General features: G+C 47.3%; 1 protein-coding gene across 1 annotated transcript; it reads left to right on the forward strand.

Annotated features, from left to right (window-relative positions):
* The first annotated feature begins 18,243 nt into the window (after positions 1–18,243).
* LOC144180648 (uncharacterized) lies at positions 18,244–47,216 on the forward strand. Its single transcript, XM_077708955.1, has 3 exons — positions 18,244–18,546; positions 22,631–22,815; positions 46,967–47,216. Exons 1-3 carry the CDS (start codon positions 18,390–18,392, stop codon positions 47,069–47,071), a joined length of 447 nt encoding a protein of 148 aa, XP_077565081.1. The 5' UTR covers positions 18,244–18,389; the 3' UTR covers positions 47,072–47,216.
* Positions 47,217–72,089: the final 24,873 nt, after the last annotated feature.

Raw genomic sequence — 72,089 nt, forward strand, 5'->3', positions numbered from 1 at the left:
GCGACGTGATATGTACGAGACTGTGTGTTTAAGGAAACACCTTGTAACGGAGACGGAAACGCGTCGCTCACTTGTGATCCCACCACGCGTACTGAGCGCATTGCCTGGTAAATTGACTACGTGAAAACGCTGATCGGACTGCTTCTCCACACATGCTTAAAAGTGCTGCTATGATGCGCGGCTTGGCTTAAGCAGTGCCTATTTCCCCTGTAATTTTTTTCATAGTTATGCCGGGATTTGATTAACGATCATTGCCGTAGCCTGTACTCTGCATGGCTGATATGTTGGCTTTTCACCACTTGTCCGCAATGTATGAATGGTATGAGGGCAAGTTTTCAACGCCTTCGAGCGGGTTTTGAAAATGGCTATATCTAGTTTTCATTAAGACGTCGGCGTAGGAATTTATAATTGCAACGTGGGCTTTTGTCTGTTTACCTTGAACCTGCCTCTCTCTAGCATCAATTTCGAAACTCACTATTGCTCACAGAACACGAGGCTGTGTACGAGGCGAAACACGCCGTTAATGATTTCGGGTAATGGGGATCGAGTTTTAGAACAGGAGAACCGAGCGTTGGGGGCCCCCAAGAAGTTAGGGTAACCGAAACGCAACACGCGCACGCGGGTCGAGTGGCTCTTCTCCAACAGCTCGCCGCCGGCTTCGGGCGCACGTAATCGAATGTTGGGAACTTTAGGCTTAGCGTCGCGGCGGATAATTTATCGCCGCTATCGTTACAGTTGCGAATGACAGTCCCTAATACAACTTTTCCCCTCACTGTCACCCCCTTTCTTGTATATGTAACCTTGTATCCGTGGTGATTGCCGCTTGAGGGATCGATGATCAAGATACCTGCCACGGCCGCGGCCGATGCTTGCGCGCAGGTATCGCCATCCTTCGGCCAATCGCCACACGGCGCGTGAACGGGCCGGCGGCGCAGGGACCGACCGCCGTGGCCCATAGGCGTAGATCGCGGCAGATATTTCAGCATCGCTTTGAAAACCGCAGCTGATGACACTACCTAGCACACTTTTTCACCACACTAACATCCACTTTCACCGATGTAGAATTACTTTTCCACGATTAGTGTGATTAAAAAGCGGCAACAAGTTGTTGCTGCCGCGACCTGCGTCGGTTCGAGGTGCTACGTCGGTCGTGCGGGCAGGTACGGCGGGTTTGTGCGGAGCGTTTTTTTGAGCAGTAAACGTTTCATGGTTTGCTGCTTTATACCTTGTTAAGCAAGGGAAATCTAGAAACCTAGCTCGGCGATCGTCGTAGCCTACATTGTTGATCGCGGAAATGAGCCGCAGCTAACGCTTACACCGGGTTCGGTCGCATACATCCGCATACACCACCACGCTCATTTTGTTTAGGGATAATGTATCACAGTTAATACGGTTGTAAAGTCCCGATGAGGTCAAACTGCGCTTGACGCACTGAGAATTAACTTCAATCAGCGGAAACTAGCATTCGGCACTCGGCACTAGCATTCGGCACTGACTGGCACTCGGCAGCGGCAGCAGCTTCATCCCGCTGATTCCAAGCGCTTTTTGTTCGACTTTGCAGACTATTGCCGTACGAATTTCCATTCGTGCCCCTCCAGTGGTGGCTGGTCAAGAACCGAGATCATCGCTTCCCCGTTAACCATCTGTGATAACCATGGATGCGTCTGCGTCTGCGTCAACTGAGCCGGGCTGCCTATAAAAGGACTGCACCTACGGACGCTCCTGGCACTGGCACTCGGCAGCGGCAGCAGCTTCATCCCGCTGATTCCAAGCGCTTTTTTTTCGACTTTGCAGACTATTGCCGTACGAATTTCCATTCGTGCCCCTCCAGTGGTGGCTGGTCAAGAACCGAGATCATCGCTTCCCCGTTAACCATCTGTGATAACCATGGATGCGTCTGCGTCTGCGTCAACTGAGCCGGGCTGCCTATAAAAGGACTGCACCTACGGACGCTCCTGGCACTGGCACTCGGCAGCGGCAGCAGCTTCATCCCGCTGATTCCAAGCGCTTTTTGTTCGACTTTGCAGGTTGGTTGTTTTATCCTGCCGTGATACTTAATATTTCATGCACACTGTATTTCGCTGCTGCTGCTAGTGCCGTTGGTGCCAATATGTCAACTGACCCTGAATTGCAGTGTTTGGTATGCCAGGACGTTGTGCCTCCGGATGGAAAGTATTTGACGTGCACAAAATGTGACTATGCCTACCACCTAGGTAAATGCTCCGGCGTATCTGCTCCTAGCTTTCGCAATAGAAGTGAGTCTTTTAAGGCAACCTGGATTTGCGCGACATGTGAAACAGCAGAGAGAAAGAGTGGCGTTGTCGCTACCCAATCTGAAAGCTCCAGCTTTGCTGCTCAACTAAAGACATTGAATGACAATGTCGCAAGTTTACTGCCTATCATCGGTAAGGTCAACGCACTGTCCGAGCTTCTCGTAACAGTTGGAAATATTGAGACTTCTATGAAGTTTCTTTCCGAGAAGTACGACAGCGTACTCACTAAGGTTGAAAAACAGGACTCTGATATTGCTGCCCTGAAGAAGCGTGTTGACCGCATTGAATCTGGTACCTCTCCCGCGATCAGGCAAATCAGGTTAGATTTGAACGAGATGGAACAGTATAGCCGCAGGCAGAACTTGGAAATTCTTGGGTTGGCCAAAGAAGAACACGAGAACTTGTTCGAAAAAGTGAATACTGTGGCTCGTAAACTTGAACTTCCCGAGTTAACAAGATCTGACATTGATGGAATGCACCGTTTGCCACAACGTCCTGGAAAAGAACCCGCTGTCATTGTGCGGTTTACATCAGTTTCCTTGAAGCAAAAGTGGGTGGAGGCCCGTTCTCGCCTACGGGCCAAAGAACCAGACATGTGCTTCTTTGATAACCTGACGCCTTGGAATAAGCGGCTGTTGTGGCTCGCGCGTGCGAGAGCAGAGGAAGTTGGCTATCGTTTTGCATGGCAGAATAACGGACACGTTTTGGTTCGAAAGGATGAAGGTGATGAGGTGATTCGAATCCAAGATGAGTGTGATCTGGAAAAAATGGTCTAATGTAGCTGTACTAGCTGTAATCTGTTAGTACCGCAAATGGCCTTCGCATCCTCTGGCTGTGCTTACCATCATGTTGATTCTTTCACAAATCATGTATCTGGAAACAAAACATGCTCAAACTGTTTTTCGCTGTTTCACCTTAACATACGCAGTTTTAGAAACAAATAAGATGAAATGAACATTTTTTTATCCTCTTTGGGCCACAATTTTGATGTGTTGGCGTTTAGTGAAACTTGGTGCTCGGATGCTGCTAGCGTAGTGAATTTAAATGGATATAAACTAGAAACTAATAGTCGAAGAACCAAAACAGGCGGTGGTGTTGCCTTGTACATGAAGGAGAGCCTTTTGTATGAAGTTGTTCCTGAATATACTGTGATGAATTCGGGTATTGAATCGCTCTTCATTGCCACAAATGCGCATGTTCTAGGCGTTATTTATCGCCCTCCTTCCGGACCCCTCGAATTGTTTTACGACGCTTTCAATGCAATCTTAGAAGATCTCTCAACTACAAAAAAGCAAGTGGTAGTCATGGGCGACATTAATATCAATTTACTCCAAGTATCTCCTTTGAACACCCAATTCCTAAACACAGTACATGTCAATGGCTTTACAAACTTAATTGATATACCGACTAGGATTACATCTCACAGTGAAACGCTTCTAGACCTGTGTTTAACAAATTGTGAGAAAGAGGATACCATGGCTGGAGTGTTTACTAGTGACATAAGTGACCATTTACCTTTATTTTGCTTTATTCCAAGAGTGATCGAGCACAAAACTCGTGCTTTATGTGCACCTAGAATCTACAGGGAGATGAATAAGGGTAATGTGAAATATTTCCGCCAGCTTGTGTCGTCCATAGATTGGAGCAGCCTTTCCACAACATCAAATCCCAATGCTTTTTACGACTTGTTTATTAATAAGATCATTGAGGCCTATAATAGTGCATTTCCTTTTATTACTCTGACTAAAGCCAGAAAAGCTAGAAAACCGTGGATTACACTTGAACTCTTAAAAAGAATAAAAGAACGCAATAAGTTGTTTGATAAATTTGTAAAATCCCGGGATTTATTGGTCCTGATGGATTACAAGAAAGTTAGAAATAAATTAACAACGGACATAAAGAGAGCGCGCCTTCAGTACTACTCAAACAAATTTGTGAGCATTCAGTTTGATCCCTCAAAAACTTGGACGGTTATAAAAAATTTGCTTCGGAAATCGAAGGCTTCAGTGCCATCTGAACTAAAAATAGGAGAAGATACCTTCAGTGGTAAAGCCCTAGCTAATCTGTTTAACCAACGCTTCCTGTCTTTTGGGGTGTCCAATTCACGTAGCTCGGATCCAAGGTCTTATCTAACTCAAAACGTGTGCAGCTCAATGTTCCTCTATCCTGCTACTATAACCGAAATTACCAATGTGGTAAATAGTCTAAAAAATAATTGTTCTTCTGGCTTTGATGGAATTAAGGCCGCACCAATCAAAGCTGTGATAGACCTGATCGGTGAAGTCTTGTGTCACCTAGCAAATTTAATTCTGTCTACAGGAATCTTCCCCGATAACATGAAAATAGCAAAAGTTATTCTTTTACATAAAAGTGGTGCGATTGATGAAATTAATAATTACAGGCCAATTTCAGTGCTACCCATTTTCTCCAAGGTCATGGAGAAAGTTGTAAATTCTAGACAATCAAGTTACCTCCAAAAGCTGAAATTAATTTCTGGCAATCAGTATGGATTTCAAAAAGGGAAATCTACTGAACTTGCTTTAATTAACATCAAGGATAGCCTTATTCGCAAGATAGAAAACCGTCTTTATTCTGTAGGAATTTTCTTAGACTTTAATAAGGCTTTTGATTCAGTTAAACATGATATTCTTTTTCTTAAACTGTCACATTATGGTATAAGGGGAACTTCACTTCAGCTTTTTCGCAGCTACTTATCAGACCGTGAGCAATTCGTTTCAGTTCATGATGTTCAATCCGACAGGCAAAAAATATCTTATGGTGTACCACAGGGGTCTGTATTGGGGCCAATTCTATTTCTTTTATACATTAATGATATTGATTTGATTCCGTTCACCCAGGATATTGTTCTTTATGCTGACAATACGAATGTTTTTTTTTTCGTCCACTGATTTGGCATCCGTCATCACTACTGCAAACTCCTGGTTACAACAGCTTTCCCTCTAGCTGGATGCGAATGAATTACAGCTTAACGTTAAGAAAACAAAATATATCATTTTCACGTCTAAGAATAGGCCTACGAGAATTCCTTGCCCTCTAACATTTCAATCCCTTCCAATCGAAAGAGTTCAAGTACACAAATTTTTAGGTGTTTTCTTTCACGAAAATCTTCTTTGGAATCACCATGTTGATTTTGTTAAACACAAGACCGCACAATCTATTGGAGTGTTAAATAAACTGCGTCCTTTGTTACCAACACCTGTAAAGCGTCAACTGTATTTCTCGCTTGTTCATTCTCGTTTGCGATACTGTCTGTTGGTTTGGGGTGTTACTTCTAAGTCCAACCTTAACTTTCTCGTTTCGATTCAGAAAAGGGGTATTCGTTTTATCAATAACTTGCCTATGGCTGTTGATACCTTACCTTATTTCGCACGAAATTGAATTATTAGTATTCAATATATGTACGAACTTAAGTTAGCTGAGACCATATACCATACCTATAAAAGTGACCGCGAATCCTTTCTCTTACAGTACACAGACACTCATCCACACTACAGCTTTCGGCATACTGTTTTCAAGAAAAACAGGCTCAGGACGAATTATGGTACCCAGCTGTTAGATTGGCAGATACCGAATCTTTTAAACTATCATCCCGACATAATAGGCCTTATTGATTGTTGTAGGTGTTTATATTCATTTAAAAAGCAAATAAACTTTACTTTATGAATTTATTATGACTTACATTGACCTGATTTGCTACCTTCATGCTCTTTGCATCTGTTTATGTAGTGTTTATTTGGATTGTAAACTATGCAACCACATTTGTTTGCTGGCTTTTGTTTGCTGGTTACAATGTATGTATTAGTGTAATCATGCTAATTCTCGTGGGAAATGTTGGTTATTGTATAACTCTATGTTGCTATCTGATTGTCCCCCTTCTTTTTCCTTTTTTTTTCTTTCTTTTTCTTTCTTTTTTTTATGTGAAACGTTTCCAAGCTTGAAACGCTGTCTGTGCTGCCAGTGTCACTGGGAGCCAGAGGTCAAGTCAGGCGACATTCACGTTGCCTTTAGCCTCGGCACCATGTACGCCATTCTGCCAAATAAACTTCAAATTTGAATCAAATCAATCAAATCAAATTTTTTTTGAACTTGCGTCCTAAACGAAGTACGTGCTGCAAGCCAACTACGGCGTAAGAACGGTGATCCTACAAGTGACGTCAAAACAATCGCAGCGCCGGCCTCTCCAGTGGTGGGCCCCGCGGCCAATAGAGTGAAATCGGACTCCGCGTTGGGACAACACAGCAAGGCATTCATGTGCACGGTGCTGTCCCTGAGAGATTATATTATTAGGACCATTTTTCGATTGCCCCGTGGCTCCTAGCAGTCCGCTATCAGCTGTGCTCACCAGGCGTCGACGGAAATACGTCACCGCTGCCACCCGGAAGCTACGACTGAGGCAGCAAGGTTCGAGGGCTCCGCTGAACGTGTCATGTCGAGCTACGACAGCAGAAGTTTGGAAGGGATGACAATGATACAACGTTCGATACGAAAGAAAGGACACGCGTTTTTACCAGGTGCCGCGCCTGCGCGTTGAAGTTCGTTCTATGCCCAGTCGATGGTAGCATGCTCGGCAAACACAGTCTCCAGCAGTTCCCGCAACTCACTTCATCACACGGAAGCGTGGTTCCACTGGAATATTAAAAAAATATAAATTTCCGGCAATTCATACCCGGACGGTACACCGTAGTGGATGTCTACGGAAGAACTTCGACCATTTTAGGATTTTTAACGGGCGTCAGAATCTCGGCACACTGGCATTTTTGTTTTCTGATTCCATCAGGAAAACGGCCCCCACGGCCGGGAGCTGAACCCGCGTCCTTGGGTTCACCACCGCAACGCCTTAACCACAAAGACACCACGGCGTGTTTCCGACCGGGACTTATGGCGGCACCAAGAATGGGTGACCTAACTAAAACAGGGTGCAACGGATTAACGCCGCTCTCTCAGAAATCAAGGAAGGCATAGATTATAAGCACAGAAGGACTAAACTAAAACCCACTATATAGAGTCTAATCAAAAGTTTTCAAAATAATTCTTCATATTCTAGCGGTTGTCTCCTAATGCAAGCTCGGTTTTGGTAAACGACAGATGGCGCAACCTGGCCACGTTAAATATCGCCCTAAAGATAGGTACGGATGCCTTCCCAGAGAACAGTCACGTAAGAATGCTCGGCTTGGCTAGAGACAAGAGGCAGTCCCAAACTCACAATCGCCAAAACAAAATCTTTAACCGGTCAAAATCTTTAGCCCACAAACAAAGCGCCTATCCTAAAAGAGAAAAAGGAATGGTAAGACTTATGCAACCACCGATCATGACCCGAATATTGCTGAGCCAACCGCACCCCAAATTTTCCCGCACCAAAAGAAAGTGAAGGAAACGCCATCATCAGGACAGCGTACAAGACTGACCTCAACCTCGCAATTTCGACCGTGAGACAAACGGACAACGGGTGGACCACCAGGATAACAGAATAGACTTGTATGACACGCCAGGGCTGTCAAGCCTGCAGCATTGAATAAATGCATAAGTGAATATGCAGAGATGAAATAACAATATTCGGAGCAAATAATGGACTCTGGAAGCACAGGACCAGAGCTGCAGGTGAAGACAATAGGAGAGACGATGCGCTGCGATGAAGTTTTGAGGGGGTTGGAGGGGAGGGGGAAAGAGGGAGGGAAAAGGGCGCGAAACTGTCTGGCGTGAGGTGCCGACACCCTATCAGGCTCGAGGGGTAGGCGAGGGGATATAAAGGGAGGGGATAGCGGAAAGAGGCTTAAATAGGATGTCGGCTGTAATGACGATGAATATATCATTATAATTCCGTTAAGCGCAGCAAAGAAAACACAGGATGAGCGAGACAGGGACCAGCGCTGAATATGTCCTCACCTTGCGTCTTCCTAACACAGTGGAAGAAATTGAAGACAACACTCTCCTAGCGCCAAGAAAGCGGATTCGAAAACAAAATCGGGAGGGGCCATTGTATTAAAGACAGGTACCCCCCCCCCCTTTGAAAAGAAGCTACCGCCAGCCATGATAGACACGGCACCGATGCAGCGAACCCGCATAGGAACAATCCTCGACCCCAAATATTGATTCAATCCTACACAAGAAGGGGCTATATGGCAGGATCAAGTTCATTCGGGCAAAGTTCCAATATCATGCGACCACAGTATACACCGACTACAGGATGTGCGAAAGCACGATGCCCCAAAAGCACTGCACGGGCCAGGGCCGGCCCAAAAGCCCGGGCGCGACCCGGCCCGAAGTCGATTATCGGCGGGCCCGGGACGGGTCCGGGCTCAGTGCCGCGGGGCCGGGCCGGGCTCGGGCTTCATAGGCGCGGCCCTTAATAGCTCCGACGTGAAGTGTTTAAAAAAGCATGAAAATGAATTTTCTAAGTTTACTTTTACGCGCTTCTTGATGTTTGTTGTACACATTGTTTTAAAAACGTGTTTTGCTAGGTCTGATAGTCACTATACTGTAATTTTAATGGCATTTCATCTCCTGTATCAAGATTTTATATTTTGGTGTATAACATACCAAAGGTACGGTTACAAGGAATTCCCTATCGGGGAAGGAATTAAGACAACCTGGAGCTGTGCACCTATGTGTGTGTACACATCGGTGCACAGCTCCAGGTGCACAGTTCCAGGTGCACAGGTGCACGTGTGTTTCAGATGTCGAACCAATGTAAATGTGGCTGTCGTAGCTGGAAATCAAACTCGCGTGCTCGAGAAACACCGCCGCTTAACAACCACTGCAGGGAAAATATTTCAACGCACTCACATACTCGTGGTTCAAATGGGGAGCAAAAAATTTTAGCAATACCAACTTGTGACCGAGAAAACCACGTAAAGTTGCCAAGAGTCTGGTCATCAAAGGTAATGGTGTCTCTCGTGTAAGAATTGGAGCTATCCTTACGCCAGTGTGGCGGAAATTGCAGACAGGGTAAGCTGAACTACGTGCACTTTTAAACCCTTATTTTTTTGCGTTTCAATTCATGACGTGCTTGTGCAGACTTGATGCTCCGTCTGATTTCACGCTACGAAGACACTGGACCAAATATAATAAACAAATTTTCTTCAGCGTCTAATACCTGGCCTGGTCACACACACACGGGCCCTCCCTAGGCTCAAAAATAAGCCTGGGCCCGGGCTTGAGATGACAGGCCCGGGCCGAGCCCGGGACAGGCTCACTTATAAATGCCCGGGCCCTGGCCGGGCCCGGGCAAGGTGTTACGGTCCGGGGTCGGGCTCGGGCTACTCAAAGCGGGCTCGGGCCGGGCTCGGGCCTTAAAATCAGGCCCGTGCAGTACTCTAGACCCAATTATCGTTGTTGACTACCCCCGCAATCTTTGTGAATGCATGACCCTTTAACATACAGGAACAGAGAGGCGGAAGTTGGAGGAAGTTGGCAATCCGAAGTGGTGGTGAGATATTTGAGTGGCGCCCCCTGACTCTGATGTCGGCTTAGGGACTCGCGCCACTGTCGTCTGCTACACTCCGCTTGTGAAGGGCAGCAGTGCCTTTGCTAGAAAGCGCCCGCTTTGATGCTTCAGTGGATTAAAAAGCGCATTTCTAGTAATTCAATTATTTTTTGCCAGCTTCTGACACATCAGAATAATTTTAAGATGTATCCCCCACAAATTTGCAACACACAAGCAGAGAGAGAACAACTCTCTTCAGAGCATCGGTCAGAAAAGCGTGTGTAGCTCGTCTTTTCTAGATTATTCGCGATGTTTAGCGCTAAGAGCTCCTCGCTATTTTTTGGAGGCTCACAGAGATCTTCTTCAGGCTGTATGGCATACATTCCCTTCTTCCCAAATTGGCTTTCGTTATGGCCACTTGCGACAAGGTGCATATCCGCAGGGTACATTGTTTCTTCACATGCAAATACAATGAGGTTTGTGTTACGCCACCGCGATCGCGCCCCAGACAACGTTGTCTAGAGTACGAACGAACGCAATAAATTGTTTACGTGAATATATTACAACAATCCAAACCGATGAATATTTCCAAGCAGCTCTTTAGTGTTTATCAGCCCTTCCAGGCGTAAAGAACAAATCCTCGTCTACTCGGGATGGCGTTCTATGAACGGAAGAAAATTAATCTACTCTCTTGGTATGGACTGAGGGCCCAGCCCACTAATCAGCTCGAAATTACTGTTAAATAAGGTTTTCTGCTCCTCCTCTTGAGTGCAGTTTTCCTATAACGCATATCTTAATATTGGGAGGATATGGCTGTGAGAAATGAACCGAAATATCCCTCCAGGTCTGAACAGTGTTACTGCATCTTTAACGTAAATGTGACACGTTTTGCTCAACAAACTGGTTAGAAACCTGTTAAAAATTCAGCACTCAACCTACAGTTTTTGCACTCCATAGCGCATGTAGAGCTCCTTTCTAGGCTGTCGCTGAATCGATGGGCCGTGACAATATATATATATATATATATATATATATATATATTAAGAGGGTAAGAGGGTTCAACGCTGGTTGACCACTCTCGACATGTAGTAGGCAGTCGAGTCACGGCCCGGCGGTAAAAAGAAGGTCCCCTTCACCCCGAGTAGTCCTAGTGGCACTGGCTACCACCCCCAAGAACAGGAAACAAAAATACCTTAACATAAATACCCCAGAAAGTGGAGGGGAAAATCGCCCCGCCGGTAGCGTAGTGGTTATCGCACCAGACCGGTATTCTGGAGGTCGTGGGTTCGGATCCCACCTGGCGGGCATTTTTTCTCCACGTTCTTTCTTTCCAAATTCTTTATCTGTTTCTATGAGCCACGGCATCCTCCCCTTTGCTTTCCGAGGTTTTCTTGACTGCCAACTCTTATTTCTGTGTTATATATATATATATATATATATATATATATATATATATATATATATATATATATATATATATATATATATATATATATATATATATCTATATATATATATATATATATATATATATATATATATATATATATATATATATATTGCCGCGAACCATACATTGGGTTTGTTTATTTGTGTTTTGCTTTTGCCGCCCGGCTGCGCCGGTCTTGTTATCTCTGCGCCAAGGGAAGCGCGTGTTCCATTCTTTCTTTCTGTGCCGCATGTGTTATCTGTCGTGATAGGGAGAGCATTCCGATCTAACGTGAACAGCCCAGAATAATCTTCTTGGATCTACTATGTTCTCGATGTGAATCGACGTTTCGAGAACCACGCGCGCCGAAAGATAAAAAGCCTGCAGTGCGGACGCCGGGGCATTCGATTCTGCGACGCTCGCTGACGCAAGTCACTTTGTTGACCGCTGCTTCGCCGCCTCTGTATTCTTTTGAGTTGTTAGGGGAGCACAAGTTCGCTCCAATAAACTTGTTTCTCCTGCAAGACAACTGCGTCGTCCTTGTCTCCGTGACATCTGGTGGAGGTGCGGGGTACGCACCCTTCATGCCCACTGCAGCCTCGGGAAGCCGCCAAGCCAGTCCAACAAGAGCCAGCCCCCGCCTGCAACATTTACCACCCGAGTTCGGTTTGATTGCAGAAGGGCCAAAGAGAAGGAACGCTGCAACCAACACCATGGTACAAGAAACAACGTCGCCAATCATGCTGCAGCAGCCCCGGGAACCGCCATCGTTCCGGGGAGCCCCCGCTGAAGATCCAGAGGAATGGTTGGAGAAGCTGGAGCGCGTGCGGATCTTCAACAGGTGGGACGATGAAGAAACCTTCCGGCATGTTTTCTTTTACTTGGAGGATGCAGCCCGAACTTGGTTTGAAAACCACGAGAGTGCCTTGACCGACTGGACGCAATTCAAAAGCGAGTTCCTTAAGACCTTCACGACCGTGGTGAGAAAAGAACGAGCTGCGATTTTACTGGAAACTCGAACGCAACACCCGAACGAAGGAGTCGTAATCTTCGTCGAGGAAATGAAGCGAATTTTCCGCCGTGCGGACCCTGGAATGACGGAAGAAAAGAAACTACGGTTTCTGATGCGAGGTGTGAAGCAAGAGCTCTTCGCGTGCCTTGTTCGCAACCCCCCCAAGCCGATGACCCATACCAGTCGCCGAACCGCCGTAGCAATGCTGAGTTCTCACGTGGAAGGTCCCCCAGCCCACGCGGGGGAAACTAAAAGCAGCAACTTCTGGAGGTAAAGTTGCACGATCGCGGAAAAATGAAAACCCTCCAACGACGCAACGACTCGCGGAAGACAGTGACTCACAACATGCCCTCATCCCGACGACCCGACACAGACCTGACGAGACTCCCGTACACGACGACAGCTATACGCCGCGACGCGCACCCGACTGGACCCAGACGTCCGTTGAGAAGACGACGACAACGACGATGCACAGTGCCCGACCGTCAACACGTACAAGCAGAGATACGACGCCCCGACGAACCCGGAACTCGAGGAAGACTGCATCTGACGTCAAGGTGTCCATCGACGGCTTTGACGTAGTCGCCCTCGTAGACACGGGAGCTGACTATTCGGTAATGAGCGGACCATTTGCGTCTAAACTGAAGAAAGTTATGACCAGATGGGACGGTCCGCACATACGCACAGCAGGAGGCCACCTCGTGACGCCAAGTGGAACGTGCACATCGCGCGTCACCATAGACGGCACAACGTACCCTGCGGCGTTCGTCATTCTGCCTAACTGCTCCCGCGACGTAATTCTTGGAATGGACTTTTTGATGGACAACGGTGCAATAATCGATCTGCAGACCAAGTCAATAACTTTTTCCCCCAATCACTCCATGACGCCGGAACCGAACCCCGAACGACGTGCTGCTGTAAGGATTGCCGATGATCATGTCACCCTGCCACCCCGCGCAAGCTTGATGGTCGCAGTCTACTGTGAAGATGCTGCTCCTGACGTCGACGCTATCGTAGACACCGATCAAAGGGTGCTTCTCAACCGTGGTGTGTCGGTCGCAAGAGGCATTGCGCGCTTCAAGGAACACCAATCCCACATTTTGGTTACGAATTTCACCGAGGAGTACCAGCATTTAAACAAGGGCGCGGCAATTGCATTCCTCGAAGAAGCGCAAGAAGCAAGTGACGTGATCGCGGTCGCCGACTTTGAACGCACACCCGTAGAAACCTTCAAGCTCCCGCAGCCTTTCGACGTGAATCCGGCGCTACCGCAAGAACAACGGAACAAGTTATTGGCTTTGCTGCGTCGCTATAGCGAATGTTTTTCGTCGAGCGCAAAACTACGTCAGACCCCTCTAGCGAAGCACCGAATAATAACCGAAGATGGAGCCCGACCCACCCGACAGTCACCGTACCGCGTCTCTTCACACGAGCGGGAAGCCATCCGGACTCAGGTCGACGACATGCTCAGCGACGACATTATACAGCCCTCGAAAAGCCCCTGGGCTGCGCCCGTCGTACTCGTAAAGAAAAAAGACGGCACATTAAGGTTTTGTGTTGACTACCGGCGACTGAACAAAATCACGAAAAAGGACGTGTACCCCCTCCCCCGAATCGACGACGCCCTCGACCACCTCTGCCACGCGAAGTACTTCTCATCGATGGACCTGAAGACCGGCTACTGGCAAATTGAAGTGGACGAGAGAGACCGAGAGAAGACTGCATTTATAACCCCAGACGGCCTATACGAGTTCAAGGTGATGCCGTTTGGGCTGTGCACAGCACCAGCGACGTTTCAAAGAGTCATGGACACTGTGCTAGCTGGCCTTAAGTGGCACACCTGCCTCGTATACCTCGACGACGTAGTGGTATTCGCCCGGACTTTCGACGAACACCTTGCAAGATTGGAGTCTGTACTCGAGGCCATTCGTACGTCGGGGTTGACGCTGAAGCCTGAAAAGTGCCGTTTCGCATACGAGGAACTCAAGTTCTTGGGCCACGTCGTCAACGCCGCGGGAGTCCTACCTGACCCGGCAAAAACTTCAGCTATCGCGAACTTCCCTAGGCCGAAAGACAAGAAGGGCGTGCGAAGATTTCTGGGGCTGTGCGCATACTACCGGCGCTTCGTCGCAAACTTCGCACGCATTGCAGAGCCACTCACGCGCTTGACGAAAGATAGCACCCCTTTCAGCTGGGAAAACGACCAAGAAAAAGCATTCTCCGAGCTGCAAAAACGCCTGCAAAGCCCGCCCGTGCTCGCTCATTTCGACGAAAATGCCGAAACGGAAATGCACACGGACGCCAGTGATATATGCGTGGGTGCCGTCCTTGTCCAAAAGCAAAGCGGCTGCGAAAGGGTAATCGCCTATGCCAGCCGTGGTCTGTCGAAGGAAGAGAAAAACTATTCTGCTTCTGAGAAAGAGTGCCTGGCTATTATATGGGCGATTTCAAAATTTCGCCCATACGTGTATGGAAGGCCATTCAAGGTTATAACAGACCACCATGCGCTGTGTTGGCTCGCCAATTTGAAGGACCCCTCTGGCCGTCTTGGGCGCTGGAGCTTGCGCCTGCAGGAGTTCGACGTTACAGTCGTTTATAAATCCGGCAGGAAACACTCCGACGCCGACTGCCTGTCCCGCGCCCCCGTCGACCCACCACCAGAAGACTCTGATGAAGACAGCGCGTTCTTCGGGATCGTGACGGAGAGCGACCTAGCCGCCCAGCAGCGTGCCGACCCCGACTTACGCGTCATAATCAAGTACCTCGAGGGATGCAACGTTGCCGTTCCTAGGACCTTCAAACGCAGCTTACCAGCATTCAGCCTGAGAAACTCCGTCCTCGTGAAGAAGAATTTCAGCCCCGGAACAAGAGCGAATTACCTTCTCGTCATCCCCGCGGACCTTCGTGACGAAATTTTGGAAGCGTGCCACGACGACCCGTCTTCCGGACATCTCGGCACAGCCCGCACTATTGGAAAAATCAAGGCGAGGTACTACGGGCCCGGCCTTACCTCTGACGTCACCCACTACGTCCGGAGCTGCCGTGACTGCCAGCGACGAAAAACACCGCCGACAAGACCCACCGGACTTCTGCAACCGATCGCCGTCCCATCGAGACCATTTCAACAGATTGGAATGGACCTTTTAGGCCCGTTCCCTACGTCACGATCACAGAACAAGTGGATTGTCGTAGCGACAGACTACATGACGCGCTACGCAGAGACCGCCGCTCTTCCGAGGGGGACTGCACAAGAAGTGGCAAAGTTCTTTATAAGCCAAGTTGTGCTGCGACATGGAGCCCCGGAAGTCCTAATCACCGACCGCGGAACGGCATTTACTGCGGAGCTGATGCAAGGAGTATTACGCTACAGCAACACGGATCACCGAAGAACGACGGCGTACCACCCCCAAACGAACGGACTAACAGAACGTCTGAACAAGACAATCGCAGATATGCTGTCAATGTACGTTGACGTTGAACATAAGACTTGGGACGAAGTGCTCCCGTATGTCACGTTTGCGTACAACACGGCTATCCAGGAGACGACGCAGCTGACGCCGTTCGAGCTTGTCTACGGTAGAAGGCCAACTACGATGCTCGACGCCATGCTTCCGCACGTAGAAGACGACGACCTCAACGCCGACGTCCACGGATATCTTCAACGTGCGGAGGAGGCCCGCCAGCTCGCTCGAGTTCGTATAACGGACCAGCAGCTGGTGGATGCGGGCCGCTACAACCTCCGACGCCGAGACGCTGAGTACCAACCAGGGGATCGTGTGTGGGTTTGGACTCCCATCCGACGACGCGGACTCAGTGAGAAGCTCCTGCGACGCTATTTCGGACCCTACCAGATTCTACGACGTGTTGGCCAACTTACCTACGAAGTGGTCCCTGATGGTGACTCCGGCACATCACGACGACGCAGGCGGCCTGAGGTCGTCCACGTGGTTCGCCTAAAACCTTTCTACGGACGATGATGAACTTTTATTTTCATTTTTTCGGACTGTCGCTTATGTTAGCATCGGGTCGATGCACTCTTAGAGGGGGGGTAATGCCGCGAACCATACATTGGGTTTGTTTATTTGTGTTTTGCTTTTGCCGCCCGGCTGCGCCGGTCTTGTTATCTCTGCGCCAAGGGAAGCGCGTGTTCCATTCTTTCTTTCTGTGCCGCATGTGTTATCTGTCGTGATAGGGAGAGCATTCCGATCTAACGTGAACAGCCCAGAATAATCTTCTTGGATCTACTATGTTCTCGATGTGAATCGACGTTTCGAGAACCACGCGCGCCGAAAGATAAAAAGCCTGCAGTGCGGACGCCGGGGCATTCGATTCTGCGACGCTCGCTGACGCAAGTCACTTTGTTGACCGCTGCTTCGCCGCCTCTGTATTCTTTTGAGTTGTTAGGGGAGCACAAGTTCGCTCCAATAAACTTGTTTCTCCTGCAAGACAACTGCGTCGTCCTTGTCTCCGTGACAATATATATATATATATATATATATATATATATATATATATATATATATATATATAGAGAGATATATATATATATATATATGTGTGTGTGTGTGCGTGTGTGCGTGTGTGTGTGTGTCTGTGTGTGTACATACTGAGCTTCGAATATAAGGCGGGCTATGTCTTTGAGACTACGGATCGTGAAAAAAAAACCTCGCGTTAAATTCGAATAAATACGGTATCTGCTGCAGGCGCACACAAGATGTATGGCTGGTCACGCCCCTCAGCTCTTTTTTAGAGGTTTTAGAGGTCTTTTGGTTAAAATGCAGCCGATATGACAACGACATCTTTCTTCTTAGGATATAAACGATTGGCATTTTAAGGGCGAAAATTTAAGTTTCTTTCAGTTTAATATACACCAAGAAGGTCTCACAAAGGAAGGTCTCTAGTGCTCCAAAACTGATTTCGAAATATTTCCTTTTTTTCTTCTTTGTGTACCGCAACAGAATTCCCTGTGGATACCCCACGTCAACGTTACCTGCCAGAATTAATCGGAATGCAATCATAACAGCGTTGGGCACTTCACCCTATTTGCCACCTCTTGTAACGTCGTTAGCAGCCGCACCTTATAGTCCGTTCCGTACCTTTTGCAAGCAGTGGGCTGGCCGCAGCGAACAAAAGCAGTTAATGCATGGGAAACAAAGAAAACGCGGGGTAAAGCTGGGGCCGCCAGAAGGAGGGAGAAAAGTCGCACACAGCAGCAGGGGCTCGGTGAAGTGCGGGGGGAAAAGAGCCAAAACAAATCAGGGCCCAGGAGAGCGTCACTGGACACCCGGTGGCTCGCCGTGTCAATACTAATTTGATAACCTCCCCACGGCCGCGGCTATTCGCAGCCTTTTCCACAAGCAGGAACGAAGGAAGGAAGCGAGAAGGAAATGCATAGCCGGGAAAGGGGCAAAAGGGACAAGGGGCAGCGAGGAGTTCTGATCAATGATCTCATCCCAAACCACGGGCGGCACGCTGGCGTGGAAAGGGCGCCATTATGGGCGCCCCTTTTCACGATTGGCCAACCTGCATCGAGGGGCGACGCATGCGCATTGGAGCACGTTGAACGTCGCCGCGGTCATTTCACAGGCCAATGCTGTTGCGAAGCCTGAGCTTCCCATCACGCTGTTTGACAACACTATAATTGATTTCTGCTAAGAATATCAGATGCGGCGAGGTTACGACCAAATAACCTGTCGTCGCTACTAGATTCCTAAAGTGAGGAAGAGCAGCGTGATCCAGTTGCTTTGTTGGCACCCATTTCTTTACGGGGTGTCACACCTATGACTACAGTTTCTGCTCAAAATAAACATTCCCCTCAAGAGTTCCGCCTGGGTTGCCGAAACCATCATAACCCTCCTCGTTTCTCACAAAATTACCCGCGTCGCGCAGTTAAGACCCTTATTCGCAAGCGCTCTTGTGTCACCATGTACTTCTGATACACCACGGAATCACGGCATTCGGAGCCACTACGTGCGACCTTTGTAATCCAAGTAGCAACCGGCCGCGGGATCATTAAATGTGGCGCCACCTATCGAAGAGCACAAGCGCCGCTTGAGTCCGCGCCCTCTCCCCGACGCCGCCACTCGACCGCGAGGCGGGTCGGGCAGAGAGAGCATGGCGGGGCTCAAAACGCCCGTGGAGCCGCTGGTGCGCGCACCACGCTGACGAGAGCTGCTGGACGTTTGGGCGCGAGCCACGACTACGGCTGCGAACTTCGAGGACGGCGGCGGTATGGTGCGATCGATCGCGTTGGGTCCCTCGGCAGGCGAGGAGAAGGCGTGTTGCAACAGTTGCGGTGCTCATACAGAGGCTGGTGGCCCTTCTCTGGACGGTGATCAGTCGCGCCTCGTAGCAAGGGATACTTTGAGTCTGGAACATTTGCACCGAGGTAAGGAATGACGCCTGTTCTCGTTATGCTGCGTAATAGATTGGTGAAGGCCCACATCAAAAGGAGTGCACTTTCATATGTTGAATTTCTAAGCTCTGTGGAATCTGAAATGTTAAGCACTTTTGAAAACGTTGAATTAGCTCGGTTAGATTTGAAAGAAGTATTTTGAACTTCTTATCCCTTACCCTATTATGTCAAGTTTACAAATATGCAATTAACCGCTGCTTTTGCTTGTCACTTTCAATCAATTTACAATTATGTAACACTGCGTTGTGGCGATTATTCTGGTCTGCCACACTTTATGCAAATAAACTGTTGTCTTTTACTACATTATTTCCCATTGTTTCTGATTTTTCTCAGATTTCGGTGCATATTTTTTTTTAGGTACGTATTTTCAGTTCAGGAAATATTTGGTTCGCACAAAATAGGGTTAAATGCATTTTTAAAGTTCTCCGTTCGCAATATATCCCAATGGCACATGAAAGGAAAGGACACAGCTACTGCCGTATTCTTGCGCACGTTACCTGCGGAACCTTTGAAACTAATCACTAAATGAGGCTCACCACAACATGCCTTACTCGCCGTCGCGAATGTGGCGCAGGATTTGCGGAAGGTTATTGGCCGTTGCTGAAAAACTTCTTACATTGCTAGCGGAAGCCACAAGCAACATTGCATTTAATGCAGGGGACACGTAACCCATAAAGCAGCTGGGCGACTATAGCTGATTCACAAATCCCCTTGTGAGTTATAATTTTTTAGAAGTGCGCACACACATACATCCAACGCTGGTCGAAGACCTGTTGACTTTTTTCGGTCCACTTTCTTCTTGGGTGGCCGTAATACACTTTTTGGCGTATATTTTCACCCAAAATAATTCTTTACAAAACAGGAGGACTCGTCATGGCAAAGTTAAGGAACCGTTTTCCTTTACCATTATAGAAACGCGAATGTTGCTCCCAAACATTCCAAACGGTGACTGAATATTGCGGTAAGAACGCTAACTTTAGCATTCTTAAAAACATTCAGCAAGAGTGTATTTTGCTTGACTAACGGCATATGCAGATCTGTTCCAAATATGTTTTTCTATGGGAAAATAAATGCAGGAAATAAATAGGGCAGTGTTAGTGCTTCATCCACCGGCCATTTATGCCGTTCGCCTTAGACCGACATCAAATCAAAATGTATATAGCTAGGATGACTGGAAATGTAGTATTAGATGTATGTAACTAGGACTACTGTAATTGCAGTATTTTCAAATAATATTGTACGGCCCATGCACCATTAACGTTTATGACATACTGTTAGCAAGTACGAGATGCAAACTGACACTAGTTCGAAGAAAGCAAAATTTGTTAGTAGTCGGGGGGATCTCTGAAAAAAAAAAGCTTATTGAGGTAATTTATAAACGCTTGGCTAAAATGACGGCGCACTTTTGTTTGGTAGAATACGCACACCTTTGCATTAAATACAAAAGTTGTATCCAAATTTGGTCTTTTCTCGCAGCTTCGATGTTAACCTTCTGTGCATTCGTATGTCCCTTTATAATAGTGCGATTCAACTTTTCATCCATCATTTCGATTACCCAGGATCTTGTGGGTCTGCGCTAAGCCGTCTAAGCCGTTTTTAAATTGGGGGTTTTACACACCTAAGCTACGTACCTGCGCTACAAGACGCGCCGTAGTGGAGTGTACTGTGCAGATTAATTTGGACCACCTGGGGCGCTTTTTCATTAGCCGAAATCTCGACTCACGGACGTCTTCGGCTTTCGCCCCCACGAAAAAAATCAGGGCCGCCTCAGCCGGGATGGCAGCCATGTCGTTGCACCCAGCATCCCAATGCCTGGCCACTGATCCACCCCGACTGTTGTTGCTTTACTTCAACGGCCACAACGAAATTACTTGTGTGACTGCCAGCGGGCAAGCAACAGCAGCAAAAAGGAACAAACTTCAATAAAATGATGATAACGTATTGCCAGACCCGTGAGCTCAAGAGGATGATGTTGCGAACAGCTAATTTGATATTGGGAACCCCCGCCCGGTTTACATATGATATCATCACACTGCGTGAGTGTTGCCATTAGGCGTACCAAAAAAGAGGAAAGTATTTCTCCTGTCTCAGCTACGGGACAGAATTTGATACCTTCGAAGTTCATTCACTTTAGACAAAACGTAGAATTAATCCTCGCTAAATAAATGTACTTTAATAAAATTCTCTTCATCTCTTATCCTGCGAGACCGATAACATATCGCAAATCAATGCGGCACCTTGTGACGGTGCATTCATGCATTAGTTTCAAGAAAATTTGCTTTGAAGTTGCAACGACATTTCAACCCCATCCTGCTATTCCTATCCATTTTGTGAGTTTTCCCATGCCGGAAATAAAATTGCCCTAAAAGGACAGGACCAACAGAAGAAGACAGCACACAGTGTGCCGTTGTGCTTTGCCAGTGCCTCTAAAGCAGTACGTAAATGACGTTCGGTATTTTAAAGACGATAGTCTTCCTTGGGCTACTTAAACCCAGAAATTTTGGTCTGTCTGTATGTCTGTCTGCCCGTCTGTCTGTTTGTGACTCGATTCAGCCACCCGGCCAAAGCAAAAGAACGCCTGCGCAATAGTCTTATATAGTCACAGCTAAATGTGCCCGTCTAAGTCCGGGGTAGTGTTCATAGTTGTCAATATTGTTGAAGAACAACAAGGCATTACGCATATATATGACAAGAAATTAATACAGAAGTGATATTTGCAGCGTTCTTTTATAAGAAATCGCACATGTTTGATTTTGGCGATATTAAATACTTTATCAACTGAACAAAAAAATATCACTCCGCTGTCGCCTGCTGTCGCCCGCGCCATATAGCTTCTGGCGGCATTTGAAGAAATCAAGTGGCAAGAGTTGCGAAAGGTTCCACTAGATAGGTTCCACGTTCTGCTTGCAACGCACGAGGACTAGAGAAACGCGGTTCTATAAACGTTGAAGTAGGGCGCCTCGATTCACACGCGTCTTCGCCGTACGGCAGCGTTGGCATCGAGACACCCGGTTTGGAGCAGTGGAACGCGGGAAATTTAAAATGATTTAGGCAAACCTTTGGCGTCTTTGCCTTGGGAAGAGCGCGACGCAACAGGAACAACATGAGAGGTGAGCGGGAAAGCGAAGGGAGGCATTTACTTGGCAAAAGTCGATAAAGACTATCGTCTTTTGACGACATTTGCAACGAAAGGGGCAGATACGCGGCCAGTTTTTACCACGATATCAGTTTACTTAAAGGACAGCGATCTATTTGGAGAGAAAATTTCAATATGGTGCCCGGAAGAAAAAAAGTGGATCATCCTGAAATTATAGCTTGCTCCCACATACTAAGGCTTGACGTTGGGCTAGTTGGGTACACATTATTCACACTAAAAACAGCGCAAGGACGAGGACGAAAGAAGTGAGAAACTACAGCGCTCTGGTTTGTCACTTCTTCCGTCCTCGTCCCTGCGCTGTTTTAGTGTGAATAATTTCTCCCACATGTTCTTTCGAAAAATAATTTTTTCTTAAAAATATCGGTTACCTTTAGTTCGCATAGAGATTATTTCCTGACCTTTAAAAATTCTCCACAGAGAAAAATGGAACTAACTCCCGTGCCTACAACATAGTCGTCGAATGCTGGCTTAATTCTTATGCGTTTTGGGAGGATCAACCTTTCTTTCCGGGGCATCAGCGATTCTACGCTGCCCTAATTTGGTGCAACGCGGGACGTGCGTACTGATCGGCCGGTTGATTTTGAGAAATATAGACTTCCATCTAAGAAAGGCCTGGAGCAGAGCCATTCAACAGTTAATTTCGCATATTGCACTGAATTTTGTTCCTGTCGATGTTCATGTACTGAATCACACCAAATTAGAAGCCGCGTGTTTCCAGCCGCTGAAGCTAATAAATGAATACATCGTAGGGTAGCACCGTTCGTTGGTATTCTGTTGTTGTTCACATGGGGGAGCCTTTAATTCTTTTTTCCATGTTTTCATGTAGAATAGGTACCCACAGCAATCGATACGGTGATGGAGCAGATGCGAATGCCGCATTTCACCAATGTTGTTGTGCAGGAGTATCGGCAGAACCGACGCTGTCGCCGCTGCCCGACCTGGTCACGTCGTGCGTGGCTGAAGAGTCGGTCGTCCGGCCCTCCGACTCTTCTGCGGCCTGCCCCTGGGGGACGTGCCGACACCGGGCCAAGGTGGTCGGACGCAGACTCCGCTTTCTTGCCGACAGCCTCGACAAGAGACGGCTGGTAGGTGCACACTGCGACCTTGCCAGTCCTTGCTCCGTGCTTGTGAGAACACTCGAAATCGTCCGTGGATACGCCTTATTCGAGGCGAAGTCTGGTGCTTTCCAGCGCTCGCTGTTTTGATAATCGCGGTGGCAGTACCGCTTGCTGTGATAGTGAGATATCATAGTCCTCGCACCATGCAGCATGGATTGACATTCGTATTGGGTCCATTCTTGTTGTTGGGAGAGGGGGGTAGAATTAGGAATAGGAGGAGACAGTAAAGCGGGCAAGATAAGATACGAGGGACAGGCAAATGCATATCAACGCACTTAGTCGGCCATGACAGCGTCGTCACTCACGCTACCTTATCATCAGCTATTGCGAAGTAAACGCTGTATTCGGAAAAATTCATTACTAAAGTAAACTATATCAAACGAAAAGTCGAGCAGTGTAGCCACAATTTATGAAAACCATGATTTTTAGCGCGTTATGGACACTCGCACGTACGCTATGAAGTTAAAAAGCCAGTTTTCGGATTCGTTTTCCCGCAGCGCGACAATATATTCGAAATGCTTTCTCTGTCCCTGCCTGAAAACATTTTTAGCGGCCAAATAAAACATTCTAGGATTGCAATACCTAGCGGTTAAATTCGCACAATGAGGAGTTTATAGAGAAAAGAGATTGTTAAATGTGCCTAAATTTATTACCCGGAATAAAATTACGCTTAGAAATACACAATGGACAATATGTATGAGAATACCCGACGGCCACGTTTGGCTTCAAAAACGAAGACGGAGCAAGAAAGACAAGACGAAGCATTATTAGCAACTGAATTTTATTTTGAAAAACGAACATATATAATCAAGGAGCGAGAATCTGCTTGATCACCAAAAACATGGATCGCATCGATACCTTTTCAAACATCCCTACATTCGCACGAATGAAGGATTGGTAGCATATAGAAGCAAATATTCACAAAGGCACGTGTAGGGAAAATGAAGCAAAAACAAAACACCACAATCAGCCCCTTTCCAAAAACGCTTGATTTATCGGTATTCGATAGCTGAACAGGTGGCTGGCTGACACAACTAGCTCATCCCTTTTTAATGCGAAAGCTTTCCATGATCTTTCTTGTGGATCGTTTTGCATGCCTATCAATGAGGGCCGTGTCACCTAGTTTGGGTTGAAAGCCAGACGATGCTGGGTTGGTTAGCTTGAGAAATGTAGAATCGACTGCCGCCTTCACAGGAAGGGGCTGCTGGTACGTATTGCTTCTGGTTTCTGTCTATAGCTATGATTCATAATATCAAGCGTGGAGAATTTAAAAGGGCAAGAATAAAATGTAGAAATTGAGGTTTCACGCACTGGAAATACACCTAAGCTATGCGGCGCGCCATTGTGGAGGTGTACGAGTTAATTTAGAAACCGTGGAGTGGTTTCGGTGGCGGCATGAACCATAAATTTCGGAATATTCCTGCAATTATAGAAAAGGTCCAATTGTTTGGCAACAACTTTAAAATATTTTTTTTTATTTTAAACACAGAGAGGGTTTTTGCTTTTCGCCTGTATTTTCCTCCTGCGGCTTGAAATGAACTACGGCACTTCGTCGCCCGTGGGGCAACACCTCGGCCAATGAACCATCGCGGCGGGTGAAGGTTGAATTCGCCACTAATTCCCGCCATCCTGGTATTTCCAAGTACAGAATATAGCACGCCATCATCAAGATCTAGATTTCGAGAGAAAATTCGCCAGCGGATCTGTTGCAAGCAACCTCAGGGCAATAAAGTGAGTAAACTGCTCGACATTCCCCTGAAAAAAGCTTCCGCAGTCTTCAAAGTCATTCAAAGATTTTCATAGGAAATGTCGGCTAAAAAACGAATGAATAAGCAAACGAAAAAATTTATTTGTTGCAGAAAATATTGCATGTTTATTTTATGCCTAAAGAGGTCTCGAAGTCCGGGACTGTCGAAACAGAGACTCTGAACCAATGGTCACTGTTTTATTCCGTTGACAGCAGATGAATTGCCACAAAGAACAAATTTATAAGCAAATTGTGGACATATTTGTGCAGAAGTTTTCTTTGGCTTGGAAACTCTGCAAGGGAGATAGGCAAGCTTGGATGGTTCGAAAACGCAAAAGAAAAATGAAGTTTTCTGTCCTCTTGATATTGCTGCGAACATTAAAGAAAATACACATAAAATGAACAGAAACAACGCGGCTTTTGTAAATGCAAATGGCAAAGGAACAAAAAAAAGTGCAATAATTCATCGGTTTTTTTTTTGTCTTTTTTTGCCTTGGTTGGAAAAGCGGGCTCACGTGAGCGACCAAGTTTGATTAGACGCTCGCGGTTAGAAACTGCGAGCCTATTACCGAATATCCTCTCTCTTGTAGAGAAAGCACGCTACCTCTGTCTCCTGAACTTTATACCTTTTTTTCGTCCCCGCCAATCGAAACTCCAGTACCGCACGGGTACAGGTAGCCTTACGTAGATGGGTTTTCTTCTTTTTTTCCACTGCAGCCGGAAGAAGCTGAATGATCGGGACTTGCGTGCCGCCCAGGGCTTGTCGTGAAAGCAGAGCTTGACGCGTCGGGTGCTTGGTTCCGAGTACCGTGCAAAGGCGGAAATCCCATTAGCGCCGCTCATAAAACCGCGCCGGAGCGACCGATATCACGCCTCGCGATCCGAACACAGGACGCGCCGAGGTGCGAGCGTCAATGTACGCGCGTGAAGCGCAGGCCGGCCTCGCTCACAATGGGCCTTCCGTGCATCGCAGTCGAACCTGGGCGCGTGCATTTTGCTTCTTTATCGCGACTCTGCTGCGCGAGCGGCGGCTCTTCGCTCTGGTGACTAATGGCGTCGTAACAGGTGAGGCGCCTTGAGTTTTTCGGGACACGGTCACGCAACCGAAGGCTGATGACCACGCGCCGCTGCCGTGCGCTGCAAACAACGCTACGCTGTTTGCTTGCGGGTTTTTAGCTGCTGCGCTTTCATTGCGCCGTCTTCATCGCCCTCTCTATGCATGATGAATTTCTTGTTTATAGAAGACCTTATTTTATTTTACAATGCATTGTTTTCGCTGCTGCCAGCATGGTACTTGCGAATACTAGACCCTGAGCTACATGCCTGAATAAGTTGCTTAAATGAAAAACATTTGTTTCATTTTCAAAGTTGTTCATTTCAGTTGATTGTTAAGGGCTGTTACTTTGAGCCAGGGGCTGTAAATAACAGAGCGAGCGACACTTTTGTGGCGGCCGATAAAGAGCACCGGGCATGAGGCGCCTGATGAAAGGTCTCGGCGACGAGACTAGAGCTCGTGTCACACTGTGCATAGATTCACTTTTCTAAGTCGCTCTCTCACAATGGTTCTGCTACCAACCGCAAATCTATCCGCTGTTCCGCCAGAGGCTACTGTTATTAGTCTATTGGGACCATTTCCGCTCATAGCTACGAGGACTGTATTTTATACCGGTCCTGAAGCACAAAATAAGCTAAATTAACTTGAAGAGGTTTATGACGTAAGTAGGATATCTCGCCGCTCTTTTTATTTTGATTCCCAGTTGTTGCAGTTGGATCGTCCAAGTTCCCCGCTCGTGACCCGCATGCAATTCCGTTTACCCTTTCACCATGCGCATACGAGGAGTAGAACTGCGGGTCGAGCCGGCATCAAATGTAGGCACTTGTCTTCGAAATAAGAAACAGCATTTGCCAGCGTTTGGTACGCCTTGCAAATTGTGAATTGAAGCAAAACATTTTAAACGAAGTTTGTTTGTTGAATACGTGCACGAGATCAATGAGATGTGGTTGCTAAGGGAGCATCACGAATGCCGCGGAAACTACGTTTTTTAACCTTTCTCAAGGCACCAATTGTGCGGAATTAACACAAATCAGATTAAAGTACGCCTTCAGATGAAAAATCGCTGCCTTTGTGCCCGTATTTGCTACTGTTTTCTTGATTCCTGGGTTTCCACCTCCATTCAGGTTTCTTCTGGACTTTTTTTTTGTAAAAGAATCGACATTTGGGCGAGCTGGTACAGGTGATGCATCTTGAACGGCAGCGTAATAAACAAAGACGGGAGGGAAATGAAGACGACAGGACAACGCTGTAATCACAACTAATTTTATTGAGAACGCAACACAAACGTAAGTACTACGACGAACCCACGTGCTCTTACGTCGGGGCGTACAACTAAATCTAGTGGTACGCCCCCACGAACTGATATTAACACACGGACCGATCCAAAGACCAAAATTCTTTTTCATGCTGTGTTATCGATAACTGGTTAATACACACGCCCTCCCTCTTTTTCTAATATGATATGCCTCAATGACTTCTCTAGTGATCTGATTGCCGTCCACGGAGAGGATGGTGTTAATCGACCAGATTTAGGGGAAATTCCCAAGGTGGAGTAAGTTTCTGTGAAGAAAAGTTTGACATCCACCTAAATGCAGCCATACGGCTACAAAGGAAAGCTATACAGCTTTCTCAGAAACTTCTATCTGGACCAGGACGAATTTTTCTTCAACTGCGAAGTTTCTGAGAAAGCTGTATAGCTTTCCTTTGTAGCCGAATGGCTGCATTTATGTGGATGTCAAACTTTCCTTCCCAGAAACGTACTCCACTTTGGGGATTTCCCCTAAATCTAGTCGATTAACACCAGTCCTTCACTTCGAGTTGTTGATCAATTTGCTTTCGCGCTACTAACGACTAGCCGCCTGGTTAGCTCAGTTGGTAGAGCGACTGCTCCGGTTAAGCAGTGGTCCCGGGTTCGAATCCTGGACCAGGACGAATTTTTCTTCAACTGCGAAGTTTCCGAGAAAGCTGTATAGCTTTCCTTTGTAGCCGTATGGCTGCATTTAGGTGGATGTTTCCTTCACGGAGAGGATGGTGGCAGCATGAGAAAGTGGAACGCACTATATGCGCGGAGCTAAGCTTAACAATACAACTTTTCTTGTTACACCAACATCAAAATCCGCCAATTTCCTACCTATTTCACCATATATTTTACTCATCGTATTGGTGGCTGAAAAGACAATATTTACATCGTACCGCCCAGCTACATTTCTGAGCCCATGCGACAACGGGTGCTTATACGGATTGACGGAAAACTTCTTTTCACGCGGCTCGCCATCCCTCGGTTCTACTGAGACCAATTCTTTTGTCTGCCTGACAAGCTTTAGCGCTGTCATGCAAGGAACACACTCCGGAAACCCTGCCTTTATTAACCGCGTCAGTTGCGCCAAAAAGTACCTGAAACCTGGTGAAAACAAGACTTAGAGAGAGCCGATAACAAACACGATAACGCAATACCATTTTTTACTACGTTTGATTCATTCAGAAATTTATATCGGTTTAACTGATCGTGGGCTATACTTCCAGCACACGTGCGTGTCAGTTAATTTTACCTTCATATCTAAGAACTGCAGCTGATTATTACTTTTTACTTCAGGCGTCATCTGCAGACCAATGCACACCTATGCGCCGTTTACACCATACGCCGTAATTGTCTTTTTAAAATCGCATTTCTTCACAAAAACGACGAAATCATCTACGTACTTTAGCACTTTGATTACTGTGAATCGAACAACTGGAGTGACTTCGCGTTTCTCTCGAGTCCGAAATAACGCCATTCGGAAGCGTAAGCAGTCAAGCGAAATGCTCTGCCTTCGCTTTACGTCTGCTGCTTCTACACGAGAAAGAACGTACGGCATCGCGTTTCGTGCACACGACGGCCTTTCCGGAGCAGTGTTTTTTTAGCTGCCGGGAAACTTTTCGCGCGGTTTTTTCGCAATAAAGAACTCAATTTTATTGCTAATCTATCCGACGGCCTGATATTAGTGGACGTCTATATTTGCTGGCTGAAAAGAGGTCACCAACCAAATGGCACAGCTCTGAACGAGCAGTGGTTATGTGGCGATTTGCTTCAGCTGCTCGACAAAACTTGCCCTGCTATGGTGCCAGTCCTGGCAAAGCACAAATGCGTTTTGAAAAAAAAAACAAGCGACACACTGTAATTAGTGTGAGCAGCATATCAAAGCACAGGTGCCCTGTAACGAAGGAGTGAACATAGACAACTTTACACTTTTCAGAGGATTCAGGAAAAGATTTTACCGTAAGGCTGTATTTTTTACAAAAAATACACTGCCTTTATAATTCAGATCGCTTGCAATATAGTCTGCGCTACCGCATTACCTTTCCCGAATGCTAGTATATAACAGTTATTGCACATTATTACCAAAGTAGTACAGACAACTGTTTGAACGTTTCTTTTTTATCATCACATGCAGACTTGGCGACTATTGTACCCAGCGGAAAGCACTGAATGCGGCTGCACGTACAGGTATCTGCACAGCCAATGTGCCCTTGATTACGTGCGCAATGAAGGGCAGCATGCACTCAATTAGCATGCTCAAACTCCCGACGTTGTTATCGAAAGAAATGTCACACACGGTGTATACACAATTTTTGAGATAATTCACGTTGCTGTTAACTGTTGAACGAACTGTGCTTTCAGGTTACTTCACCTGAACGCATTCATTAAAAACAACCCATTTTATTCTGAGGCAGTCGAGAAGAGGCGTCTTTTAACCACAGCTTCGAGTCCGCTCTTTACTTCCTTTCGATCACTCCCCGCGCGGGTGACGGGTAGAAGAGAATCGGAACCAGTGGTGTGAGCGCCGCGGTTCATGCGGTGGCCGGGACGGAGGATCCCCACCCAGGAATTGTTATTTGGCCCGTTTATTTTCCACTGTGACCGTAATTATGTTGAGAGGGCGAGGGTGGGTATGACAACACTGCTCACGGTAGTAAGGGGCGTCTGCTATTGTTTATTTGTTCGTGTTTTATCCCGCGGGGGCTATTGCCTTAGATTTATAGACTACGCCTGCGCAGCTCAGTGGGCTGCAGCAGCGCTGGTACTCGCACTCGCTCCAGCTAGCCAGCTTGCGGGATGGCAGGCGGTCACGCGAACGAGTCAATGTAGAGTTTAGAGTAGCTGTTTTTATTAGAAGTTTGCGCCGTGGGGCGGACAACGTCTATACTGTTTTTTCTAGTGTTCTGACTAGTTGTTTTCGAGTGCTATGGATTCAGATTGATTTAGTCCTTGGGTTTCAGAATATGATATCCAGAAAACGTTCCCTTTAGTTTCTATGCCCGCGACGCGAGTAATGCCCACCGTAATGAACGACACTGGTTGGCGACCATATTGAGCTTATAATGCTAAACAGCTATAAATCTCATTCCATGAGGTGTGCCACTCACGCGACTATCCGTGGTATTATCTGACGCCACAAGGGACGTCCTTATTAGAACGAAGTCACGCGAGTTCCTTTTCTAACAAATTGTCATATCTCGCTCATGAACGCTGGGAGGTCATTCCACGCGAAACGACCCAGCCCAAAAATCGACCACTGCGAATTTCATTGAAAAAATTGGTGCTAGTTGCCAATTAGGTTTAGTAGGCCTGCAAGGAGTATTTTCGTTGAAAGAATTTTTCCGTCGTCTGAGGGCTACTTGAATTATTTGCAAACGCGCAAAATGTGGTTGCGGATAATAAATTTGAAATAAAGAGTGAAACTGTAGAATGACAAATACTATTTTAGAACACTCCGCTTGCATTGTTCTTTGATGTGTGCCCGTGACTGAAGCCGTGTAAGAATTTTTGGCGTTGTATTAGCGAGGTAAAAACTCAACAAACGGCGCGTTTTCAGGAATTTTTCACAAAGGCACCACAAAAGCTTGAGCCGTAATATTCCCATCGTGCATTGATACGGTCCCTGAGTGTCTACTAAAAATAATTTAAGTTAATTACAGAGCGTACTTTTTAGGCAAAGCGTTTACAAAGATGCAAAAAAAGGTGTTTTTGCCAAATTTTAGACCTAAAAGATGCACCTAGGCCCTCTAGGTAAACACACATGAGATGACTCATTATACGAATCAACACTTTAGCTTTTATGTAAAAAATTTCTTTCGAGTAATTTTTGTTTAATGCGATAAAAAAATTTTAATGTTCACAATGAGATGCGCTTGTGTCCACCATGAAACTGTGTCCGCAACTCGGAACGCGTACGTGCCGCCGGCCTTTTTTGTGGCACGCATCCTTCAATAACTTATTTGCGGCCCCACCCCGGGAGGATTCTATGTAACCCCCGGGAAGCCGTTCACCTTTCGAAGGTATTTTTGCGGCGTACTTACATACTTACTTGTAGTCGTACTTACATCGTACTTACTTACATCGTACTTACTTACTGGCCGTACTTACATGTAGCTCCAAGGTTTATTCAATAAATGGTTTCCACAGTACAGAATCAAGGTTGTGACGCACCTCAAAACTACCTACACGATCTCATCCCTTCGTTGGTACAGACTTCGTCTTTCATTCTAAAAATGCAGCGCAAGAAGAAAAAACGTTTCTCTTTAGGCACCGAAGATACACCTTGACAGTAAGATGCGCCGTATTAGAGGACGCAAATTGATTTGAACCGATGAACATGCACCAAAATCTGGACACAAGGGTTTTTTTTTTTCTTGTACCTACGTCATAAAATCTGCCGCAGCGGCAGTAATAAAACTCAGGACATCGTGTTCGGAAGATGTAATGGTCGGCTCCGCGCTGGCAACTGAGGCACTGCGGCGCGTAAGACGAGAATGGAATGGGAGTTAGTTTCGTTGGTACATATGGTTGCACGAATGAGGTATCCCCTATACTACGATGTTCCGAAATCGGCAAAGAGCAGTCATATGGGTCTACGATGAACTTATGAATCTGCAATGAACTTTCAGAACTGAAAATCATGAACAAATTTTACAGCCTTGTATGGAGGTCACGGTACTGGAGAAGCAGTTTTTAGTGCTTGTATGCTTTCTTGCCTTGCCTCTACGCAGTTTTTGTTTTCTCTTTATAAATACGCGTCGACAACAACTAGCTCGGGTACAAACCGTTGTAATCCTTGATGGCGTATCCTCATTCTTGGTCCTGTCACACGTGTCTTGGTTGAGTCCTGTTCGTTTCACGTGTTACTCGTCACACACACGCAAAAGCGCGTGACAATAGCAGCACTCATCGGCGCGTAAATACCTCACGGTGCAAAGAGTTTGCGTGCACAGCATTCGCGAGAAAAGGATATTTTGTGCGCGAACATTACACATGGACAGCTCTTATGTTGCACTTAGATTCAACGTATGTTGTGGTTTAAAGGTGATTGTCATCACCGGGGTGTTTTCAGCCTTTCCGACGGTCAGCTTTGCCCATAGAAGCCTTCAACCCGCTTATTGTGGTGTTCAGAGCTTCGAAAGCTCCGCAACACGGGAAGGCCGCATTACAGGCACTGTCTCCTTCGCGGCACCGGAAAAACATTTTGGCCCAGCGGTGTTTCTCAAGCAGTCGAGTGACCTGAATAAGCGCGAGCGAACAATTGTGCGAATCACCGCCAACCGCGCCGTTTGGGGCTTTCAAGCGAGCAGACAAAAGTCCGAATTCAGAATCGAAGCTCCGAATGTGGGAGAGAAAACGCGTACTTTTAGATCAGCCTCATAAAGGCATAACAGTTGTCTGTCAAATAAAGCGTACGATCCACCAGCGCCTTCAGTGCTGGCAGTTGCTACGGCAAGCAGAACGTAGACGCGGCCGTTATGGTGCCTAATAGGATGATACGCATCGTGAAGTTCCGCAGGGTTGCTTAAAGAACGTTTACAAAAACAAGCCAGAAGGCCGGGCCAGGACTAGCCGACAACAAGAAAGGGGTGAAGCTGCACACCGTTGCTTACGAAAATTTCGCGGCAAATGCTTTTCGCTGTTGTGTACAAGTGGATCCACTTAACCCCACAACTCTGCCCCTACTACGTCGCGTTACGGGACGCAGAAGCACAGCAACAAGCACTGGGTTTGAAATGCTCAGCTCGTTTTTTATCCTTTGTGTTCCGCAAAGACCACTTAGTGCTCCGGTGCCGTAAAGGCGAGTTTTGTTGCCTTCATATGACACTCCGAGAATAAAGTGGATTGCCGAGTTTTGGTGCTTCCGGTTGAGTGCGCACAGCAAAGCACGAAATGCGACAAAAAAAAAAAACGGAGCAGCAGGCGTGGAAGGGTCAGACAAGTAATGTACTATTCCTCCCTTTTGTCGGATGCATTCAAACTCTTTTTAGCGCAAGGCCAAAAGAATGAAGGGGAAATTAGGAGGGAAGCAGCGATTTGAGAACACGTTTCGAACCCGCTTACAATGCGGTTTTTTCAAAAGAATGAGGGAAAGAACGCGACACAGACACGCACACACAGACACTTGAAGCACAATGAGAGGTCGGGAGAACTGGTCGCAGTCGTCGACAAGTGACATTGTGCAGAAGTGTGAGTCAGGTACTCCGCAGCCGTTAAAAGCAGCGGGAAAAACAAAAGCAAACACGTCCGCGCGAATAAGAAAGGCGCCCCTAATTTGAGAGTTGCGCGGCCGCTTCCGGGGGTCATGTCTGATGGGGCCGCACTCCCCGCCGTGCAGAAGGGGAGTAGAGGGGCGGCCGAAAGGAGGGGCCGATTCGGGATGGCGTTCAGTTCCCAGAGGCAGGAAGAGGGCGCTGCATTGTGCGCGTCTCCCGCTCGTCGACCGCGCTTGCCATTAAAAGTGGCGACCGGTCTGCCGACCACCGTTCGCACGACTGTTCCCGTCTTTCCAACGCTGCTTCTGCTCCCTTCAACTTGTCCTCCTCGAGGCTCCGCGGTGCCCTCCGAACGACTTTCGATTTCGGTCAACCGCTCTGTGTGGTAGAGCGGAATTGGCGGGGTTAATGATCGGGTAACCGCTTCTGGAAGATGATGATGAAAACTTTTATTGCGAAGAGCGGAAAGCTTTATGGCCTCTAGCCGGTGGGAGGACTGCTTAGTCGAGGAATCCTTGTGCTCTGGCTGCCAGGCGCGCCCTGGCGATCAGCCTGCTCTGTCTGCTCTTCATGCCTGGCGTGTTTAGCGACAAGAAAATATCTTAGCACTCCCCGAAACTCCAGGCGCTGGAAAACGAAAAAACATTCTTTATCAATAAGAAAGACAACCTCGGCCTCTTTGGAGTGCTCCACAGTCTCATACTCCCTGGAATTTCTGCATTGAGCAAGAACGAGCAATACTGGCTCCGTATTGGGGACCTTAGTCGTACCAACTTCACGGCTTATCCGCTATACCATCGTGTAGCAGATACAATCAGGCTTCCGCCGTGGTTACGATGTTTGGTAACGCCCGTACTTACGACAAAAGTTTATTGCAGCCATTATTGTGTTCTGCGTGACTTAAGGACAAAGCAAATACCGGAGGTAATTTCCCTGACATTGTGCAAGCAAGAGCAGCAGACTGAAGGATGAGAGACTGGAGGCACCGCCTAGAAAAGTAGCGTACCTTGTTTAAAAACGTACATACACTGACTTTGTAGCATCGGAATATGAGAGGACTTGGCGTCATAACGTGTTGCTGCCTAGATAAATTGGTTGTTTTTTGCATGAATGGCACCCGATTATTACTGGTCATGCTTTAATGTGTTCATTTTTGAACGTCCCCCGTTTTGTAAGGAAATTTTGCAGTTATTCACTTTCATTTCACTACTTCTACTACAATATGAACATTATTTCTTTATCTTCGTTTGCCAGAAGAGCAGGTGGGCTCTGAAACTCATGAGTTTATCTGCGGCACCTACCGGAAAAATAATTGTCATCACGCCCACCTCAGGAAATTGGTTCCCGACGTCACGTTCCTGCATGTACCTGACGTTCACGTACATTCGTAGTTAACGATAACACGAGAAAATAACAGCCTATCTGTTGTCTTAAAACAAAGAAAACGGGCAAGGGGCTTCGAAGACAGAGCAAGTAAACAGTCGCACAAACTGATGTACATCAACAAAATCCAGTCCATTGGCCGAAACATAATTAAATACCTGATTGTTGTTCGTGCAACTTGTGGGCTCCTTACGTACTGCATATACGTCCGTCCTGTATGCGCTACCTTGCATGCGGTCAACTAGGCAAGTAGTACTTCCTCCCTTCAAGTATTCTTCCCTCCCATTTCCGGTACATGCTCTCTTCATCTCGTGCACTGCACCCGGTCGACAGCACTAGCTGAATGGCCTAATTGCCGACGCTCCCCGCGCTGATCACCAGATGGCGTTGACAAGCCTCGCATTGTTTCAAATCCATATCCTCTCGCCCTTCTCCGAACCGCATCTGCCATACCCCGCGTTTCTGGCGTGACGTGCCTTACTAGATATTCATTCGCGCGTAGCGTGTCACGAAACATCCCCGACGATGACAGATGGCACGGGCGACGCACTATCATCGCGCTGTGCAAGCAACTCTTTCAGGTGTGCGCACGCTTGAGACACCCTGATGGGGACACGATGAAGCGAACAGCGGCTGCTCCCTCGCGCGTGGCTCGTCATGCGATACCTTCGCTTTTGAGTGATGAGCGAGAACAGGTCCCAGGTGAGCTTCGCAAATTGCGGCGCCCCAGAGTGTCATCCCCGAGCTCGGCTGCCGCCGTTACCCTGCGGTGGGGAGGTGGCCGTGTGAGGAGCCATCGCTCAATGCAGTAACCGAGTGGGTCACCCTGATGAGGCCACATGTATTCGGTTTTGATCAAACGCAGCTGGAAGGGTCATCCTTCACGCGTGGGAGCCTGACGCGTGCACTCTCGCTTTCACTGAGCACACAAACCAGAGGCGGAATTCTCAGTTTTGCCCCTTTCATGTCCGTTTCAAAGTGTCCGTTCAGAGCAAGCCCTGATTGGCTGAAAGCACATGATGAGGTGTGACGGAGCACAAGAGCGCGTCATTGGTCAGACGGAGGTTTCAGACGGTTTCTGCGCGCGTCATTGGTCAGACGAAGGCCTCGCAAGTGTGCTTGCTTCGCTGCTGAAACCCACTCGAAATGGACAGTTTTGAAACGGACAAACTCGGAATTCCGCCCCCAGGATCTAACACTGCTGGAGTGTGGTTCTTGCGCGTTGTACATTGTCCTTCCTGGATCTTTTATAATTTAAAGGGCCCCTGAGATGGGGTTTTTCGGGGGTCGATGGTATCGGAGTGCAACAGCTATTTCTTGAACTAATCGTGACGTAATAGTGCGCTCTTGATTCAATAATTTTTTACGACCGTCAAAACACCAGAAAGCTACAAAAACATCTTTTGTGTGTGTGTGCGTTTACACAGTCGCACATATTTGTTTTATACCGGAGTGTAAAGCACTTACACACCGGGCCAAACCGGGCTTGACGCTCCTTCATTCTCGGCGGAAGGATACAGTGAGCGCAGGAGCAACGACGCTCGAAGCGTGATCGCTCAGCGGCTCCGTGTCTGGTGTAAGAGTATCATCAGTTTTCTTTCCATTCGCTTTCTTGGATGCTGTACCCGAAAGGATTCTTTGCACCATCTGTGTTTCGAGCGAAGCCTCGACGTTGTTTCAGTTATGGGGTGGTAACGAACGGCGCACCAAGGGAGCGCCGCGCCGACGACGAAGGCGGGAGCTCTTCACGCAGCGCTTGGACGTCGCCGGGCACTGCTCGTGATCACAAGGCGCACGCTCAAGTTCGCTCAAGCGGGCTGAATAAATCAGATCAAGCCCAAACGCTGTCGCAGCGGATTCCCTGCGCCGGTCGCGACAACGGGAAGAGCGTGCGCATCCCGTAACGACAACTCCTGCCAAAGAGTTTCATTTCATTGCTTCCCATCAAGTCATGACCGCAGGAAAGTGTGGTTTGGTGCGCCCGCCCTACTGAATGAACCGTGTTGCCTAGTGTCCTTAGCGCGCTTTACCGTTTACCGTATTAATTGAAGCAAGAGTAGCCGTTTGCTGCTCAAAACGAAAGGATTGCCCTCTGCGGTTTCTTCATTCCGGCTTACCGGCGGTCAAGTAGCGACATCTGGCGAATTCGTCTCAAACAAAAGTTTGTGGCCCAGAAGTGTTCGCTTACGCTTGAAATAGCTTGAATCTTGGACGTTGTAGATTAAACTTGCACAATACAATAATTCTTTCAAAAGAACTGTATGCTTCTGCTGTAGAGCTTAAAAGAATATAAAATATGACGTTGACGCCACAATCTAGTGGGAACAATTAGCACCAAAGATTCGGAGGCGTGAATTAACCAGGATTCACGCCTCCGTTAAATATTTCGATATAAAATGAGTAAGATATAGTGTAATGATTCCGCAGTTACCTATGTTACCTTGCCCAACACGATTCTAAAAGCATAAAAGAGCTATGCTAGTTCATAAACGCATCTGAACTGGAAGAGTGGGAGGCTGGAGCCTGGGCGGAGATTTTGCTCGCTCTTCTGAAAAAAAATGTCATTTATCGTACTCCTGATCATCAAGAATGTAATAAACATCAACTAAGATTGCTTCTATGAAGCGCCGAGCACACGGCATTTGCTGTGCCGTAAAGTTCCGAAAGAACACCCACCCAAAGTACAGTGATATCCAGGGAAAAATACGAGATGGGCGACCTTTCGGGTCAAGCGTGGAAAGGACGAAAAAGTGGCCGCATCTACACATGAATTCATGATTCGGGTTTATTGTTTACTCATCGGCGCTAAAGTCATCGATTTCACGACGTGGGCGCGTCTTTCAGTAAATTGAATATTTCACCCGTAAAAGGAGGTGGGCGAGGTTTCGGGGGAGGGCGTTCTCTGGGAACTTTAAGGTAATCTAATCAGGACGCGAGCGTACATTTCGCCGGCGCAGGGGGCTTGCTACTACAGTCGCTAGAAATTCTAGCCTCTGTATCGCTATGTAGCGACGGTAAAGTAACTTAATGTTCACCGAAGCTTTCGCGCATGCAACGTCGACTTCCGCAATCACCAGTACCTCCTGCTCAAAGTACGTAAGGAATGAAAATGTAGCGTTACAAACAAAATTGGCGTCGTCGTCTCATGTGCGACCCACTCGAAGTAACCATGGTAACGACGACGCTGTAAACCAACGCGGGTAGAACCGCCACCGTCAAAAATCGCGGGCATTCCGGCGACCAACCATGCATGAGTGCTTCGCTTCGGACGAGGTCGGACTATTACGTTATCGCCAGCCGCCGAGTCAACAAATAGTTCTGTCTCGTCGGGGTGATTACTTTTGTTAACGTGAGCGAATATGCTTACTATTTTTGGAGTTGCTTCTACAAGAACTAGAGAGTAGATTTCTGACACAAACAAAAACACGTTGAAATCCACCTCAATGCCCCTTTAAATGCGCGCATTTACACTTCTCAATGTTCGATACACAACCACTTCACGCGGCCCTATATAGCGTTTTGCCTATGTAGTGTAACCGGCGAGAAAATTACTTTCGCGGATTTGATAGCAGATTTTTTTTTTTTAATGTCGTGTCACTCCACTTGTTCCCGATTTGGAGTGAACGAAAAGTGGACTCAAGTTAATAAACAAGACCATTTAGTGTGATCTAAGGCATCACGTTCGAGGAATTGAACGTGATTGAACGGAATTGAACACAAAACGTTCGAGGAATTGAACTTGTTTTCAAGCAATCCCAAGTTTCCGTTAGAAGAAATCCCCTCGTCAGCGTTATACTCAATCCAGACATTAGAAGTCTAAATGCTAATCAAAAGAAATGTGAAGCCTAATGGCCCTCTTTATTATTTTTCCTAAAGAGATATGCCTACATCGGTGACTGGTTCTGCAGTGGCATTTTATTCTGTTCAACGACACAATGAAAGTATTAGGTGCCTAATACTCCAATTTTTTTTTCTCACGAGACCATGAGTGATTTACGGCTCCATTTCACTCATTACTTTCCAAGTGGAGCCACACTACTGGGGTCATCTGCATGTAAGATGTGCGTGTGTGTGTTTTGGGGGCTTTAGCAAGAACCGTGAGGAAACAACTCGGGAATGGACCTGGAACGCTCAGGTAAAAAGAGAAAGATGAAACTCAACAGTGCCGATGCGCATACGAGGGGTGAATTAGTTGGAGAGGGGCAGAGAGGAACACTTTCCATCTCTGCGGGGCCATGTCGTCCGACAAAGGACTTCCGGCGGCCCGCCTGAAGAGCAGGAAGCCGCCGACCAAACTCAATATGGGGCGTCGCCAGCGGGTCCGGTGTGCCGGAACGCGCGCCTGCAGCTGCACCGGCTGTCACGACGCCGTGCCCAGTGATCCATCAGAGCGTCCGGCAAGGACCAGGAGGCCGCGCTAGGCAAATGCGATTACGAGGGGTGATACTAGAACGAAAAAGAGAGCAACCAATGCCGAGTGCATGGCAAGTGATCTACCGAGGTTCTGTTGCCATACGGCTGCGCATACGGGTGGATAATCTTCCACTTCGCCACCACTGCAGACTTGTATACATCTCTGCGAGCTTTCGTCTTCGGCTGGGCTGTTTGCAGCATTGTTCACTCCTCTGTGTGCAGCTGGGAAAAAATGTGGTTATGTGACTCGATTGGATTTACTATACAGGGCACGTACTTGATTATTTCGTTGCTGTAATGGCGTCGACCGTCGATACGTACCAGAATGCCCGATCGGCCTTTCTGTTTTGTTCGTCAGAAGCGCCAGGAAATACACGTAATAGGGCACGAAGCTCCTTCTGCAGGGAGACGGACTTGCTTGTGGAGTGCCGTGAAGAAAAATATTAGCGGCATGTTTGCAACGAGTCCGTTAAGCATGCAGCTATGAGTCAGAACAGCATAGGTGAGCCAAAAAATTCCTCATAGTGCCGTGAACGATTTGTTTAATGCTTCCTACGGGGCGGCTCAATGACCACTCTGAACCTTGTCACTGAGTAGGCATCGAGAATCTTCTGTGTTCTTATGCCTAATCGAGCACCATCGGAATAAAATATTTTTTTTCTGCTGCTATATTGCAAGAATCACATTTCATGCGTTGACGAAAACCCTTCAATACCAGTAACAGCAATCGCTGAGTGGCTTTGAATTGAGTTGGAATGCTTTTGGCAGATTTTTTGAAATAAAAAACGCCACATGACATGTGAAAAGCGCCAGATCATGCTGACGTCACAGAAGCTTCTGCGTATCCTAATCGCCTGAAGGCTGCGAATTGCAAGTGTCTTAGCTGCAACCGCGGAGCAACAACACGTATAGGACGCGGAACGGCCCATTACGGTAGGCGCGGGTGAGCCACCAGATAATGTCATGACGAAAACCAAGGCGGACCAGGAAACCACAAAGCTTCGCAACCGTGACTGCGGAGGAGAGGCTAGCTGCGCCTGATGGACGAAATGATAGCGCCACATTTCACACCGGGGCGGCGCACTGAAATGTTTATCAAGGCGGCCGCGCGGTTTCTTCCCCCACGACAGGTGTCGCTAGCCTGAGCGAAGCCAAGCGCTCGTGACGTGATCCAGCCGACCTAAGAAGCGACGCTTCCACTCGTGTATCGTTCTCACTCCACGACTGCAGCCACGTCTCCAACGCAGAGTCAAGTAACCAGGATAATGAGTTATTGGCCCTCACCTAAAGCTGTCTGATGCGAATAAGGGCACGACTAAATGTTCAAGGGAAATGCTGCTTAGAATGTGCGTCATTTCTACGACAGAGGAAGTTCATTGTTTCTAAATGCATAAAGAAACACCTTCTTGCCATAAGAGAGGCGCTCCTTCTGTTGCCAGGCTTCAGTATACGTTGCAGCCGTACACTCCAAGGCTCACGTGCGGTGAAACGTGAAACACCCAAGAGCCGCGAGAAAAGTTTTGATATCGCTCAGATTTATGTTGGGAGACTTCAAAGAACCAGTGTTTGCCATTGGGTTATACTCTAGAAGGCTGATGAAAGGAGATGCGCTGTTTTACACTGTTAAATATTGCGCTCCACATGGCGGAATCCTTAGCCAGTCCTGCTCTAAGCGTGCAGAACGCCTCGGGATAAAAAACTCAAAAAACTTACACAAACTATTAAGTGAGCATGCAGACTGTTCCTACGCCTCCTCCTTTCCATAGCAAAATGATTAAAGGGAATAAGGAAGCCAGCATTAAATTATCTCATATACTTAAATATGTAAAATCTCGCATAGCCGCTTCTAATGATTTTGGATTTGCCTGCTTTATTCTGGGGCCGTACTGCCCCAACTGCGTGTTTGTGCTTCGTATTTGGTTTCAAAATGGGGCTTTCTGTCGTGTTTACTTATCAGCCTTCATTAGATGAAGCTGGCACGCCTTTTTAGGTGTACTTTCACATTCATAATACTAGTGTAATGCAATTAATTTGAAAGGCGGGAGGAGATTAACATTATTTTGTATAACGAAAGAAGAAATAGGACTGGAAAGAAAGAACCGAAACACTGGTTTACCAGTGGCGGCAACATTCGACACGGAGCACTGTTTGAGAACACGACCGTAGAGCACACACCGTGATCAGGGAGTTATGCACCGTCGCGGAATTAATGCGAGTGCATCTTGTCGGGCTCGACGGCGCAACCAACTTCGAGAGGGGCGGAGAGTGGAGATATGCTGCTGCGGCATGAGAGCCCCTGCAGGCACGGGTCTTTGAATACCCGCGTTGCAGTCGGCGGCGGGGCTGATTAGACCGCGGGAGCCTTAATTAGCGGGATCCGCGTTGACCAGGCAGCCGTGAGCAATTCGTTTGACGCATCGCTGGAGAAGGGCCCCGCGAGCTTCTGCCAGGGCGGCGAACTATGTGCAGCACTTTTCACGCTCAAAGGGAACCGCCTGCCACAGTGCGTTAAATGCGGACGAGCTGATTTCGGACGCCTAGGTCGTTCGCGATGCATTTGTTAAACCCTGCTTGAAACCCTATTAGCGCGAATGCAAGTGCAGCGGACGAGATGTAACCCGATAGATTTCATTCTGACGAGCAAGACAGCAGTCAGTTGAATCATTTGAGCTGGTGTGCCTTAATTGACACGAACTCAAAATGGAAGAACGGTGCCAAGGTGTAGACGGGCTTCTCGCAGCCGTGGCAATACGCTATTTACTTTTGATGAACATTGTCACCAGATCAATCTTCACAGCTTAACCCGTGCCTCCATTGTTTTCCGAGACCCGGCGGTAATGATTTCGTTCAGTGAGGCGACTTTACAGCGGCCAGTCATATGAGCACTCACACGTGAGAAAGCCCGTTCACGGCGGTGTTGTTGTCGTGGCGATTTGGACAAGTGGTGCGTACTTGATAATCCGGAAATTCTTGACAGAAAATCAATTGGCAAGGTTCGTTTCAATCAAGCTGGTTTGCTTTAGACTCTAATTGCACTCTTTACAAAGCAAGGTTCTAATTTTGGTGCAAGAGTATGGGGTGCTAATTATCTTTGTACGGGGTTGAGATAACGCAAGCTGAAAATTCAATATAAACGAAATAATTCTCAACACAGTTATCTGCATTAAAACTGCTAGTGCGACGCAACTACACTTGGCATTCTACGCTGCTGATATCACAATGTTTTGGTGTAATTCTGCCTGTTTTAAAACCAGATATTGGCCATTATATTTTTTAAATTTTTTTGTCAACTCAGCTTTACTAATTATACTATCCCCCCGAGGTCTAACAAAGGCGGCTACCTCAGGCTGATATCAAAACGCTTTCATGCATGCATGTAGTAAAAGTGGCGTTTAAAGCATTTCTTGCTTAATCTATCTAACACCGCTTAGATGAAAACTGTCCACAGGTAGATTATTGAAAGGGCAATGGTCTTCCGTAGCATCTTCCCAATACGCGTAGGCATATTTGCGTTGCTACTAGCAGCGGTCACATTCAATACTGCGCATCACAGCTATGGTTTGAAGTTATCGCGCAAGAACAGCAATGCTGCGTTCATATACATAGACAACCTAATCTATCTACTTAGGCTTTATCCCACAAGACAGCACTGTCGTGCAGGCTGCGCGTAGCGGAGGAGTTTTCAAATTCTCACGGAACGCTCCGCTGCCCAAGCAAAGAAATCTGGACCTTTCGTTCATGGCCCATAGCTGTCATATTGCACGAATGCCTCCAGATTCAACCGCTAGACAGTGCATCCACGACGCCAGCATGAGCAGCTATGGGCCATGAATTGAAGGTCTAGATTTCTTTGCTTGGGCAGCGGAGCGTTCCGTGAGAATTTGAAAACTCCTGTGCTATGCACGACGCTAGCATGAGCAGCTATATGTCTAGTGCGTGGAACTCTGCTATTCGCGTCATTTTCTTTGCAATAAAAAAAAATTCGCCATTTTCCCGTAGGGGAACCATGGGGTCGACTCATCCATAGGGTCGACTCAAGTTCCCATTAGTTTTCAGTTCCTCGTTTCCGTTATGTTGAGCTTCGTAGCTACCGTTATATTTACCGTTTGGTTTCCATGGTAACTACCAAACTTTTCACTTACCGTAACTACGAAATGGGAAGTTGCGTTGACCCCATGGCTGCTTCGCATACTACTCAGGGTTCCCCTACGGTAGTATGGCCAAATTTTATTGGTGGGGGGTGTTAGAAAGGAAAGGCATTAGAGAGAGAGACGTTTGTACGTGGTATGAGTTTGTCTTTATTTAGGCATTATCATCATCTTCAACGTAGGTGAAGTCGAGCTGGGGTTGGCGTTTCGCTTTGATTATGGCCGCCATATGGTCTGTGAAATGTAAAGTCAAGGGCTGTTGTAGTTGATGAACCCTGAAGTTGCGTCGCGCCTCTAACCCTTAGCTGCTTCGCATTATCGCGCACGGAGCCGCAGGTGTTGCCATTTGTTGCGCAATCCCGGAGAGGAGAGGAGAGGAGTGTCGGAGAGGAGAGGAGGAATGCCGGAGAGGAGAGGAGATGAGACTAGGAGAGGAGAGGAGGGGGCGCGGGATGCGCATCCGCAGTCGGGGTGTGGACGCCGCACTACGGCGGAGGGAACAGGTGCGACCATAGGCTGCTTCGCATCTAAAATGACGATACGCTTTTTCAGTGCAATGTAAATGAATTGAACGGTATACATTTGCAATTCTTAGCGAACGAACGTAAATGCTGAGTTTTAGGGGCGAAGCCCCTTGGGGGCTTCGTCGTCGTCGTTTGTCGTCGTCGTTAGGGGCTTCGTGGTTGTCGTAATCGTAGTCATAATCGCCGTCTCATGTAGTCACGGTACTAAAACACTGGGAAACTGGTTTACGCTTCGCGCTTGACGTAACGCGTACTAAAAGAACACCGGACACTCGTTTACGCCTCGCGTTGGAGCGCTTCGTGCTTCAAAGACAACATACTTTTAAAGCAAAGCTCTATATCTCGACCCCCAACGGTTTTATCTCCGTTGGCAAAAGCGCCAAGGCGCCAAGAATACACTAGTACAGTGCATGCTTCGCCCCTCCCCAGGCTTCACTTCAGTGGACATGGCCAGGGATTTCTTATTTTAACCCACAGCTGACGGCCTCAAGCATTACGTCAGGAAACGCAACATCGCTAGTTATTAACGACTAATCAAGCATCTCTTCCTCTCTGCGCCCTTTGATCGCGCTGAACATACGTTCTGGATCACTGCGGCATACAGTAAGAGCTCTTGATTCCTTTTTGCTAATAGTACTTCTGTACAAACTGACGCCGACATTTCTGTAGTGAAAGCACGCATGTGACCTCATCATGTACCGTACGGTGTACTTCGCACATAAAGTGTACTACGACCGCCAAGAAACCCCCTAAATATAACAATTCTCAATGCTAATACAACCGGGATGTTTAAAGGACAATCCCGTACACACATACAACGCACGTACAGGAAACGGGCGCTCTGAGAGCTCGTATTAAGTGCGCACGGCGTTAAATCCAATTTAGCGCCTCCGGTCAGAGCGAAGCGCGAGCCATCGATCACCTCTCTCCCAGAGCAACCCAGCAGCCGCCCCCATGCTTAATTATGCGTAAAAGAGTGCCTCCAAATCAGCCTTGGGTAGGCAACTCTCGGGGCGCGCACTTTGGCTGGAGAGCGCAAACTGCTAACTCGATTCTGAAGTGAGAGAATTAAGTGTCCCCGCGGACCGAACGCTCGTTTCGGACCCCGAACGTCAGCTTTCCTGTCAGCCTGCAAGAAAAACGGTGCAAACGCTGGGTGCCGCCCGTAGAGGTGCCACAGTGAAAAGCCCCGGAATCTGTGGCAAATACCCAGCGGGCATCATTCGTTACAAATTTGCATTACAACAAAAATACGCCAGGCGCTCGCTAATCGGCATAGCGGGATGCTTTTAGCGCAATTCAAATGGGCCGCAATCGAGTTATGCGAATGAGGCTGGTTGCACAGTTCTGGGTTCATTCTTCGCGATTGGCCCACTCTGAGGCCATGAACAGGACGAACATAGATAGTGACGAGGGAAGGGCGACATTCATTAATGCGGAAGATCACGTTTATTTGCTGAAAGAAACGCTGTTGAGAAGGTGCCAAAACTGCGCAGGTTTTAACAAAAAACACGGCACGAGCGCTTTCCCGTGCATATCCACTTTCTTATGGCATTTTTGTTGTTGTTAAACGCTGCGCCGTTTCGCCACAATGTATGGTGACCAACTCGGCCAGCGGTCCATCCTGTTTGAGAAGCTGAAGCATTGGGAAATCGAGGGAAGAGAGATGCGCTCGCAACCAAGCTTTCTCGCCGATCACAGTAAAGCGTTAGCCCCATTGCGTGTATCCTAAAATACGAAAAAGAGACGACATGTGGTGTTTTATCCCTGTGCCGTCCTCGTTTACCATTGTTTCATTTGTGGCTGTTGAATTTCTTATGCATTTGATCGATCGATCGATCGATTGATTGATTGATTGATTGATTGATTGATTGATTGATTGATTGATTGATTGATTGATTGATTGATTGATTGATTGATTGATTGATTGATTGATTGATTGATTGATTGATTGATTGATTGAAAGGTTTAACGCGCCGAAGTTACATAGGCGATGAAGAGCGCCGTAGTGGATGGCTCCGGATTTTGACCACATGGGGATCTTTAACGTAGACTCTTAATGATAATGATGGTGCGAAATCTCGAAAACACGGGCGTTTTGGCCTCTCGCCTCCATCGGAAAAGCGGCCGCCGTGGCCGGGAATGGAAGCCGCGGGCCTCGTTTCTTTTGGACATCGAGTTGGCTATTGCATTGTTACAGCTCAGGAATTTTTTAGGCAAAACACAACTTTACTAATGAAAACACCAGCGTTATTGTAATTAGAAATACACGTTGTTTTTAAATCAGAACTTCTAAAAAATTAGTAAAAACGGGATTGAGAGGGAGTGTGATAAAAACAATCTAATGAAAAATAGAAAAAAAAGACGCTGCTTCAAATTGTGGGTTTAGCCTAAGCCAACTATATACGTTCGGTTGGTTTAAACCGCCCATATCCGACTAACTCCACCCCTAACCTCCACTTCTGCCGCGGTCCAGGTAATGGTGCGTGTGTCGCTGTTGATATGTGTTGATGTGTGTCGCTGTTTTAGCATAGCGGGCAACGCATGCTACCCTAGAGGCGGCGGGTACCGAGACCGGGTGCGGATGCGCGCATTCTTTCCGGATGGGCTGCCAGCCACACCATGCCGCGCGCCTGCCCACCGCCGATAGCGTAGCTTACACTGCTCGCTATGCTATAATACTCTAGTGACTGGGCGACACGGTTACACTGCATTACATCCCCTTCCCGCCAATAATAAAGGGTCTTTCTTGTTAATTGCAAACATTTTTATGCTCACTTATGAAGGTTCGTCTCACCTGTCCCTAGTAGTGCAGCCTAACGTTTGTTGCATTGTTGCCGTCTTCAGTGCAACGCTCAGGCGGCGATAAGTAAAACGGTGGACACGGCGATGTCTCGCCAGTCAGTTTCAGGCGATGCCAACTTTTAGCTGGCCATCCGAAATGATCATCACAGTGAAGTCACTCAATGCGTTGCTTGTATTAAAATATTTTTGATTGATGTGATACAAACAAATATGATTTCAAGGTGACTACCTGACCCTGCCAACACAAAGTGGTGCTTTGGTTATGATAAAGTCGCGATAAAATCTTCGACGTCAACGTTGGAAAAAAATAAGAGGCAAAGGCGGGAATTCCGGGAAAATTTACACTTCCCGCGGAATTGATTTTACTGTTTTAGACCCGAAACAAACCAGTTCAAGTAAGAACGTCTTCCTAAGTTGCTAAGTATGTATGCATGCTGAAATGACTGTGGAGGCCGTGTAACGAAGAGAAATGTTCAAGCCTTTTTTAGACGGAGAATCAAAATTCAGTGCATTTTGCATCTTTATATTACAGCTGAAGCGGCCTGGCACCAAGGACGTCATCCTCCATGACTGGCTCACGGACCTCATGACCGCGTGCCTGTCGTCCGTCCTTGACTGGTGGCAGAGCTCTGCGTGAAGGAACAACGAAAGAGTGGATGGGTGCACTTTCGGGACACGACCGCAAAGGACGACACTGCCATTCCTGTGCGCGTACTACGAACTGGAACCGGTGTTAGATACAAGAATATCATAGCTTTGCATTCCTGCATACCTTGGTATATAAACATTGTCATAAACAAGCCTTTCTTTGCACGAGGCAGCTACTCCTCACCCTTTCACCAAGAGAGAATATTATCTAGTGACATGAACGTAACTCCATTGTACATATTTTAGTAAACTTTTGAAACCTTTTTTTATCAGAATACCGATAGGCGAAAAGTATAGCTATATCTCTAAAAAATTAAAAGAAAAAAACACGTGAAAGCATGTATATAACTGATCGTGTAAATGGCGCCACCAAATAAATTGTCTTCCTAAAAAAATGTTACTATATTTTTACGAATTAGTTTGAAACGCTGTAGTATGATAATATTGTAATTTTTGTGCTTTAAACGTGTTGTTAATAAGAATGTGAATTTTTTGTCGCCCAGCTCTACCCAGCACAGATGACACTAATAAGCAATAAACGAGCAACAAAACCCTTAGACTCCACTGTTTCTTTCAGCTATACTTTATTTTAAGGTTAATTCAATAGGAGAATGATATGTGGGAACAGAAAAAATCTTAAAAGCCGCTTTCGCAACCAAACGACATTTAGTGGGTATGGCGTTAGGGTTTAGGGAGTATCGTCATCCAGTACCTTACAGGGAATGTATTCCTTTAGGGAATATATTCCCAAAGTTGACGCCTTATAAACTGTTCTGCGATTTATATTCCCCCATGAAGTTACGGTACCGAAAGGTGCTGCGAAAAATTTTTCGACTAAGCAAAGTTGCCCGCTTCCATGAAAACCGTCCCACTGCGTGTTCTCCTGTTATTTACGGCGTAAAATTACTCCTGTAACCTGAAAGCAAACAAGCACGGCCACTCCGGCTACAATTACGAAAATCTACTCGGATAGTTGATGTAAACTGTTGCTTCTTAACTGATGTTGCATTCTTCAGCCCATGCAGGAGACTTTTTCATCCAAAAAGATGGGGTCTGCATCGAATCGTGCTTTGCCCCCATTTTGACCGACTGACTACTTGCCCACTTTAATGTACAATTGCAGGGAACTCTTTTAGGGCAGAGGCATAAAGGTATTCACGTTCGTGGACGATTTTCTGGTCATTTCTGAAAAAGAAAAGCGGACAATTAGTGAAGGGTCTGAAACGATTTTTGGCGTCTTCGAATTGCCCCCCACTGCTTTCATCTCGACCAGGGGACTGCGCACGGACGGACAGATGAGATTCTTGAACTTTAGACTGTTTTTCGAGGATGAGCACACCTGCTGATAATGTGCGCCTAAATCCCAGAAGGGCTTATTACCATACAGCTCGGCACTCTCAAAGCTTGTTAAGAGGGTAGTTGTCACGAGTGTGCTAAGAAATACACTGAAGAGGTCCTGCCCCAACCGTGTGCAACAAAGTTTTAAAGCTCAAGTCAGCCGTTTCAAGTGTGCCGCGTATCCGACTGACCTCCTGTGTGCTTTTGCAATCAAGCTGCTACGCGAACTTACTTCGAAGGCTGCGGAAAAGTGCCTCAACCGGAACATAAAAGATAGCCTTCATCCCGTACTTCCATGGACTGAGCCACGCGCTCAAAAAGGTTGTTGGGAAGGAGGGCGTGCGGCTTGTGTTCTCTGCTCCAAAGAACCTTAGCCGCCTGTGTAAGCACGTAAACACGGAAAGACGCAAATCACCAGCGTGCGTAAAAAAACGAAACACTTTACGTTGACTGTGTGAGCAACGTCGTCTACAAGATTCCGTTGTCGTGCAAGCGCTCCTACATGGGACAAACAAGCCGCTGCCTGAATGAGGGAGTGAAGGAGCACGCGAGCAAAGTCAGGTCTTCGACAAGCGCCACGTCAGCACACTGCGCCCCTAGCGCCCCCTGCGGTTTAGAGAATGTGAAACTCATCACTTGCCGTGGGTGGAGGAAAAGAGAGAGCTTCGACGCCTAGCAAATCAACAGGGAAGGGAGCGATTGCATTAGTGAACCGCCCGTGTCCCTGCTACATAAGGAGATCTCATACGTAACATGACTAGTCGTGTACAAATCGTTACGCAGCGGAGAAAATTTTCGTTGCTATACTAACGAATGTGTTATCACTTTTCATGTCAATAGTTAATTTCGTTTTTTTACATCGCATATGTAAGTGCTGCGGTACCCCAAACTGCCCTTCTTGTGACTTATACCCTCCATATTCCCCCTCCTACAAAGACTGCACCCCCTGGGCGTCCCCTCCCCTGAACGTGCCCCTCCTCTTCCCGCATCACCTCATGGGAGGTCGGCTGGCTCCCCCGCCCGGAGCAGGCGTTCGTTCTGCTCAGGAGGCTTTTCTGCCTCTATGTCCAGGAGATCTCCAAGGAGATTCTGGGCTACTACAAAGGCAGTGACGCCTCAGCCTCCATCGTTTAGCTGGCCTGCACTTAGGTCGGTGACTGGGTTATAAATATTTACTCTTTCTCTCTCTCAAAAGTACCACGTGCGCCATCGCCCAGGGGCCTTGAACCAGGTCACCGATGCACCCTCACGTCGCCCCACTGGCGACGGCTCGCCACACCCTTCTAGGAATGGTTGCATCTAATTTGCGATGAGAGACCTGGCTGAGGTACACCGGGAGGACCCTGACCTGGCGTCGATAATCGGTGCTCCTACCAGCTCGGCAACACGCCTACGCCTCGTCCTTCCAAACCGAACAATTCCGCCGCCGGTAGTTAAACAGCCGCAACGAAGAGAACCAGCTCATCGCAATCTCTGCAGCGTTGTCCCGCAAATTTTGCACTGCGTCTACGGCGTTCACTAGGAAGGACACACTGAGGAGCGAGGAATTGCTCAAACCGCCCGAGAGCGGCTTTGTGGCCAGTTGTGAAGTTTTACAAAGAATGCCTGAAACTGGGTTACTAAGTCCCCTCCACACTTCCGGAGTGCAGGTTTTGTATACCATCGACATTGAACACATGAAGCTTCTGGCCACCACGTCCAGCTATGACCGCTGTATCCTTGCCTGCAATACACATCGAGGTAGCCGTCGTAGCCGGGCTGCTCGATGTTTTGAAATCGAGGCATAAAACGCACCCGAAACTCATGTTGGATCATTCATTCACTTTCCATAGCCTCAAGGTACGTTTTTCCCCTTCGCCTAGTGCCTGAAGAGGAGGAGTGAAAGAGAATCATCTGAATATCGGTCAAACGAAGAGCACAACCTAAGAAACAATGAGGACTAGAAGGAGTCGCATTCTTCCCCCAAGTTGTGCTTGGCGTAGCACAAATGAAGTACCAACTACGAAAAGCAGTACCCATATGAATTACCAACTTCCTGGCATGTACAATCTAATCTGGAACACAATGCCTCGTCGGCCCACAGGCGAACTCCTAGTGGGAGGGCTAATAATGCTATTCCAAGTACCACTGGTATTGTATATACGACGACGGACGAGGCAAGAGAAGCCGCCTGGGAAATATTTTGCAGTAAGGCACTTACTCTCTTGACACATCCTGGAAATATCCCTCGTGACATTGGGATATTAAATAAAGCCTGTTTTCTTCTATCTCCTCAGTGCAAAAAACTCGCCCAATAAAAGCAAAGTCGCTCGTGGGCAGAATTTGGCTGAAACAGGCTTTGTAGAACGCAGCACCTTCCGTCGGGGCTCGCTTATGCAACACAGAGAGAGAAGAAAACAGGAAAAGTGATGGCATTTTAGAACTAAAAAGGCCGATCTGCGAAAGTACGCACCACATTGTTCCCGCGAATGAAATATTTTAGTTGCATCTACAATACAAGCTGCACAATACGCGCAAAAAAGTGGCCTCGTGCCTGGGGGGGAATGCCGGAGAAGCAAGGGGGCCTCAACTACGTCAGAGTAGGACTTCTGGCAGTTGCGCCAGCCTGCGCTCGGCTATTGGCGGTGAGCGCGACCACGGGCGGCACTGCAAAGCGCGCGTCCGTGACTTGGGCTTAGGCACTCTCGCATTTGTCGTCTGCTTTAGTCGGGCTCGCTCACCCTGCTGTTTCTTTGCGCTCGGTTGACTTCTGTTGCTTGTCCGCGCCAGATTTCGCGTATGCGTAACTTTTTATCATAACAATACACTAAAAGTCGCATGCACTAGCTCAAGGCGTTATTTAAAGTACTTTTTTGGACACCGCTACGACAGAAACATTGCCGGTGTCGCCCCATTCCTTGAGAAGCCGGTCCTGTGCGGAGCGCGAAGAGTCGGAGCCAGCCGTCAGCTCTTGTATTGAGCAATCTTTAGAACAAAAGGAGCAGGCAGCTGCTAGTAACCGGCAACGGCGAACATACAAGACAAAAACAAATTCCAAGCCTTCGGGGCTGCCGGCTTCGGCCGAAGGCATTACGATTCGCGGTAATCATATGTAAGGTGAAGAGTTTTTGCAACCATCAAAAATTTCAAAGCGCACAAAAAAATGCAGACACAGAGGAGCGACACACACAAGCGCTTGTGTGTCTCGCTCCTCTCTGTCCCCGTTTTCTGTGCGCTCTGAAGTTTTCAATCATTCATCTACTGGCCCAACTTGCGGTAGTGAAACCTGGCCGCTCTAAAGTATTGTATTACATTACTTTACGTTGTCATGATATGAAAGTATGCCGACATGCACTATGGGCTGCAAAAACTGTAAATTGAGTTCGAAATAACCCACTGTGTGTATAGGCCCGTGCTGGTTTTATACCAGGTGTCTAACCAGTATGGAGGTTTGTTAAGCAAAATGAGTCGCGTCTACAGTAATGATGCAGTAACACTATGTTTGTTCAGACCTGGAGGGATATTCGGTACATTTCTCACACCAATATCTTCCCAATATTCAGATATGTGTTATAGGAAAACTGGATTCGAGTGGAGGAGGAGAAAGAGGAGGTAAAAACCTTACATAGCAATGATAGCAGTAAAATCAAGCTGATTAGTGGGATGGGCCCTCAGCCCAGGACAAGGCAGTAATATCAAGTTCATTCGATTCATGGAACGACATCCCGAGTAGACCAGGATTTGTTCTTTACGCCTACGAGGCGTGCAAAATAATAAAGAGCTGCTTGGAAATATTTATGGGTTTCAATTCTTGTAATATATTCACGTATACTAGTTATTTCGTTCGTTAGCGAGTATATCACACCTTCAACACCGTAATCAAGTCAAACATTCGGGGAGACAGCTCGTTATGATAACGGTGGTTAACATAGCAATTTGGGGCACAAAAGCCGCCTTCGAGTACTCTGGACAACCTGGGCGCCGTTTCGTGGTGGCGTAGCACACACCTTCTCATTCTATTGGCATTTGAATCAACAACATACGCGCGGATATGCACCTTCTTTCACGCAGCCATAACGAAAGCCAATTTGTGAAGAAGGGGAATGTATGCCATACAGCCTGAAGAAAATATCCACAAGATCTGTGTGAGGCTACTATTACTAAGATATTTTTGAAAGAAAAAAAATTAATCCGTTGGGCACAGAAAAAAATTCACGTGATAGAAGTCAACAACAAAAAATAAAAGTAAGCCGCTTTACTTCTTCTGTGCAATGCGCGTGTAGGGGCCCGCTGATTGGAACATAGCACTAGACTGTTGAGCCTTCATAAAAGTATCTCAAAAATACTGTATGGAAGCCTACGCATTTTGAATACTAATCGAGGAGCTCTTAGCGCTGAACCTTGCGAATAATCTAGAAAAGACGAGTTACACACGCTGTTCTGACCGATGGTCTGAAGAGAGTTGTTCTCTCTCTCCTCGTAGTATTGCAAACTTGTGGGGGATACAGTTTGAAATTATTCAGATGTGTCAGAAGCTGTCAAAAATACGTTAATTACTGGAAATACGCTTTTTGACGCAATGAAGCATCAAAGCGGGCGCTTTCTAGCAAAGACACTGCTGCCCTTCACAGGTGGAGTGTAGCAGACGTCAGCGGCGCGAGTCCCTAAGCCGACGTCAGCGTCAGGAAGCGCCACTGAAACATTTCACCTCCAATTCTCGCCACGTTTCCCCGAGAGGTCCGCCACGCAGGGAGCGCTACTGGGTTTCTTCGTTGTTCAACGCTTTTTTCATAGACCATAGCCGTTTTTCTCGGCTCCCAAAACGTGAAAATATTGGTCTTCTTGTCGGCCTGCCACTCGATTCAGCAGCCCGGTCAAGTGAAAGGAGGCACTTACAGGGAGTATATGGTCAGGCCCACCCCGAAGTAGTCAACCTGTTGGGATACGCGACCAAAGTATTCAACGCAAAGGAGCCATGGATAAGGCATATTGAAGGAACATAAAGCTATGCATCCAAGAGGGCGTGCGTTTATTTGACTAAAAATACCGATCGGGCCGGCTTTACGACAGCAAATAAAAAAGTACCTGCTAAGATCGGTGGCGAAGAGAGCCGAGGTAAAAGCGAATACAAAAAACGGATTTTGGGTCATGCTGTTTAGAGCCGAATCAAACAAAGTGGATGAGAAAATAAAGAGGCGCTATGTACAACAGGCTGCGCAAACAGCGCGAACACGTAAGAAGGCAAACATCCACTGCATTCACCACGAAAGGAGCCAGGGTTTCTGTAACCGTGCTTCTTCCGTAGAAGGCCAAGTATCGGCAGCAAACGAGAAATTCCCGTTTGTTTAAAACTCCAAGGGGAAGCAACTGATAATATTTAACCAGTTTAGGTGTCAGTTGTCCTACAAATCGTTTCGAGAAATTTAACGATGATAGGAGTGATGCTTACCGACACTTAGCGAGCATCCCTTACATTCAAGAGTAAACTCAGGTTGAAGAGAGCGTAGCTGAAATTACGAGGAATAAGTGGTTTTGGGCTGGGCAGGTATTGGAGAGAACTGACAACGGGTGAAGCCTAGGGCACAGCGGATACGTGTAGACTTAGAAGTAGAGGAAGACCATTAATTTGCTGCCCCCGTTGCCCTCTTCCCCACTAAAGTTATCAAAATGGAGAAATAGAAGCGGGCCTAGGTTTTCTGTGAACTTTAAAGCCCCCAACTCGCCCTCCAAGCACAAGTTTCTATATGGCGCGTATAAACATGCGGTTGATTCCCTAGCCCACTGCTGGAAAAATTTACAGCATTAGCTGGTGTTAAGCGGACAAGAGTGCTGAAGAGGAACGGGCATACTTGAAGCAGTGCTCACGTTTTTTTCTCTTGCATTTGATACTTCAGGACGTGCAACTTCAAATATTTCTGGCAGGTATACGTCTGGCGCCGTTTCTTCGCACGTATTAGCACGTTCATTCTTAGGCATTAGAAAACTCTTTGAACCTTAAGGTTCGCGCGTAGATACTGACACCCTGGAGTTCGACTGAGAAAACTAGGGGTGCTGGAGATCAACGAGTACGTATGCCGCTGGGACAACTTACACTTACCAAACGCATAAAATCGACAATTGTGAACTATCGACGTTTGTGAAGTACAAAACTGTCACCTGACGGGCATCTTTTTTTTTTTTTAAGTTTGTTCGAAAACCTCTAAAGTTGTTTGCTGCTGGACGGAGGGCACCGGCTCTGTCAGCTTTTTAATTCCGAGGCTGCTTAGCGAAGCGTAATTTTTCGTGTCCGCCGTTAAAAATACGAAGAAATTTCCCAGCGTGCACACATGACCGCGGGCCTCACGGCGACCGCCCAGCGGTTAACAAAACCAAGACCGTTCCAACGAGGGCGGCGCCATCTTGCATGCGCAGCGCCCTCTTGGTGCTGGCCGGTTTGCTGGCTTGGGCGTTTCCTCCGCGGTGCATGGGCGCCTACGGTGGCTCGGTGACTTTTCCGTTGTATCACGTTGTGCGTTAATTTACGTAATATACTTTAAATGGGGAAGTTGTTGCATAGGACCAGTTTAAGCGACCTGGCTTAAATTGGGGGCTTTTAAGGCCGCGGGGGAGCTGAAATTCGCTTCGAGGTAGCGTGGTCCACGGTGGGTAAACGGTGCCATGTCGAAAACTATTGCAGTATTTCATCACAATTTTTTTGTTTGCGTGTGTGTGCCCGGGATCACGTAAAGAGGGTATTTTGATCGCTTTACTGCGAAGACTAATGTTTATTAAAACGATCTAACCGTGATAAGCTCGGCGCCCATGGGTAACAAACAGGAGTGCGTGTCGACGTCAGTGTAACAGACATCTGGTTTCACATCCTTTCAGGGTTTAATACAGGTAGTTTTGGGTGGACTTAGTAAATGTTTGGCATATTACATAGTTTGCATTAAATATTATCGATATATCAACACTGCCGCCAACTCTAAACAAAACTTTATCTCTTTAGAATTTCAAGCTGCTCTGCAGCACACTTTAGCCGTGCAACTAAAGTACAACATAAATAAAATGAACAGCACAGCTCTGGAGAGCGTCCGCCGTTGGCCAAGTTATTACTAGGCGTCCACCATTGGGCAACCAGACAAGCGTTCGCTTTTGCGTTGCTGTTATCTAGGTTTGTTGTTGCCGACAACGAGACATCACATTTGAGTAATACACTGAACTCTTTGCTGGAGTGAGTGAGTGAACAATTTTATTTTGCCCGAGTCGGGTATTGGGGAAGAAGGGAGGTGGAATCCCCTTCAGTAGCCCCCTCCCCCTTCCGCTCAGATTGGCTGGGGAAAGGGACAACCTAGGGAGGTAGTACTGAACTCCAGCCCACGTAATACTTGGAACCGGGTATGCCGTAATGTGACCGGAGCAACGGTACATGGAACTAATACCATCTGCGGCACAGGCAAGTTTCAGTGACCCATTTTAGTTTGGAAAGAAGGTAGAAGAATTTTGTGCCACTACTCCAAGGTAGGACAGTAAGAGCTCAGAACAAAATTGCCAAAACTTTTGTGTGCTTTAAAGTGTGCAACTCACAAGCTGCTAGTCTCGCTCATTTATTAGCAACATTTTATTAACAGAATGCGTAAATTAGTGGTAAACCCGCACTCGCGGTGCCTACGAAGCGTAGTCAAGGCCGCGCCGGGCCCGCCGTGATCGCGCGCCCACTCCAGAGAGGAGGAAAGGCGGCCGCGCGCCGCGGCCGCTGAGTACGAGAGTACGTTTCCCCCTCGCCCGATGGAACGGTCTGTACTGTGTGCACGCCTGCCAACGACCACCCAGCATTCCTTGCGCACGTTTGTCACTTAAAGCATACTCCCCTAGGGAGGTCAGCCACGATTCCGGCGACCACCCGGCCGTTAAAAAAAAATTGCCGCGTATCTGCTCCTTTTGTGGCAAATGTGGACAAAAGACGATGGTCTTTATCGACTTTTGCCAAGTACGTGCCTCCCTTCGCTTTCGGGCTCACCTCTCATATTGTTCCTCTTGCGTCGCGCTGCTCTCAAGGTAAAGACGCCAAAGGTTTGCTTAAATCATTTTATATTTACCGCATTCCACTCCACGTGCGTTCCAAGCAAAACGTGGAACCTGTCAAGTGGAACCCTCCGTAACTGTTGCCGGTAGATTTTAAAATGGCGCCAGAAGCTATTGTGGCGCGTGCGACAGCAGGCGATGGCGGAGTGGATTTTTTTTTTTGTGCAGTCGATGAAGTATTTCGCAAAAATCAAGCATGTATGGTGTTTTTATAAGGGAACACTGAAAATATCACTTCTGTAGTAATTTGTTTTATATTTGCGTAATGTCTTATTCTTGTTCAACAATGTTGACAAGTATGAACATTACACCGGACGTGGATGGGTGGATTTAGCTGTGACTACATGAGACTATTCCGCAGGCCTTGTTTTACTTTGGCCGGGTAGCAGTATCAAGTCACAGACAGACAGACAGACAGACAGACAGACAGACAGACAGACAGACAGACAGACAGACAGACAGACAGACAGACAGACAGACAGACAAAGACATAGAGACAGACCAATCTTTCTGGGTTTAAGTAGCGCAAGAAAGATAATAACAACAAAATTCGGGTAGCTGGTGTGTGCGTGCCTCGCGACTGTCGCCCAGCGTCCCCTGCACACGACTGTCAAGCCAAGCATACCCGCTTAGGGAGATTGGCCAAGATTGGCCAAAAAATGAAAACCCTAGCTTTCGCCGCAATAGTGGGAACCCTTGCTCGGAACAACTAAGACTCGTCATAGCGTACGCCCCTCCAAAGTGATGTCCAATGATTACTGCTTGGAAAGAAATGAACGAAGCTCACAGTTAGAGCAACAATGATGGAGTAAGGGTCATTGCGGCAGCGCAGAAGACGCAAATCGGCTGCAATAGTGGACTCAAACCTTCATGATGGTCGAGAAAGTTGCGTGGAGCACCGCTATCTTCAAGTCTTACGCGTTAGTGAAAGCTTACTTCATTTTTTCCCCTGCCCTGCTTCCAGTGGGTCCACTTTTGAGTGCAAATACCTTCTGTCCTCTTTTGATGCACTAATTTCTAAACTATATGGGTGGGTGCGTGCGTTCGCGTACTCATAAAGCAGTAGCTTTTAATCTTGAGGGTGCTTTTTTTTTCAACGTTGATTGCGCTTCCATTCAAAGCGTATTGCTACGGAGCCTCTCTGTTTTCACTTGAAGACCTGTAGCACCGGGGCAAGAAACCTTTCATTACACACTTCCCGCTACGCAGATGGGGCTCAGCCACATACTGCGCCCCTTTTGCAAGAGGAGTTGACCCGGATAAACACAGATACCTATTACGTGAACGTCGCGTCTACTGGAGCAAAGAAGGCAGTACACATGCTGCACTAGTTGGTGGCGCCATTCAAAGAATGACACAAGACATAGATAGCGGATTCCGCTCGACACGGCCACTAACCGCAGGTGCATGGGGTCGGCCCGCAGGTGCTGTGGCCAACAAGTTCTCCCTTTACTGGCGCTTACCGGTATTTTGGACGCCCATAAGTACAATACTGCTTACAGCCTTGTTTACTAAAAACAAGATTATGACTACGTGTGGCTCCACACGGACAGCAATTCTTGGCAGCGAGCGTTGCGAACACCGATCGCTGACCGAACGAGCTGCAGCTGCAGCGGGGCTATTTTTCATGAGGAGCTGGAGAACACGCGTGCTTGATCCCCAAAGGAAGACAGCAAGCGAAACGCGGCTAAAATTATTGGCCGCCGTTACTGAAGCGAAGCTAAAGACTACCCTGGCGAGCCATTCCAGGCCTTCCCGGCGGCCGCGCCGGAAACCCCGTTTTGAACGGATGGTCCGGCGACCCGCACGTGGGCGGGAGGAGCGTGTTTCTCGCGTGCGCGGTGGCGACGCCGGGGCCCGCAAACAGTCTCATCTGTTTACCCTAGGCGCCCGGCCGACGCCCGCACCGCGCAGCTGGACGCGCGATGACCTCAAGCCCTCGCGTGACCTGTGAACGAGGGGCACCAGGGTCGGCGCTCGGGCGGCCACTAAGGACCATAATAAAGCATGCACCGGCCACTCGGTCCTCGCTAATGGCTACTTAATGCAATCACCGTATCTGCGCAAAGCACGCTGATGCCGCGTTTTATACCCCGCGCAGCTGGCAGGCTCCTCTTATTCGCAGTTGAAGCGCATCCAGAGCGTGTCTCGCGTCCACTGCGACTTTGAACCTGCGCGGTACTGTCCTGATGATGCGTTGGGAATCTGAGCCACCGTGCTTTGCCTGAAAGCGGATTTTTGATTAGGGAACTCGATGTTTAGACAGTAAGTGCACGTAACAGAATTACGTGTTGGGGCAGGTGCAACCGGAGATGACAACTGGGCCTCGCGAACGCGGGCTTTTATCGGGGGAGGCTAAGCGCTGGAAAAAGTTGTAGCGAGCTATTAATTCAATTTTGTGTTCACACGTGAGTGGGCAGAGGTGTATCTTTGTCGCTAATCTAAATGCCTTCTATTTAATACCCTTCCTACTGAATACCGCACGCACGTTGGAACAACGTGGACCTGCACGGATACTTCTAGAACGAATATTATTTGGGCTTCTTCCTCTAAGTTGCGCGGCAAGCGCGGATGTTTTTTTAGCTTATGGTTACAATAATGCTCCCAGTCATGGGGTAGTTATAACTAGACACCGAAGTGTAAGAATTAAAAAAGCGCGTTTTACGCGACATTAAGTGGCATGCAAAACAACATACTAGGCTTCCAACATCAAAAATATAGGCGCTATAAAATGTTTCATAAATGCACAAAATTTTAAACGAAGACATGCCCCAGCTGTTGAGACAAGAAGACCGAAACTGTTATTGTTCATGATGGCCCAAAGGCGCGAACAGTAGAGCACAGCTGTTGAAATGTCCCATAAAACTACACTAATCGTGATCCATCGTTTTTATTTAACGAGAGCAGTGCTCACATTCATGTTGAATTCCCCTGTCGTTTGCTAGAGCGTCGCATTTTTTCCGTTCATTTTTCTTAGACAGCTCTAAGAGGGTGCTGAGGCTAAAGGCGGGCATCGCCTCACGGCGCCCCGAGCCTTTTACAGGTTTCACAGTATCACATAAAGGATATAGATTCAAACAGCTGGATCTGCGCAGAACGAGATAACAAGTTCAACATAACAAAAGAAACTCAGCCTAACAAAACAGTAACACACATAACCCAAGATCATATATTTGAAAAATGATGCTCAATAAAACTACAACGTATTGATTTACAAAATGAAGGGTTTCAAGCTTGTGTGCGACCGTGTAAAGTAACAAAATAAGAAACATTGGGTAAACATACATCGACAAAAAGTACATCGGGCGTGCATCGAATAGAAGGGGATATACATGTATTTCTAACGAGTACAATGGCATGAGTGGATTTGCTTACGCTATGACTAAGGCACCATAAATGTAAGTTGTATGTTCAAACATATAATGCAATGTTATTGTGGTTGAAATAAAGAGAAACAACATTTCACATGGTACAAAATGATGTACCAGTACTGACCAGACATTTTCTGCATTCGCGTTTGAAGGCGAATGCAGAAATTTATTTTTATTTTACTTCTGTTCAATATTTTACTAGCTTGATAAGAAATGGTCTGTTTACCATTATCAGTTCGAACTGCGGGGGCGGGGGGTGGAATTAGGAGCTTGCGTATTGGGTATGTGCTGTAAGTACGTTGTCAGTACGGTAGTACGTTTCGCTGTCAGTGCGTTATTTAGGCGGTGTTTACGAATTTTTTAAAAGTCTGAAATAGAAGATTTTATCAGCTTTAAGCATTTATATTTCAGAAAGAGTGGCTTGGTCCTTAAATTTTGTTTGTTTCCATGGAAGTTCTCACTTACGCGAAGCATTATTTTTTTTTTTTTTTGGTAAAATGTCCACGCTTCGTAGTTACAGGCTGTCGTAGTTCCCCATATTAACATGCCGTAGCTTAATCTGGAATATAATATTGAATAGTGGAGAGTTTGTGTTAGCGAGGTGGGTATCAGATGTGAAATTAGGTATCTGCTTCCTGTTACTCGTGACAACTCCGCTCTAACTTTGTTACATGAAACCGCCATTAACGCTCTTCAGAAAACCTAACAGAAATTTTTTTTTCTTGAGCCAGTTGTTCGAGTAAGTTACCTTCATATCTCAGCTTAATACGGCTGGTATCTCATTCACTTGCTGGATTAATTATAGTGCATTGTGTCTTACTAATGTTAAAGCTGAGTTTATTTGCTCCTAACCACTGCGACAGCTTCCTGAGGTACGCGTTAGCGTACTTTTGTGTGCATTGTGCAGTTTTATCAATAAAAAATACATTTGTATCGTCAGAGTACAATATCATTCCGGAAGATTCAGGAATTTCTGCAATATCGTTTATGTAAATGCGAAATAACACTGGACGTAAAATAGAGCCTTAGGGGACAGCATACTGAATCTTCCATTTAATGGATAATATACTGATGATGGACAGGCGCTGATATGTATTTGCCAAACAATTTTTTTTCTAAATTTTGCGGTACATTTTGTATGTCGTACATCCATGTTTTTATTAGAACATAGTTTAAGAATCACTCTGAAAATTATGGAAAAAATAGCACAATTTCACAATTTTTATTCAAATTTTCCTCTTGTCACTGGGAGTGAGCGTCCTATTCTACTACTACTAGCGATTGTTTTCCAGGAGTTTGTTGCACTAGAGCACTTCGTTGAACCCTATAAAGTCCTGATTGAGTCAATGATGCCCAGTAACGTGAACAACGATCTCATACTGCACGCAAAACCAAAATTTGAAGCTAAATAATGTTCATATAAATTCCGATATTGAAAATAGGCATTTATTGGAATATAGGCATGAACGCCAAAATAGGCATTTATTGGAACTATAACAACCTTCGCCTCTATGAGGATGTGGAATCGGCGATGGCTAATGCTAAATTAAAGTATAGCGTACTTATGGGAGACTTCAATGTTGAAGTAGGCCAGAAGGAGGCTGGGCACAAGGCAGTTTGTAACTATGATCTGGGTCGTAGAAATAGCAGGGGGGACCTATTAGTGGAGTTGGCAGAACGGAATAATCTGTAGGCGGCCGATGAGGTCGTGCGGCCGAGTCCACGTTTATTGTGGCTGAGTTGGCTGTGCCATAGACAGGACGAGGCGCGTAGAACGAGGGTGCCGTTCCAGAGGTGTGCCGGGTGCCGAGTGTGTTCCGTGCCAGCTGGCCAATCTGGTGGCGCTGAAGATGATAGCGGCGCTACAGGGCTCCCCCCCCCTAGCGCGTAGCGCGTTATGAGAAATGTGTGAAAACGATGTACTATGGACAGGTATGTACAATTTGTCCGTAGTCAGGAAGAGAGTCCGTGGGCAGTCAGTGGTCTAGTGGACGGGGTTGAGTAAAGGGCACGGTCCTGGTCGTCGGCGAGGTAGCGTTCGGGTAAGGGGCAACCTCTGGTGGTCGAGGCTGGGAGTGCGGCCGCGGACGCATTGCGGGGTGCGAAGCGGCTGCTGCCGTTGATGGTAGAGCGAGCGGCAGGCGTAACTGGAAGGACAGCGACAAGGTGAAGCGTGGTGCTTCAGAATGACGACCGGAGTGCGGGCTTGACTGAGCCCCGGTGCGGGCTCTGTGGCTTCGTCGCTGTCTTGGCTGTTTTCGCAACCGCGGTGGGAGGCGGCAGAGCGGAGCCGTGCATTGATGAGCTGCGCTGGAACTCCAATTACGTCGGATCCCCATCCTACAAGCTGGTTTCGTCTGTTTGATTTGTAGACAGACGGCTGAGCCCCGGTTGCTGCATCTACCCAACAATGCCCCGGAGCATGGAATCGGTCGACGTCTGGGGACCAGCTTTTGACGCGTCTCTTGACTGCATTTGGTCATGGGATACCTCTTTCGGTGTCGGTTGCTGGGAGAAGCGTCCCGCAATCTTTGCTCCGGTATCGCCCTCGCAGCCAGGGTGTAAATATTGTCAAGAGCAAGCTGATGTGCTTCGAAGGTAGCTTCTACTCCCGGAGTCGTCGATCTGTCGTTGGCTGCAGGAAGCTGTGCCACCTGAGCCGAGGAAGATGGCTGTCGTACACCGGGAGTACAGCGCTCATGAAGATCGCTCTCACTCGTGCCGTGCAGAGAAGTTTCGCAGCCACGAGCGGCATAGCAGTCGACACTTGCTGGGGTCGGTGAAGCCGACAAAACAACGTGTGGCGCTGCGGCATGGTGTTGCGCAGATTCCACTAAGCTAAAGGCCGACCCTGCAGTGCTGCAAGCCGTAGCCGGCGCTGGCGTTTCCTGACAAGGCGTGAGTGAACACTGCGGCGAAGTTGTATGCACAGTTGGCGTTGGAAGGTGTGGTGGTGTAGAGGATGGCGTCGGCATGAGCGTGACCGAGGTGGGCGTGTCATCACAACCATCGCTGAAGTATTGAAAAATACTGTCTGAGACGCCATAGTGCTTAAGAACAGCCTTCTTCAAGTCGTCGTAGGTCTGTGGGCCAGGTGGTGGGAGCCGGAGCTTCGCGAGGAGCCCGTCAGGTAGCCGTGTCGCTGCGAGGCGATAGCGCAGCGGCTGGCTCCTTACGTTGTTGATGACAAAGTGGCTCTCGAGCTGAACAAACCATATGTCGCAGCGAGGGGTGTAGAAGTCCGGAAGGCCGCTGAGGTCTGGGATGTCGAGATACGCGCCCATGATAGCAGACCCGTCACCTAGTGAGGGTTCGGGTGCATGGGCCGAGGGCGGTGTCGGAGGAGGACTGGTGGTGGTAACGGCTGCAGGTTCTGTTAGGATTGTCGTCTGCCGGGTTTTCATGCCGTAGTGGTTGAGGACAGTGTCTTTTAATTCGTCATACGCACTGGGGCCTGGGGCCGGCAGCTGGAGCTGCTCCACGAGGTCAGCAGGTAGCTTCTGTAATGTCGCGAGGTACCTGATTTCCGGGGAGCAGATGTCATGTACATAAAAATGGCTCTCCAGGATGACGAACCATGCAGCGTGGTTTGTGATGGAGTCAAATGGAATGAGCAAGGAAAGGTCTGGAAGGGCGATGGACGTTCGTCGCGTGCCGTTGTCTGCATTGTGGCTGGGGAAGCAGCGGTGTGATGCCATGGCGAAGCCGCTTGTCCGGGTCACCAAATTGTAGGCGGCCGATGAGGTGGTGCTGCCGAGCCCACGTTTATTGTGGCTGAGTTGGCTGTGCCATAGACAGGACGAGGCGCGTAGAACGAGAGTGCCGTTCCAGAGGTGTGCCGGGTGCCGAGTGTGCTCCGTGCCAGCTGGCCAATCTGCTGATGATGATGGTGGCGCGGAAGATGATAGCGGCGCTAGAAATCTATGTATCATGAATACCATCTTCTGCAAGCGGGAGAGCCGGAAGTGAACGTGGAGGAGACCGAATGGGGAGCTTAAAAAGGAAACAGACTTCATAATATGTGATAAACCTGGCGCCGTGCAGGATGTGGAGGGGCTCAGAAGGGTGAGGTGTAGTCACCACCCTAAGAGAGGATCTCGAATAAGGCTAGATGGGAGGAGGGAGCGCAACAGGTTAGCACGAACAAAGCCGATTAATGAGCTAGCAGTAAGACGGAAAGTTGAAGAAGTCAGGATCTCGCTGCAGTACCGATATTCACCTCTAACCCATGAAGCCGACTTTATGACACCAGAAGCCAGCGACAATCTTAACCGTAGAAGCCGGAGGTACTGTCGCTAGGCAGGATACTGGTAAACTTTCTCATGAGACGGAAGACCTAATTAGGAAACGGCAAATCGTGATATATCCACCCCAGCTGTCAGAATGCAACTTCTATTCCTGGGATATACATATATATATATATATATATATATATATATATATATATATATATATATATATATATATATATATATATATATATATATATATATATATATATACAAGAGAAGAAAAACTTCGAACAAGGTAAAAGCACGATTGTGGCCTACGTTTCAGCAAAGAGAACTTGCTTTCCTCAGGGCAAAAAATTTTTTACAGCTGGTGTTGCGGCCACGTCCACGGTTTGTGTGCTGGCGTCACATGTGCTGTCCTTAGGTGGACATGGCATATCGCTACCGTTGGGGGTGTTGGGTTGGTTCTGTTGTTCTGTGCTGGCCGGAGACGGGAGGTTGATACGTGAAGTTGGGAGCGTCACCTTAACTGTGTTCCTCAACCTGTGCTTGATGTTTTCGGCAATCAGTCGGACGCCTCGAAAGTTAGGGTGTAGTCCGTCCTTGGCCAGGTGTCCTAGGGGGTCGTGGTGAATTTTTGTGTGGTGGATGATGTAGGCCACAATCGTGCTTTTACCTTGTTCGAAGCTTTTCTTCTCTTGTGTTCTCTACCATCTTCAAAGTTCTACTACTCCCTATATATATATATATATATATATATATATATATAAGTGAACATAAAGAATTCATTCCTTCATTCATTCAATAATCCTAAGACAGCTGACATGCGGAAGTATATGAAGAGGATTGAGCATGCTGTAGAGAGCGGAGGCAGCCTGAGAGCAGCGAAGATATGTCTAGGCATGCGAAAAAATCAGATGTACGCACCTAAAGAGCAGCAAGGCAATGTCATCACAAATAGGGTTAAAATAGCTACAGTAGCCGAGCGATTTACAGTAGTTACAGTAGCCGAGATTTGTACAGCAGCCGCGACATCTATGATAGTACCTTACGAAGAAGTATTTAAGAGGAGATAGAAATCCCACCAGTACCGACAAAATAAGTAAAGAAGGCCTTAAAAGAAATGCAAGGGGGCAAAGCACCTGGCGAGGATCAGACCACAGCAGACCTCTTGAACGATGGCGGGGAAATTTTACTACAAAAACTGGCAAACCTATACGCACAATGCCTAATGACAGTGAAAGCACCGCAATCTTGGAAGAACACGAACATCATCATAATTCATAAGGCAGGAGACACGAAGGGCTTGAAAAATTACAGGCCTATGAACGGCTATTCAACAATGGACCACATTCACACGATCAACCAAAGTGATAATGAAATCCGCGGAGTATACTCAACCTTCTTATATAGGTTTCATAGCTTATGATAAAATATCTGATTCTGTCTGAGCCTCAGCAGTCATTCAGGCATTACAGAACCAGGGTGTAGACGAGCATTATGTAAGAATACTAGAGGATATGGGTCCACAGCTGCCATCGTCCTCCAGAAGGAGAGCAGCAAAATGCCTATAAGGTAGAGCGTCAGACAAGGAGGCACAATCTCTCCAATGTTATTGACAGCATCTTTACAAGAAGTATTCAGAACATTAGATTAGGAACAGGGGGGCGTAAAAGTTAATGGAGAATACCTCAGCAAACTGCTTTTTGCTGATGACGTTGCCTTGCTAATTAACTTGGGGGACGAATTACAAAGCATGCTTGCTTCATTGGACAAACAGAATACAACCTCGGGCATGAAAACTAATATGCGGAAAAGTGAAGTAATGGTCAATAACATTGGGAGAGCACAGCAATTTGAAATAGGTGGCGAGGCAGTGGAAGTGGTAAGCGAATATATCTACTTAGGCCAACTCGTGTTCCCGGATCCCAACCATGAGGCAGAGATAATTAGAAGAATACGAATAGGGTGGAGGGCATTCGGTAGGTATTCCTAGATAATGAATGGCCGCCAACCATTGTTCCTGAAGAAGAAAGTGCGAAACTGCTGAATCATACTGGTACTCACCTACGTGGAGAGTACCAATAAGTTGCAGCGGGGTGAGTACGGGGTGAGTACTTGGAGGCTCACTAAAAGGGTTCAACTTAAATTGAAGACGACTGAGCGAGCAATGGAGCGGAAGTTGATAGGTGTAACATTAAGGGACAAGGAGATAGCGGAGTGGATCAGGGAACACGCGCGTGTTAATGACATACTATTAGAAATTAAGCTGGACATGTAATGCGAAGGCTAGATAAGAGTTGGTCATTAATTAAGGGCAACAAAGTGGATGCCTAGAGAAGGCAAGCATGGCAGGGGGCGACAGAAAGTTAGATGGGCAGATGAGATCCAGAAGTTTGGGGGGATAACTTGGTCGCAGTTAGCACAGGGCCAGGATAATTGGAGATCCATGGGAGAAGCCTTTACCCTGTAGAGGGCGTAGTTAGGCTGATGATGATAATGACAACGACGATTATAAGAACATTGGCGAATATACAAAATAAAAATATTAAAAATAATACAAATAATCAGATGTTGTGATCAGCCAACCCCCAGGCTGGTTAATCGCGACAGCTGTAGCAACATCTTCACCATTGGCAAGTTGCTGTTTGTGACAGATATTTTACACTAAAGATATCGAAAACAATATTCCTATTGACAGTGGCAGATGCAAGGAGTGCTAGAAGGTTTGAGAGGAGGCTACCCCCGAGCAGGTTCTGAACCGATACATAATTTCCTAGCGAAAAAAAACAAAGATACAAGTAAAGAACCCGGACGGGACAAGTGCTAGACATTCAACTTTTTTTACAAAATCTAAGATCACCATGTGCGCATAGACGAGCCGCAAACAAAGTATCACTTATGCATTCACCAGGCTGTGAACTCGTTTCATGACAGACGATTTCTTCCGTCGACAGAACCCGTGAAACGGTGCTTCGCAGATGGCTAGATTATTTGCTAATTGGGAAAGGTTAAAAAATTGGCCTTGGCTTTCCCGCAGGGAAGACAAATTGAACCGCCGCTGTGTGTATTATCTACAGGCACAGGCCCGTTTCGCATCGCTACAAGATGACGAAATCCTGTGTTCTACCGCTACCGTACATTCAGTGAAGCGTACGGTGTGCTAGTTTAGGCATCCTGTTTTGTTGCAATCATAGTTCGAGAACGTTGAAGTTCGAGAACGTTTCGAGAACGTTTGAGAACTTTCGAGAACATTTGACGCTCACTCTTGTATAATGTCCGTGTCAGTGCCGTTGTAGACGCACAAGTCTATTTATTTATGACGCAGTTGCCCCTAAAACCGTCTTTATTACCCATGTTTTTCAGTAAAGGTGAAAATGTGAAAATGCAACTTAGAGCGTAGTGTTATCGTTATGGTATTTTTTCCTTGTACGTTGGTCATTTTCTGTGCAATTTAAAATAGATGGCTATCCATCTGAAATGTATGCATACTAATACCCAATAAAGTGGTATAGTATATTGAAAAGCAGTGTATGAGTCATAATAGTTGGTTTCATGTGCATTTTAATGGAAGTATGTTGTTGCTTTTACATGCTGCTAAAACCCAGAACAGGGTTCGGCGGGTGAAGCCAAAGACTGATGCCGCTCTAGGTGCCTCAGACCAACTTTTATATAGAACTGTGCTCCCATAGGCAACTGTTGGGAACTGTCACGGACCACACTGCTGCGGTGGTTTCTGCTTTCGAATTGTTGGTATCACTGCGGGTCATATATCAAGGCTGTGTTAAAATGGTGCTTGCGGTTTCCTGCTGATACCAATGCATGCGCCCGCCTGGCATATGACCTCAGTGTATGCCGACAGGAAAGCAGAAATTGTAAAAGTGGAGTCCTATAGACAGCTTTCCTATGTCTTTAGGAACACCGTTTTATATAAACAGCTGGCCTGAAGGTAACTGTAATGGCGCACCGGATAAATTCCATAATTATTTTACATGGATCAATGTTCCAGCAACTTAAACTACCCTTTTATGGGATAGAGTGATCCGCATACTTTTATTTGGAACACCGATCCATATAATTTAGTTGCAAAAATATGTGTTGCACTGTTCCACTTAATTTTCAGGGCATGTGGAACACGGTTACAAATATATAACAGAAACTTTTTTGCAAAGAAGTTCCCTACTGAAACGTTTCGTATATACGGAATTATGGGAATACGGCGTTCATACAGATTATGGCAGCCCCAAGCACACTGAAAGTAGATGTTAGTATAAAGAATAGGAAATCACATTATTGTGCGCAATAAAAAAGTTTGGCACAGGTTTCGTGTTTTTATCTCCAATAATACGCAAAATGATGCTCCGTATGTTTTCCGTACACTCTGTATATACAGAATTCATACGGACAATGATTTGGCGGTTCTAGTAAACTTACAGACATAAAATTGGTGTCAATTTTTTGGATAAGTATGCACTATTTCGTTCACATGTGTTTTTCAAAAATATTCCGCGTTTTGTTGAGGCTTTCTGTTATTCTAGGAAAGTACTCCATATTCCCATATTTGCGTGTATACGGAACTTTTCAGGAATGCAGTTACTAAATGGATATTATGTGGAACCAGATTAAGAGTGCAGAAGCGCTCTCGTGGCTCACCTTGATGGGCTGGTCTCCCTGTTCTCTGTTCTTAGTTTCTCTGTGTCCGCCAATGCACAACACAGTTCTTGCCGGCATTACTCACATTATTGCTGTCGCAAAAATAAGTGGATTGAGTTCACTGCATGTTTGCGAGTTCTGAGTATCACAAAGAGGCCTCAGTGCTTCTGGAGCTGGAATCAGAACCTCTCGGGCAGAATAATTTTGCAACTAAAATTGCTAATTCTTGTGAAGTTTGGCGGTCTCGTTTCTGCCGCACAAGCCCAAGGAGCAGCGTGTTTGGTGCTGCTCGGTCAACATCCGGACGAAGGACGTCAAGAACAACAGTTGCGCCTGTCCTCTCCCTTGACGTCCATCATCCAAATTTTCTCCGCACACAGAGATGTTGACCGAGCAGCACTTTTAAGTGCAATGCACTTCTTAAGCGACCCTGACCCTGCGTCCACCGGCGTTGTCCGCATCACATACCCACGTGGGGGATTGGCCAGGAATCTCCTCGTCTTCCTTGGCAACGGGGGGAGATGGGCGCGCGCTGCCTGGCCGCTGACATGGCACATACCCACGTGGGGGATTGTCCAGGAATTGGGCGTGAGAAGGGCTAATGCACCCGCTTAAATGCATCTTTCTTTCTTTGTAGTTGTGTGTGTGTGTGTGTGATCTCTCTTTCGCGAACATTACCGAACCGCGCAAATTCAACTCGTGCATTCGCAATTTCACATTCCTCCCCTCGGGGAAATGCTGCGAATTTTTGAATCCTGTGCGCCCAAACACCCAAAGCAGTGGCTGAGAGTACGCCTCGGCAATTTCACCTTTTGTAAGTGCCGCTGCAGCTACCGTACCAGCGGTTACGCAAATTGTGCAACCCAGCCCGTTCCGTGTTTTTTTTTTCTGAGCGTTCCCGCAGTCGCACATTTTTTTTCACTGTTTTGCAGGTGCAATATTAGTGCCGCGATGCGGAGTACAGGAATTCACGGAGTCATAGTTCCACAGAATGAGAAATTTTATTAATAGCCTCCCGCAGCAATTTTCCCCTCCTACAACGTGAAGCGCTGGCAAGCCATTAGTAGATTCACTCGTCTTTAGTTTTCGAAGTATCATGATGTACGATACGTCACCCGGCTTTGCCTCACATAATTCGCTCTACAATGCTCACAACATTTCTAAGTACTATAGCAAAAGAATTGTGTGAATCTGAGACAGACGAATATACTGAGATGAGGCACTGAAACGGGCGTTCCAGTTTCATTGCATCCTTCTGCTATAGCGATCCGGAAAAAAACTCCCAAGCATTTCCCCGAGGGTGAACATGGTTAAGTGCGAATGTACGGGGTGATGCTATGAGGGGGAGTAAAGTTAAAATCCGTTGGCATTCGCCCGTGAGCGCGCGCGAGCCGACCCACGGAGGTCTGGCAGTTTATCGCTGCATATATACGCCTCGAGCTTCGCGATCGCTGCGCCGCCTGCCGCCGCTCCTACGCGGCGTTGACGGGATTTGCGCTGCGTGGCTGATAGGGCCGCGTGCAGTGTTTAGGTTCTGTTTCGCTTCTTTTCGCCTTTCCGCGCCGTGAAAAAAACTTGTTATGGTGACGTCTATAGGCAAAGAGTACATTTAGGTCACTTAAAAAGCAGCTGTAGAGTACGCGATCGCCTGCAAGAGCTACGCGGAGACGCGGTGCTGCGTGCTTTGTCACCGCTCTTCCGGGCGTCGGCGACGGTAGCAACATATCACCCCTGTCACCTCCAAAACATCAGGCACAAATGAATTCTACTGTCGCCTCGTTTAGACCTGATACTGGCACAATGAGAGGTTGGCTTCATTTTGCAGCGTGGACAACGAATACGGCTTCGTTTCGAATATATACGTCGCAGAAAAATATGTTTCGGGGATGTGATTACCCAATCCCGGACTGTAACTTATTCCTTTTATAAGCATATAAACGATGCGAAAATATTAAGTATATTCTAAGCCTAGCTGTGCGTCGTTAAATATGTGCCCACACACGCCAAGACAAGTTAATGAAACGACGGAAAAATACAGGCTGTGCAAGTGCGGAATTAAGAAACACAATTCTCTAACGGAAATTAAAAAAAAAAAGTGCAGCTTCTGACTTGCTAAAGACGTTCGTCGAAACTTAAGCCAGGTAGGGTTCACTAGACCAACTATACGCGAAATGCACTGCTATTTTGCGAGACATCGGCAGGGGGGGGGGGGGACGCTGTGTACAAATGCGGAGCGGAAGCAAGCAATGAACGTTTTAGTTCTCGCGTTTACTTTCCTTTTGTTTTTCTACTTCAACGAACAGCTGATCATACGGCGGCCACATTTTTGGAAGTATACGGGTAGGCTGTTCAACAAGCGATGAAAGGTGTCGTAGGAAGACAGTGGTATGTGATAAGGCCCTCTGATTTCAGTTTACGCTTTATTCTGCTGGCTCCCTGTGCCATATGGCGATATTGCGAAGAAGCATTAGTCGCGGACGCGGATTATATTCTAAGCCCGTCTCAGCGCTGCTCGCAGAGGAGCAGATGAATGTTTGCGGGCGCTCACCTCACGACAAGACGACTTTGTCGTGTGCTGATCCCCGAGTATAATTATGCATTGTCTATTGTACTTTTGTTGAATATTCCCGAAATTAACACAGACTGGCTTGTAAATGGTGGTGATCAATATCTGAGGTATAATAATAGTCCCCCGCTGATTCTGTAAGCGCACAAAAACAATTTAAATCGTTGTGTATAGCCGCAGCATGAACATCTGAGGAACCAGTGGTTACGGAGACACTGCTAGTAAATTCAGGTATAAATATATAATTTTTTTATACAGTCGGCTCCATCACACGCCGATTCCACGCCGCTGGCCTGTGACACATACCTGGCGCTTATACAGACCGAATATACCACACTAAGATCGCGTCACAAACATTTACACTCTCGTAAACACGCCTCATTTGCGAACAGAGTGACTGCTTCACATAAACATGGATTTCAAACACCCGCACACGGTAAATCTCAGTCGTGGACGTGCCGCAAAAGCAGCGGCGGCCCTTGGGAGTCGGACGCCGACTCCCGCGCCTGCTTTCGAAACGGGCCGCTAGGGGGATTTCAGTGGCGCCCCTACAGGCCGCGCTAGAGGCGTATAGGGGGGTACGCCGCGCCGAGCGCGCCGAGCCAGGTGGCTTAGAGAGGAGGCGAGCGCAAGGGGAGAGGGACAGCGGCGCACGGCAGCTGCAGCCGAGCGAGGGGGAGAGGAGAGAGTGTGACGTCATGGTGGAGGGAGAGGCGCGCGGCAGCTGCTGGGGAGAGGAGGCGCGCTGTGACGTCATACCATGACGTCACGGCGCGAGGAGCGGTGCGGGGAGCGGCGCGCACC

The sequence above is a fragment of the Haemaphysalis longicornis genome, unplaced genomic scaffold (genome assembly GCF_048455015.1).
Source record: "Haemaphysalis longicornis isolate Haplotype H1 unplaced genomic scaffold, Haemaphysalis longicornis Haplotype H1 scaffold_4, whole genome shotgun sequence".
NCBI classification, from domain to species: Eukaryota; Metazoa; Arthropoda; class Arachnida; order Ixodida; family Ixodidae; genus Haemaphysalis; species Haemaphysalis longicornis.

Bases quoted from the DNA above. Each gene is read 5' to 3' on its own strand.
- LOC144180648 (XM_077708955.1), top strand. From the start codon at position 18,390: ATGGTGCGATCGATCGCGTTGGGTCCCTCGGCAGGCGAGGAGAAGGCG. The intron at 18,547-22,630 runs GTAAGGAATGAC...GTTGTTGTGCAG, and splicing joins TCTGGAACATTTGCACCGAG to GAGTATCGGCAGAACCGACG. The intron at 22,816-46,966 runs GTAGGTGCACAC...TTTATATTACAG, and splicing joins GCCTCGACAAGAGACGGCTG to CTGAAGCGGCCTGGCACCAA.